The 72,089-nt window shown below is 43.0% G+C and overlaps 1 protein-coding gene and 3 pseudogenes across 1 annotated transcript; 2 read left to right on the top strand and 2 right to left on the bottom strand.

Moving 5' to 3' along the window:
- Positions 1-23,579: 23,579 nt before the first annotated feature.
- On the bottom strand, positions 23,580-24,308 carry LOC147447401 (uncharacterized; annotated as a pseudogene).
- An 871-nt stretch (positions 24,309-25,179) lies between these two features.
- Positions 25,180-25,721, top strand: LOC147447400 (uncharacterized; annotated as a pseudogene).
- Positions 25,722-25,777: 56 nt separating this feature from the next.
- LOC147447399 (uncharacterized) lies at positions 25,778-27,543 on the top strand. The gene has a single exon (XM_086523208.1). It carries the CDS (start codon positions 25,778-25,780, stop codon positions 26,180-26,182), a length of 405 nt encoding a protein of 134 aa, XP_086379334.1. The 3' UTR covers positions 26,183-27,543.
- LOC147447398 (uncharacterized) lies at positions 26,839-27,554 on the bottom strand (annotated as a pseudogene).
- Positions 27,555-72,089: the final 44,535 nt, after the last annotated feature.

Raw genomic sequence — 72,089 nt, 5'->3', positions numbered from 1 at the left:
AAAACAACCAAAAAATAGTCTGCTTCTTGACACTACTATGTACATTTGACTTGCTACACTTACTACTACCTCACCCACCACCCTCAAGTGCCACCTTGCATGCCACCTCATTTTAGATGCAAGGTCAACCACCTCACGAGCCACTTGTTTGTGGTGCTTGCATGTCTTGCCACATCACTTGCCACCTCACAAGCCACTAACCATGCCACTGAAGGAGTACGATCGGAAGTGCGACACGAGAGAGAGTGCAAGAAGAAGAGCACAACGATATGGTGAACTTGCTCTGTTGTAATGTGTCGAGCATAGTGAGTTCTTATTAGGTTTTTACAGAAGAATATGTGTACATACCTGGCAGCCCGCCCACGTACTTGGGTGAAGGAGTACGAGCGGAAGTGCGCCGCGAGAGAGAGTGTGAGAAGAAGAGCACAACGATATGGTGAACTTGCTCTATTGTAATGTGTAGAGCATAGCGAGTTCTTATTAGGTTTTTACAAAAGAATATGTGTACATACCTGGAGGCCCGCCCACTTACCTGGGCGACCACATTGGGCTTTATACCCCAACAACCTCCCACTTAAAGTCCAATGTGGTACTTTAAGTGTGAAAGAAGCTACTATACAAGCTAATATACAAGAAATGTAGAGAAGTGATGTACTACCCTACACCTAACTGCTTGCGAAAATGCGCAAAGATCTCTGCGGGAAGTCCTTTTGTAAGTAGATCAGCAGGATTTTCTGTGGTGTGAACTTTGACAAGCTGAAGTTGCTTATCCTTGAGCATTTCCCTGATGAAATGATACTTCACATCCACATGCTTTGTCTTTGAGTGATAAACTGGATTGCGAGCCAATTGTATAGCACTCTGACTATCACAATATAACACATGCATCTTTTCTTTGATTCCCAAATCTGTTACTAGTCGATTAAGCCAAATTGATTCTTTGCATGCCTCTGATGCTGCAACATATTCAGCCTCTGTAGTAGACTGAGTAACACAATCTTGTAATCTAGAACGCCATGATACTGCTCCACCAGCCAATGTAAAGACATACCCTGACTTAGACCTTCCGTTGTCTAAGTCACCTGCATAATCTGAGTCTGTAAAACCCTTTACACTTAGCTCCTGACTCCCATAGCATATATGCATACTCTTTGTAGCTTTCAGGTATCTCAATATCCCTTTCACTGCCTCCCAATGTTTCTTGCCTGGGTTTGACATGTATCGACTTACTACTCCCACTACAAATGCAATGTCTGGGTGAGTCGCAATCATTGCATACATCAAACTACCCGCTGCAGACGCATATGGAATCTTATCCATTTTAGCTTGTTCTTCCTCAGACATAGGACAATCTTGTTTGCTAAGTTTCACATATGGTGGCAATGGAACACTCAATGCCTTTCCCTTCTCCATATTGAAACGTTGCAAAACCTTGTCAATATACTGTGTTTGAGATAACCAAATCAACTTCTTTGATCTGTCTCTCTCAATGCGCATACCAAGTATATGACTTGCCTCACCCATGTCTTTCATGTCAAACGATTTTTCCATCTTTGACTTCAAAGCTGAAATTTCTTCCAACTTCTTGCCAGCAATCAACATGTCATCCACATACAAAATCAGGATCAGCCAACTACCATCCTTAGCCTTCTTTGTATATAGACAGTGATCGAACTCACTACGTTTGTAGCCTTGAGAAAGCATAAACTTGTGGAATTTATGGTACCATGCCCTCGGTGATTGTTTTAAGCCATAAAGACTCTTTAACAACTGGCATACCCAATGTTCCTTGCCTTTCTCAACAAACCCTTCTGGCTGCTGCATGTAAATTTCCACATCTAAATCACCATGCAAGAACGCTGTCTTGACATCCATTTGGTGCAACACCAAATCTAATATGGCAACCAATGCAAGAAAGCATTTCAATGTAGTCATCTTGACCAACGGAGAGAAGACTTCATTAAAGTCAATGCCTTGTTCTTGCTTAAAGCCCTTGGCAACAAGCCTTGCTTTGTACTTTGGCTGACTATCATGAGCGGTGATCTTATACCTGTAAACCCATTTACAAGGTAGAGCCTTTTTGCCCTGTGGTAATTTAAATAGCTTCCATGTCTTGTTTTTATGGAGAGCTGTCATCTCTGACTGCATGGCCAATTGCCAATTCCCGGAGTCCTTCATTTGCACTGCTTCCTTGTAACATGAAGGCTCATTGGAATCAGTCAACATGACATAGTTCATAGATGGAACAAACCTGTCAGGAGGTCCCGTGACATGTCCAGATCTATGCACAATAGGTGTCTCAGGCTCAGCCACAACCTGTGGTTCCACTCTATCCTGTCCTTGCTCCTCTTGAGCCCTGACATTTTGTCTTGCACGTGCAGGTCCATCTTCTTGGAAGACAACTCTTCTAATCTCCTCAACCCTCTCTGGTTTATAATGATATTTGGATTCATTAAAGTGAACATCATTGCTGCGGACAACCTTTCTGGATTCGGGATCCCAAAGTCTGTACCCCATCTCACCAGAATTACCATAGCCTAGAAAGATTCACTTTCTACTCTTTGGCTCAAGTTTGTTCCTAAATTCCTTTGGAACGTGAGTATATGCCTCACAGCCAAAGACTCTGAGATGCTTGTATGAGGGCATTTTGCCTGACCATACCATCTCTGGCACTGAATCCTTCTGCAAAACCTTGCTAGGAGATCTATTTACAAGATGAACAGCTGTTGATACAGCTTCAGCCCAAAACCCATTTGGCAGTTGTGCATTAGACAACATACTTCTAACCTTCTCTTGTATGGTCCTATTCATCCTCTCAGAAACACCATTTTGAGGAGGATTATAAGGAGCAGTAAGTTCACGTTTTATACCTTTTGACTCACAAAAGTCCTGAAAGGCCTTTGAAACATACTCTCCACCATTGTGAGTGCGTAAGCATTTAAGCTTCTTGCCACTCTGATTCTCCACAAGTGTCACAAACGTTTTGAAAACACTAAACGCTTCATCCTTGTGCTTGAGAAAGTAAACCCATACTTTCCTCGAGTAATCATCTATAAATGTCATAAAGTAAGAAGCTCCCCCTAGAGATAGGTTAGGCATAGGTCCACACAAATCACTATGAACAAGTGCCAACTGTGTATCTCTTCTACTGCTTCTATGCTTATGTGACAGTTGTGTTTGCTTACCATACGGACAATGTTCACAGAATTGAAAATCATTAAATGAAAAGCAAGGAAAATAACCAGAACGAGACAAGATTTCCATTCGCTTCTTGGACATATGTCCTAACCAGCTATGCCACAAAGAAACGTTCGGCTGCTGGGTTAACTTGATTACATTTTTAGAGACATTTGATACATAAATCATGTAAAGTCCTCCAGACTTTACTCCATGTGCTACTATCATAGAACCCTTGGATATCTTTCACATGTTCTGTCAAAGAGTGGTGACGTAGCCAGCATCATCAAGTAAACCTGTGCTGATCAAGTTCTTTGTAATTGCGGGAACATGTCTCACATTCTTCAGCGTGGAAGAAGAGCCATTCTGAAACTTTAATTGAACATCTCCAACACGTAAGATCTCACATGTCTGCCCATTGCCTAGCTGAACATGATCTTTAGTGGTCACATAAGAGGTAAACCACTCCTTGTTTGGAGACACATGAAGTGATGCCCCTGAGGCTATAATCCAGTCACTCAGTGCATTTCCATCAGATGCTTTAAGAAGAGCTGAGTCCATTGTATTCTTCAAGAAGTAGATCTCTCCTGACACTAAACTGTCATCCTCTACAACAGTGTTTGTCACATTTATTTCTTGAATCTTCACTGAGGACTTGTTCTTCTCACCATGGTCTTCAGCTTTCTCTTTGCCTTTTTCTGCTTTCCATTCTCTGCAGTCTCTTTTCATGTGACCCTTCTTGCCACAATGGTAGCATTCTATGTCACTCTTGCCTTTAGCACTGCGGGACTTGCTACGAGACTGATTCCTCTTTCCACCTTTGTACTTTTCTTTGGTCCTTCCCCTGACAACTAAGGCTGTTCCTTTGCCTTTGTCCATTGTCTTTCTATTGGTTTCTTCAGTAAGCAGACTTCCTTCTACACCTGCTATGTTCAAACCATCTGGAGGTGCAGAATTACTCAAAGCTGTGCGAAAAGTGTCCCAACTTTTCGGCAATGTGATCAACAGGAACATAGCTCTAACAGGTTCATCAAACTTGACACCTTGAGCTGACAACTGACTATAGATTGTGTTGAATTCATTCAGATGATTGGACATAGGTGTCCCTTCTTTCATCTTCAAGTCAACAAGCTTCTTAAGCCAGTATACCTCTGAAGCTGCACTCAGCTTCTCATAAAGATCACTCAGCTTTAACCATGCTTGATAAGCGGACATCTCGTCTGCTACATTGAAGTAAACGCTTTCTGCCAAAGTTAGCTTATCGTAGAAAGTGCCAATTCATCCATTTCGCTCCATTCATCTTCGTCCATATCTTCTGGTTTTATCCCCTTGAGCTTTATAGGTTTTATCTGCTTCTTTTGTACCAACACGTGCCAAATCTGCTTCTTCCGCAATGGGAAATTGGCTCCATCCAGCTTCTTGATATTGTAAAGAGCACTGTCCTGTGATCCAGCCATAGCTACGCTTCACAATGATTTACTTTCCTGGGAAAAATTCGGCAGAGTTTCCCCTGTAAACTGACCTCTGAACCAATATCAACCTGTCAAATGAACCAAGAAATCTTCAGATTCTGCATAAATTTCGGCAGAGTCTTCTTTGTAAAATGGCTCTGGTGTACTAAAAAACAGACCAAAAAACAGCTCAAAAACCACTGTCTCTCTAACACTGTAAGCTGTGGGTAAACCTGTCCTGCACTTGTACTATCTCTGACTGTCCTGTCACTGTCCTGTAAGCATAGACTGCGACAATGCCTTAACGGCAGCAAAGCAAAGATGCAATCCCAACTGTCTAACTCACAGTCAATACATCCTAGCTGCCTATCTAAGGGTGCTCGAGGGATCGCTCCAAGACTTGTATCACCGAAAGGATCTCAACATTTGAGAATCCCCCAGCTAGATAAAACCTCACTCGACCCTCAACAAAGGTTGCAGTAAATCTGACAGTACATAGACTTCCCACAAAGTCATACATCCACAAATTTCCCACTGTATGCTGTAACCGCTGCGGCGGTTGTTTGCTGCGTGACTCACAGCCAGCAAACCCTCAACAGACATACATCATTTCTGACAATACATCCCATGTGGAATTACCTGCAATGTCAGGATGACATTTGGAATATCAAGCAGCAAACACAAGCTACCTGATGAACTAGTGGATGTCGCCTACAGTCTGTGTGTAGATGCGCCCGTGTCGTATGTGACACGCCTCCAAGAACTGTGAGCCGTCCTTCGATGTGTAGACAGCCACAAATCAACACTCTGGGAGTGTTGATATCCTTAGCACCTGCAGTCGTAGGCCGAAAACCCCAAATTTGAAGAGTCGGATCTGCACCCGTCGAGACCACGTAGTCGAAAATGGCCTGCGTAGACCTTTGTCGAAGCCGAACGATGGCTGAGATGACCTCAAAATGAAATTCTGACAACACCAAGCCCTTTGGGTCCTCCCATGAGATTTGGGGCCGTGTCTTCGCCTGTCGAATTTCACTCCAATCTGAGCTAGTGACTCTAGCCTCCTGGAGTGCTGCCCCGAGCCTCGATCTGAGCTCCGATACCAGTCGAAGGAGTACGAGCGGAAGTGCAACGCGAGAGAGTGCGCGAGAAGAAGAGCACAACGATATGGTGAAATCGCTCTACTGTAATGTGTAGAGCATAGTGAGTTCTTATTAGGTTTTTACAAAAGAATATGTGTACATACCTGGCGGCCCTCCCACTTACCTGGGCGACCACATTGGGCTTTATACCCCAACAACCTCCCACTTAAACTCCAATGTGGTACTTTAAGTGTGAGAGAAGCTACTATACAAGCTAATATACACGAGATGTAGAGAAGTGATGTACTACCCTACACCTAACTGCTTGCGAAAATGTGCAAAGCTCTCTGAGGGAAGTCCTTTTGTAGGTAGATCAGTAGGATTTTCTATGGTGTGAACTTTGACAAGCTGAATTTGCTTATCCTCGAGCATTTCCCTGATGAAATGATACTTCACATCCACATGCTTTGTCTTTGAGTGATAAACTGGATTGCGAGCCAATTGTATAGCACTCTGACTATCACAATATAACATAGGCATCTTTTCTTTGATTCCCAAATCTGTTACTAGTTGATTAAGACAAATTGATTCTTTGCATGCCTCTGATGCTACAACATTTTCAGCCTCTGTAGTAGACTGAGTAACACAATCTTGTAATCTAGAACGCCATGATACTGCTCCACAAGCCAATGTAAAGACATACCCTGACGTAGAACTTCAGTTGTCTAAGTCACCTGCATAATCTGAGTTTGTAAAACCTTTTACACTTAGATCCTCACTCCCATAGCATATACGCATACTCTTTGTAGCTTTCAAGTATCTCAATATTCCTTTCCCTCGGTGATTGTTTTAAGCCATAAAGACTCTTTAACAACTGGCATACCAAATCTTCCTTGCCTTTCAAACCCTTCTGGCTGCTGCATGTAAATTTCCACATCTAAATCACCATGCAAAAATGCTGTCTTGACATCCATTTGGTGCAACACCAAATCTAATATGGCAACCAATGCAAGAAATCATCTCAATGTAGTCATCTTGACCACCGGACAGAAGACTTCATCAAAGTCAATGCCTTGTTCTTGCTTAAATCCCTTGGTAACAAGCCTTGCTTTGTACTTTGGCTGACTATCATGAGCGGTGGTCTTATACCTGTAAACCCATTTACAAGGTAGAGCCTTTTTGACTTTTGGTAATTTAACTAGCTTCCATGTCTAGTTTTTATGCAGAGCTGCCATCTCTGACTGCATGGCCAATTGCCAATTCTTGGAGTCCTTCATTTGCACTGCTTCCTTGCAACATGAAGGCTCATTGCAATAAGTCAACATGACATAGTTCATAGATGGAACAAACCGATCAGGAGGGCGTGTGATACGTCCAAATTTATGCAAAAAACGTGGCTCAGGCTCAGCCACAACCTGTGGTTCCACTCTATCCTGTCCTTGCTCCTCTTGAGCCCTGACATTTTGTCTTGCACGTGCAAGTCCATCTTCTTGGAAGACAACTCTTCTAATCTCCTCCACCCTCTCTGGTTTAGAATGATATATGGCTTCATTAAAGTAAACATCATTACTCCGGATAACCTTTCTGGATTCGGGATCCCAAAGTTTGTACCCCATCTCACCAGAATTACCATAGCCTAGAAAGATGCACTTTCTACTCTTTGGCTCAAGTTTGTTCCTAATTTCCTTTGGAACATGAGTATATGCCTCACAGCCAAAGACTCTGAGATGCTTGTATGAGGGCATTTTGCTTGACCATACCATCTCTGGCACTGAATCCTTCTGCAAAACCTTGCTAGGAGATCTATTTACAAGATGAACAACTGTTGATACAGCTTCAGCCCAAAACCCATTTGGCAGTTGTGCATTAGACAACATACTTCTAACCTTCTCTTGTATGGTCCTATTCATCCTCTCAGAAACACCATTTTGAGGAGGATTATAAGGAGCAGTAAGTTCACGTTTTATACCTTTTGACTCACAAAAGTCCTGAAAGGCCTTTGAAACATACTCTCCACCATTGTGAGTGCGTAAGCATTTAAGCTTCTTGCCACTCTGATTCTCCACAAGTGTCACAAACGTTTTGAAAACACTAAACGCTTCATCCTTGTGCTTGAGAAAGTAAACCCATACTTTCCTCGAGTAATCATCTATAAATGTCATAAAGTAAGAAGCTCCCCCTAGAGATAGGTTAGGCATAGGTCCACACAAATCACTATGAACAAGTGCCAACTGTGTATCTCTTCTACTGCTTCTATGCTTATGTGACTGCTATGTTTGCTTACCATATAGACAATGTTCACAGAATTCAATATCATTAAATGAAAATCCAAGAAAATAACCAGAACGAGAAAAGATTTCCATTCCATTCTTGGACATATGTCCTAACCGGCTATGCCACAAAGAAACATTCGGCTGCTGGGTTACATTGATTACATTTTTAGAGACATTTGATACATAAATCATGTAAAGTCCTCCTGACTTTACTCCATGTGCTACTATCATAGAACCCTTGGATATCTTCCACATGTTCTGTCCAAAGTGGTGATGTAGCCAGCATCATCAAGTAAACCTGTGCTGATCAAGCTCTTTGTAATTGCAGGAACATGTCTCACGTTCTTCAGGGTGAAAGAAGAGCCATTTTGAAACTTCAATTGAACATCTCCAACACCTAAGATGGAGAGTATTTTTTGAACATGATCTTTAGTGGTCACATAAGAGGTAAACCACTCCTTGTTTGGAGACACATAAAGTGATGCCCCTTAGTCTATAATCCAGCCACTCAGTGCATGTCCATCAGATGCTGTAAGAAGAGCTGAGTCCATTGTATTCTTCAAGAAGTAGATGTCTCCTGACACTAGACCGTCATCCTCTACAGCAGTGTTTGTCACATTTATTTCTTGAATCTTCACTGAGGACTTGTTCTTCTCACCATGGTCTTCAGCTTTCTCTTTGCCTTTTTCTGCTTTCCATTCTCTGCAGTCTCTTTTCATGTGACCCTTCTTGCCACAATGGTAGCATTCTATGTCACTCTTGCCTTTAGCATTGCGGGACTTGCTACGAGACTGATTCCTCTTTCCACCTTTGTACTTTTCTTTGGTCCTTCCCCTGACAACTAAGGCTGTTCCTTTGCCTTTGTCCATTGTCTTTCTATTGGTTTCTTCAGTAAGCAGACTTCCTTCTACACCTGCTATGTTCAAACCATCTGGAGGTGCAGAATTACTCAAAGATGTGCAAAAAGTGTCCCAACTTTCCGGCAATGTGATCAACAGGAACATAGCTCTAACAGGTTCATCAAAATTAACACCTTGAGCTCACAACTGACTGGAGATGGTGTTGAATTCATTCAGATGATTGGACATAGGTGTCCCTTCTTTCATCTTCAAGTCAACAAGATTCTTAAGCCAATATACCTGTGAAGCTGCACTCTGCTTCTCATAAAGATCACTCAGCTTTAACCATGCTTGATAAGCCGACATCTCGTCTGCGACATTGAAGTAAACCCTTTCTGCCAAAGTCAACATATCGTAGAAAGTGCCAATTCATCCATTTCGCTCCATTCATCTTCGTCCATATCTTCTGGTTTTATCCCCTTGAGCTTTATAGGTTTTATCTGCTTCTTTTGTACCAACACGTGCCAAATCTGCTTCTTCCGCAATGGGAAATTGGCTCCATCCAGCTTCTTGATATTGTAAAGAGCAGTGTCCTGTGATCCAGCCATAGCTATGCTTCACAGTAGTTTACTTTCCTGGGAAAAATTCGGCAGACTTTCCCCTGTAAACTGACCTCTAAACCAATATCAACCTGTTAAATGAACCAAGAAAGCTTCAGATTCTGCAGAAATTTCGGCAGAGTCTCCTTTGTAAAATGGCTCTCGTGTAGTAAAAAACAGACCAAAAACAACTCAAAAAACCACTGTCTCTCTAACACTAACCTGTCCTGCACTTGTACTATCTCTGACTGTCCTGTCACTGTCCTGTAAGCATAGACTGCGACAATGCCTTAACGGCAGCAAAGCAAAGATGCAATTCCAATTGTCTAACTCACAGTCAATACATCCTAGCTGCCTATCTAAGGGTGCTCGAGGGATCGCTCCAAGACCCGTATCACCGAAAGGATCTCAACATTAGAGAATCCCCCAGCTCAATAAAACCTCACTCGACCCTCAACAAAGGTTGCAGTAAATCTGACAGTACATAGACTTCCCACAAAGTCATACATCCAAAAATTTCCCACTGTATGCTGTAACCGCTGCGGCGGTTGTTTGCTGCGTGACTCATAGCCATCAAACCCTCAACAGACATACATCATCTTTGACAATACATCCCATGTGGAAGTACCTGCAATGTCAAGATGAAATCTGGAATATCAAGCAGCAAACACAAGCTACCTGATGAACTAGTGGATGTCGCCTACAGTCTGTGTGTAGATGCTCCCGTGTCGTATGTGACACGCCTCCAAGAACTGTGAGCTGTCCTTCGATGTGTAGACAACCACAAATCGGCACTCTGGGAGTGCCGATATCCTCAACACCTGCAGTCGTAGGCCGAAACCCCAAATTTGAAGAGTCGGATCTGCACCCGTCGAGACCACGTAGTCGAAAATGGCCTGCACAGAACTTTGTCGAAGCCGAACGGTTCGCCCACAGGATTTGGGGCCGTGTCTTTGCCTATCGAATCTCACTCCAATCTGAGCAGGTGACTCTAGCTTCTTGCAATGCTGCCTCGAGCCTGGATCTGAGCTCTGATACCAGTTGAAGGAGTACGAGCGGAAGTGCGACACGAGAGAGAGTGCGAGAAGAAGAGCACGACAATATGGTGAACTCGCTCTGTTGTAATGTGTAGAGCATAGTGAGTTCTTATTAGTTTTTTACAAAAGAATATGTGTACATACCTGGCGGCCCCCGTCCACTTACCTGCACAACCACATTCGGCTTTATACCCCAACAGCCACATCACCAACTCTCCAACTCATGTCACCAATTTGATATGCCATTATATGACATGGCACATGAGGGGATCCCATCTGCCATGTCATCTTGACACCTATACACTCCATGTCAGTAATCATCCACACCACCTTGCCACATAGATGACCATGTCATCCATACATGCTACCTCAATAGCCACATCATTTATTTCAATTTAAAAAAAATATTGCAAAATAAATAAAAATAGAGATAATCTAGCATAATTATTGAAGTACCACTCAAAGAAAATTAATTCTACTTTATTATTTAACTATGTATTTTATAATATTAAAAATAAAAAAATATATTTATTTAAATTATAATTGGATAAGAAATAAAACATTATGATTTTTTTCAAAAAAATTATGTCATATAACTCAAGAGATAATTAATATTTTATGTAAATTAATATCCTATAATCGAATTTGTGTGATCTTATCAAGACTTATCCCTTTTTAGATTACATTAGGCCTAACAAACGTATATAAACCCTATATTTTGAGTTCACTTCATTTGAGTGTGAGTGAGTTTTGGAGCCTTTATGCCTCTTTGATTCAATCACTAACTATTCTAACACTCATTTCCCTAACTAAGCATGGGTTCATAGTCTTGAAGGTCTTGAAAGCACGATAGACATCACAAGGACCCTATCCACAAAGTATGAGACACGGAAGCGTTTGCTCTCATAGAAGAAAATCAACAAAAATCCCGGGAACACAAGCAACACTCTAGAGCAAGAATACATACAGATGCATCGTAAGAGCCCATTACCCTCCCTACGATCGAGGATTTTGGGATTCACATGCATGTATCACCGTATGAGGGTGTTACTTCTTCTCTCCCCCTATCACCTAGTTATTTGCCTTTATCCCCTTTCTCAATCCTTGTACCATTGACCTCAACATCTAAAGTCCCACCAAAAGAGGCAAAACCCATTTCCAAGCTCATACCTCCCCCAGTGGGTGCCTTTGGCGAGTCTCATATGGTATTGCTAGCTATGGAGCATTTCAGTCCATCAATGCAACACAATCACCTCATTTCTTCGAGTGGATCTCCCTTGCTTGCTCTTAAAGCACCCTTTGGAGTTGGCATGGAGGCCTCTATGGACCGCACTTTACCTTCAGAGTGTTCCTTTGGCGATGGGATGCTCACTTAATGCATATGGTTTCAAATATCATGCAAGCATCATTGTAGAGACCTACTTTAGTGACATCAATCTTCCTTCACAAACTCAAGTGCTTGAGCATTTGTTGCGACACCCTTGTGTCGTTGAGGCCTGCACAACTATCAAGATCCATAGACCAAGGATCTATTGGGCTACGGTGGCAGTTGTAGATAGTGTCAGGTGCACTATCTTGGAAAGGATGCATTTGCATCTTGTTGTACACTCACCACAGTAGTGGAAACTACATCCATCACATGTATTTCTTGAGCCACTTCTCGTGTATTTGTCGGTCCACCTTGCATGTTGGACATCTTAGGAGATAGCGATTTGATTTGGGACATAGTGAGGAGCTTAAGGTGAGCAATGGGCGTGCTCCATGATGCTCACACATTTTAAATGAGTTTTAGATTCATGCATGAGTGTTAGCCTTAGATATTATTTCAGTTCAGTGTTAATTGAACCTTAGTCTTTAGTTTCAGTTTTTAGTAAGAAATAGGTTTGTACCTCTTGGATTCAAAAGTAAGTTACTCTCATGTCGTGTTGTTACATGATGTAAGAGAGAGAATGGGAATGAAGGGTTCTGGCTATGGAGTATCTCAGCTTTCGTCTATTCTCTGTATTCAGTCTCTATTTTGTTCCTTGAATCTGTACTGCAACCTGAACATGTAGTATTGAATCTGTGTTAATTCTGTGATGAAGTACTGTAATGTCTTGATACATGATTCAATAGTAATTCCCTATCTCCAATGCCTCAATAAGACTTGGCGATCCTGATGATTGTGGAGCAAAATTTGATCAAGCAAAATGGGCAATGGGGGCCTAGCTGGGGCATATGGGGACTGAACTTGAAGATTTCCTAACATCTTTCTCTAACTAGAAGTCAGAGGAAGAAGAACAGGAAGACTACAATCTGATCTTCCTTCGAGATCATTTTCCAAAACTATCCGGTGATTTAGAACTTTATATTGCTTCAAAGGTGTTTCAGTATTACAAGGCACTGTTACTCCCATTTGGATTATCGAATGGTCCAATTAATCTAACTAATTGTTCCAGTAGTAGGCAACTCAAAATTTTCATGAAAGTTACAAGCAGAAAGAGATATGTATGAGTGATTCAGAGGATCCACCACCAACAATCTCCTATGGCACCCGGTTTCAAAGAAGAAGGTGGCCATTGTTGGAATCTCAACTTTAGGGAATACGTAGTCATACAAAGAAAGAGATTCGTGAAGTAGGAGCAATTACAGATTTGCCACCTTTCCTGAAGAATCAGGATCTGGAGAGATCAGCAACACAAGTGGAGATCAACAACAGGAAGCAAGGGAAACTTCTTCACCTAGGCCAACAGAGTAGGGAAGAACCCATCTCCTAAAAGGGTCATCCATCAGTTAGTTGGCATTCATGTAGTACATCAATTTTTGAGGGCAAAGAGGCAACTACAGTTTCCTACACCACCACCTTCACCATTGTTGAGATTCAATCCTTTGGGAGGTTAACAAATTGAACAAGTACCCATTATGGCACAACCACCACTCAACCCTGAAGTCGGGGTAGAAAAATTAAGTGGGAAAGAATCCCGAGATGCTGACATTCATGTGGGACAGTTTGAGACAAGTTGGTCTGCTAGTGGTTATGATGTACTTTACAATGATGCTATAAAAAAGGAGTATTTTGCAGCAACATTGCTCGGAAAATCCATGTCCTTGTTCATGCAATATTGTACTACTATATTCCATGATTATGATAATTTGAAAATGAGATTTCTAGCCAGGTTTAGGGTAGAGAAAACCCCTGAAGATGTTTTGAAGAAAATCAAAAAAATAAAGCAAAAGGATTTGTTGGTAGAAGACTATGCCCAACAATTTAGAAACTTGATGAACAGGTTGCAAGCTAATCAAAGACCCTCTTTGGAGCAATTGGGTGACTACTTTTGTAGAGGTTTGAGGAAGCAGCTGCTGCAGAGTGCAATTGTAGGTCATACCCCTCTTACCCAACCTCCAGATTTTGGAAACATAGTAGATGCAGCCATGAGAGCTGAGAGAAGATACGGCACCAGTGAACAAAAGAAAAGTAAGAAGAAGAAGTCCAAGCAGGACTCAGATTTAGAGGATTCAGATTCAGATTCAGATTCAGATGATGATGAGGAAACAGATTCAGACTTTGATTAGGAGATAGATTCTGAGGATGAGAAAGAGGACACATGGAGTGCCAAGAAGAAGAAGAAGAAGAAATTCAAAACGAAAGGATCAAAGTCAAAGAAACAAAAAAGCAAAGGCAAAGCCAAGAATGGTGAGTCTGAATCTAAGGAGTCAAATAATATCAGTAAATAAATAGATTTTGGACAAATTGAAGGAGATGTAGCCACAATCATTTTCAAGTCCTGCCAAATCACCATTTTGTAAGGTATGTCAAAGACCTGGACATGATTATGATAATTGCTACTATAACCCTAATTTTAGGGGAAGAAGATCAATGTTGGGGTATAAAGCCCAATGTGGTCGCCCAGGTAAGTGGGCGGGCCGCCAGGTATGTACACATATTCTTTTGTAAAAACCTAATAAGAACTCACTATGCTCTACACATTATAGTAGAGCGAGTTCACCATATCGTCGTGCTCTTCTTCTCGCACTCTCTCTCGCGTCCAACTTCCGCTCGTACTCCTTCAACTGGTATCAGAGCTCAGATCGAGGCTCGGGACAGCATTGCAGGAGGCTAGAGTCACCAACTCAGATTGGAGTGAAATTCGACAGGCGAAGACACGGCCTCAAATCCTGTGGGAAAGCGCAAGGGGCTTGGTGTGCTCAGAATTTCATTCTGAGGTCATCTCGACCACCGTTTGGCTTCGACAAAGGTCTGCGTAGGCCATTTTCGACTACGTGGTCTCAGCGGGTGCAGATCCGACTCTGCAAATTTGGGGTTTTCGGCCTACGACTGCAGGTGTTGAGGATATCGACACTCCCAGAGTGTTGATTTGTGGCTGTCTACACATCGAAGGACGGCTCACAGTTCTTGGAGGCGTGTCACATACGACACGGGCACATCTACACACAGACTGTAGGCGACATCCACTAGTTCATCAGGTAGCTTGTGTTTGCTACTTGATATTCCAAATGTTATCCTGACATTGCAGGTAATTCCACATGGGATGTATTGTCAGAAATGATGTATGTCTGTTGAGGGTTTGATGGCTGTGAGTCACGCAGCAAACAACCGCCGCAGCGGTTACAGCATACAGTGGGAAATTTGTGGATGTATGACTTTGTGGGAAGTCTATGTACTGTCAGATTTACTGCAGCCTTTGTTGAGGGTCGAGTGAGGTTTTATTGAGCTGGGGGATTCTCGAATGTTGAGATCCTTTCGGTGATACGGGTCTTGGAGCGATCCCTCGAGCACCCTTAGATAGGTAGCTAGGATGTATTGACTGTGAGTTAGACAGTTGGGATTGCATCTTTGCTTTACTGCCGTTGAGGCATTGTCGTAGTCTATGCTTACAGGACAGTGACAGGATAGTGAGAGACAGTACAGGTGCAGGACAGGTTTACCCGCAGCTTACAGTGTCAGAGAGACAGTGTTTTTGAGCTGTTTCTGGTCTGTATTTGAGTACACCAGAGCCATTTTACAAAGGAGACTCTGCCGAAATTTATGTAGAATCTGAAGCTTTCTTGGTTCATTTGACAGGTGGATATTGGTTCAGAGGTCAGTTTACAGGGGAAACTCTGCCGAATTTTTCCCAGGAAAGTAAACTACTGTGAAGCGTAGCTATGGCTGGATCACAGGACACTGCTCTTTACAATATCAAGAAGCTGGATGGAACCAATTTCCCATTGTGGAAGAAGCAGATTTGGCACGTGTTAATACAAAAGAAGCATATAAAACCTATAAAGCTCAAAGGGATAAAACCAGAAGATATGGACGAAGATGAATGGAGCGAAATGGATGAATTGGCACTTTCTATCATTATGCTAACTTTGGCAGAAGCGTTCACTTCAATGTAGCAGACGAGATGTCAGCTTATCAAGCATGGTTAAAGCTGAGTGATCTTTATGAGAAGCAGAGTGCAGCTTCACAGGTATACTGGCTTAAGAAGCTTGTTGACTTGAAGATGAAAGAAGGGACACCCATGTCCAATCATCTGAATGAATTCAACACAATCTATAGTCAGTTGTCAGCTCAAGGTGTCAAGTTTGATGAACCTGTTAGAACTATGTTCCTGTTGATCACATTGCCGGAAAGTTGGGACACTTTTCGCATAGCTTTGAGTAATTCTGCACCTCTAGATGGTTTGAACATAGCAGGTGTAGAAGGAAGTCTGCTTACTGAAGAAACCAATAGAAAGACAATGGACAAAGGCAAAGGAACAGCCTTAGTTGTCAGGGGAAGGACCAAAGAAAAGTACAAAGGTGGAAAGAGGAATCAGTCTCGTAGCAAGTCCCGCAATGCTAAAGGCAAGAGTGACATAGAATGCTACCATTGTGGCAAGAAGGGTCACATGAAAAGAGACTGCAGAGAATGGAAAGCAGAAAAAGGCAAAGAGAAAGCTGAAGACCATGGTGAGAAGAACAAGTCCTCAGTGAAGATTCAAGAAATAAATGTGACAAACACTGTTGCAGAGGATGACAGTCTTGTGTTAGGAGACATCTACTTCTTGAAGAATACAATGGACTCAGCTCTTCTTACAGTGATAGCCGTTTTTCGGCTCTCTGTAATTGCCATAGTGATCAGTTATCTCACCCTATCAAATCACTCAAACACTGTGGTTACCCTCACCCTTTCACTGTATATAGGTGCGTGTGAGTTAGGGGACTTTTCCCATATCTCCTTACTGAAATAAAAAACCCTCAATTAGCTAGTCATTGGGCTAGTTGAGCCATAAAAAAAATAAAAATAAAAATAAATAAATAAATATATATATATATATAATATAAGTATATTATGGCCCATGCGTATGTAAATATTTCTTTGTATATAGGGCCTAAATAAAAGATTTTTTCATAATTATTTTGGTATTTATTTAAATATTTCTACCTAGGTGTGTGTTATTTATGCTCTGTACATTGCCTCACCATTACCACAATTTTTCGTACCATTTTTCATACTCTTTATTCCATATAGATATATTTTCATTTAAGCTTCTCTTATATTTGGTGTAACTCCACCCCAACAAAAATCCAAAAAACACTAGTTTTATTTATGTGTATATTTTTTCACTATTGTGATTTTTCCCTTCCTACATCTATTTTGTTTTTTTTCTAAAAAATTAGAACACCAAAAATATTTATCTTTTTAATTATGGTAGCCTCATAATGAGAGAGATTTCTTTTGACCCCTTTATATTTTTTCCACTTATATTATTTATATTTGACATGTACATATTTTTTAGACCCCTCAATATTTGATTTTCTTAGTTGTACTATTCACTTATATCATGATCTCAACAATATCTTCAATTATAGACCTACCAAATAAGGTCAAGGGTAGGTGGCATACATACATGCACTATGGAGGGCTCACTCTTGGAGGTATTCAAAAGAATCATCCAAAGAAGGACCCCACAAGGACTTTGTGCAGTGGAAAAAAATAGTCGGTTTTGCTGAATTTTTAAAGCTCACTTACTCTCCGAATTTGAAAAGGTGATACAAACAAAAGTTGTAGCTCGTGGGCTGAAATTTTGTCTCAAATTTTTTCATATTTTTTTGAGCTACGAGCTGTGAGCTATGATTTTATTAGTGGACCCCAATTTTCCCTTGCTATGCAGCCACACTCTCTCTTCCACTTTATCATTTTCCTCTTTCACACACACTTCTCCACTCATCATCCCCACCTCTCTCACCACTCCTCTCTGCACCCTACTCACCTTCTCCTCAACCTTGAAGAATAAGAGAAACCATGGTGAACTCATACCTCCCACACACAATTCCATTCCAAAATTGACCACCTAGTCTCATTTTTCCTCCTCCAAATTACCCATATCTATAAAAAAAACCACAAAATTCAGCCTCTTCTCTTAAAAGACAGCATCATGGTGGTTGATTACTCAGTTTCAATTACCTTGTCTCTCAAGGAAGGTCAAGAGTGGAGAAAAAATGTACCGTCAAAGCTAGTGGACCGTCAACAAGTGTCAAAATTGGCCCTACTCAAGACACTTGGAGCATCAACCTTGTAAGAAATCCACCTTTTCTTACCTCTTAAGAGTTTTTCTTCCTTATTTGTATCCTACATGGATACTCCCATTGTAAATATCCAATTCCATTTGTAAATTAATACTAACTCTACTAACACTAACCCACTATGAAAAGTCCTATCACCTCCATTTCTCTCCTCTCTCTTTTCCCACCAACTTCTTGATAATTCCAAGCAAAAGAAATTAGGTAAATTGATGAAAATCTAACCCAACCATGGTTAGAGGAGTAACCCTAGCCTTCAAAATTGCTATAAAAGGAGGGTGTAGCTAGCACAAAAGGGGGAGAAGAAAGAGCACTATGCTATAGCTTGAGAAGCCAAGCTCAACCTCTTGAGAAGGAGCTCTTGAGTGGAATCTCATTGGCATTAGGCATATGTATGTGTTGTATTAGGGGTGATTAGCAAGGGAACTCTATGCCATTGTAAGAGAGAGTGATCATTAAATTGAGAGTAGGAAATCTATCATTTCTCCTACTAGTGTAAGCCCAACATTTGCTGAATCAAGGAGGGTGAATTTGGACTAAGCATGGATACCTTGTCTCCCTTCCAACGTGAAGTCATGGACAATAATGATGTGTAAGTGTCTTGGTGTTTTATTTAAGTTCTTGATAGCTTCTCTCCGGGTATTGTTATCAATTTAGCCATAAATCCCACATGTTGTAAGAGGACGACAGGGTGGAGAGGACTCCCCTGGCCTTAAGACAGTGATTGGAGTGGCTTTCTTCTTGTGATGTGTTGTGGTGTAATTTACTCGGGCTATGTTGAACAAATACTAATCTCACTTGATTGGTCATGACAGATTTGTAAGAAGGCATTAGTGCAACAAGCACCCCCTTCCCCCTTCTCTCTCTTTCTTACATATATATATTTATGTTTGCTTGATCATTAACGATACACTTCAAAGCAACCCGAGCACCATCTCTCTCTCTCTCTCTCTCTCTCTCTCTCGTGTTTTAGTGTGTGAGAGTGTTCCATTGGTGTTAGGGTTAGTGTAAATTCCTTGCTTGTTTGTGGGTTGCTCTAACGATTCTCCTCTTTTGCGTCCTAGTTCGCTCTTAAACTAGGTGGTGCCCCTTGTGTAGTTGGGATTTGGCTGGGGGCTTGTTGTTTTGGTTTGTGTTGTGTTGTGCCCCAGCCCCATTGAGCAGCACGGGAGCCTTGAAGGGTGTCTAGAGGTTGCTCTTCTTGTTGCCCGCCCCGGACCGCTTCAACAGCATCTGATGGAAATGCACTGAGTGACTGGATTATAGACTCAGGGGCATCACTTCATGTGTCTCCAAACAAGGAGTGGTTTACTTCTTATGTGACCACTAAAGATCATGTTCGGCTAGGCAATAGGCAAACATGTGAGATCTTAGGTGTTGGAGATGTTCAATTGAAGTTTCAGAATGGCTCTTCTTTCACGCTGAAGAATGTGAGACATGTTCCCGCAATTACAAAGAGCTTGATCAGCATAGGTTTACTTGATGATGCTGGCTACGTCACCACTTTTGGACAGAACATGTGGAAGATATCCAAGGGTTCTATGACAGTAGCACATGGAGTAAAGTCTGGAGGACTTTACATGATTTATGTATCAAATGTCTCTAAAAATGTAATCAATGTAACCGAGCAGCCGAACGTTTCTTTGTGGCATAGCCGGTTAGGACATATGTCCAAGAAGGGAATGGAAATCTTGTCTCGTTCTGGTTATTTGCCTGGCTTTTCATTTAATGATTTTGAATTCTGTGAACATTGTCTGTATGGTAAGCAAACACAGCAGCCACATAAGCATAGAAGCAGTAGAAGAGATACACAGTTGGCACATGTTCATAGTGATTTGTGTGGACCTATGCCTAACCTATCTCTAGGGGGAGCTTCTTACTTTATGACATTTATAGATGATTACTCGAGGAAAGTATGGGTTTACTTTCTCAAGCACAAGGATGAAGCGTTTAGTGTTTTCAAAACGTTTGTGACACTTGTGGAGAATCAGAGTGGCAAGAAGCTTAAATGCTTACGCACTGACAATGGTGGAGAGTATCTCCATAGTTTTACCTGAATTAGAATCCTCTTTAGCATCGTTCATATATACGAGGTCGTCACCAGTCCCTATGTTGGTCTCTGAAGTGGGGTCTGACTTCACTGATTTTTGCAATCTCTTCCTTTGTGTTTTCTTCTTCTTCTAAGACTGGGCAATTGATGTCGTGTCTCTTTCTTCAAGAATATAATTTTGTTTTTGGAGCATCGATCGTGTAAGTACGTTTATTGGTATCACAGGTGTACTTTGTGATGGCTCCTCGGTAACCTCAATCAAGTTTAATGGCGTGATCTTTGGTGCATTTGGAATATTCGGACATTGGGCAATCAAATGATCTATGCCACATCAATTACACATGAGTATTGGAATTATAGACATGCTCGCTTGATTGGCTTGCATTAGTGTGGCGTTCTTTTGTAGCCTAATAGGATACTTGGCACACAATGTGGACCTCCACACTCATAGCATTGAAGAGGTGGTCTCTTGGCAGTGTAATTGATATTTTGGCCTCTTGCAGCAAGAGTAGCTACTTGATAGACAGGTTTGACTTGTCCCCAATAGTCCTCCATGTAGTAAAGTGGACTTTCTTCAAGCACATCAATCTGTAGCAAGCTACAGTGTCACTTTCACAGGATACACAATTAGTACAGTTAGTCTAGGTTGGTTCACACTAGACGGACTCTCTTGGCTAGGCAATGACGTGGCAGCAGGGATACGGACCGTGATCTAGTGGACATCGTGGCCAGGTCACACCACTCAGTTTGGGGATAGATTTAGATGACTGGCATTTATGAGCCGTTGGTGCCTCTTTATGGTTGTACATATGAGTAGTAGCTGTTGGGTCATCGGATTATCTTCTAGATCTATGGTCCAACGTCGTCGTTAGGAGTAGCGAGTCTATACTCACAACACTGCTTCACCATCCCTGCACATCTAGGCCTCGACACCCCATTGTACCTGTGAGTCTTGGGCTGGAGCTGAGTGTGCTGCCACGCCAGAGTCTGTATCAGTTCTCTGAGATAGTCGAGTCAAATGTTGTGGTCTGTAGTTGTGTCTCTGTGAACTCAGTTGTTGTCTATTTGTTCCTTTGTTGTCAGTCTGTTTTGAGTGAGATTGTCACGCACATTTCACTGAGGAGCACCCACTATAGAGAGCATGTCACACTATCTTCGCTACAGGTGCTCTCACTTTGTGATCATGGTGGAACTTTAACTGAAGTCTCACTCTCTGTTGAGAATACAAATAATGAAGCTAGTGGTTTTTACCTAGCTTCGCCTACCTTGCCTTGCACTATGGTCTGCTGGTCTGGTCTCCTCTCGCCCTGGTCCAATTGGTCTAGTCCTCTCTCGTCCTAGTCCTCTTGCCCTAGTCCTCTCTCCCCCTGGTCCAACCAGCCATCGTCCTAGTCTAGTCCTCCTCGTCCCTAGTCCGTCCCTAGTCCAGTCTGGTCTAGTCACTTGCTTGGTCTAGTAGAGTCTAGACCAGTCTTCAGCCAGTTCAAAGTTTTCTTGCCCAAAGCTTGGTTGGATTGGTGGTTGCTTCATGACACATACAAGGCGGTCAGCCGAGCGTCAAAGAGCACTACTGAGTCCTCTGAAGTACTACAACAGAAGACAACCCTTCGTACCTAGTAGAAGTCCATCAACCTCATCACCCATACCTCCACATACGACATCACTCATTCCTCCATCCGGTTCCACATCTTCCAGATCATTTTCCCCATTAAAGCTCTCTCCTATTCTGCTACTGCAGGCTATTGAGCAATGGGCTCCTGAGCAAGGGACCATGGAAGCTTTGGCTAGTGTTTTGGCCAAGGTAAACATCAAGTTCCCTACCTTCAAAGGACTCTTCTGAAGATGCTGACGACCATGCAAGGAGGTTCGTATCTCTCTGTAGGGGTCGTGTTCTTAATAGAGAGGATGATTATTTGGTACTCTTTTCATCTACCTTGGACAACTTAGCAGACAAATGGTACAACCAGTTTGCAGAGAACCATTTTGCAACTTGGGTAACCTTAAGACAATAGTTCTGTGCAGCATTCAGGCCAAGTGACTACCAGGAGAAGGTTTTGGATGAGTTGGCCAACATGGTGCTCCAACCAGAGGAGACTTTTGAAGAACTTATGACTAAAACCAAGTCTTTGGTTGCCAAGCTTCCCCAGCAACCCGATGAATATATGGTTAAGAAGCGGGTGAAGAAGACGCTTCCCAAAACGTCTCAGCAAAAACTCCGAGAGAGTCTCCGACCCGATGCCACTCTGGAGGAGTTCATCGCAGCTGCTACTAGGATAGAGGGGGCTAGGAAGCTGTTCAACAACTCCCCTCACATAGAGACCACCTCCGTGTTTATGGAAAGTCTTGATGATCCATTGACTTCTTTACGTAGAGAATTGAAAGCCCTAAAATTACAACACACTCTTCAAGAGGAGAAATCAATCTCTCTTCGCCAAGAGCAAGCACCACATCTTGAGGCTTTGGTTCAAATCAAGAGAGAGCTAGAAGAGCTTCGGTCTCAACAGGAGACTAAGGCTATGGTATGGTGTAGCTTGTGCGACTCTCCAGGACATCCTCCATAGGACTGTCTCCTTTGGGCTTATTGCCACTTCTACGGAAAGGTGGGGCATGACGACAAGGATTGCTACTATATCAAGGGATTGCGGCAAATACAACAAAATCTAGGTCCTTCTCTCCAACAAGGGATAGCACCGGTGGTACAGCCCAACTGTGTCGACCCATGGAGGTGCAAGAAGTCCATGCATGGCGGTTTGCAAGCAAGTGGCATGTACATTGGGCAAGGGTTTGATGGTGTTAGGGGACAGCTACCAAGATGGAGCACTTGCTAGCAAAAGCTGCAAGGGTTTTCTGCTATTATAGGTGACAGGAGTAAGTATTGATATCACAAGCTTGTGAGCGGGACAAGGGGTACTAGATACAGGTGCTATCAGGTTTGTGATATGGGATTTGGGGCAGGCTGTCTGCACGACGCTCTACTGCCAGGATGTGTATGCCAAATGCGACATAGTATAGGTCATTTGTGGTTCTCAAGACTTGTAAGGCAAAAGGTGCTATGATGTGTATGTCGGATCGGACATCAAGACCAGGAGGTGCAGGGCTTTTCATGTGCTTGAGGATATGTGTTTTCTGTTTGTCAATCAAGTCCTCGGGCAAGAGGATTTCCCTTTGATGTTGTTGACGTTCGTGAGGATTGGCGCTTCTATTGGCGGATATCTTGACACCTTGAAAATTTTTAATGCTCTTTTGTGGCTATCAAGCTTTGGTATAGGATGATGCACCCTTGTAGAATGATCTGAAGGGCTGTTCTCACTATGGCCGAGTGTCGATTGCCTTCGGTGGGAATGCCCCTCAGAAGGGAATTTTTTTTTTTTGGAAGGCTTTAAGTTTTAAAAGCCATGCAACACTCAGAGGAGGTAGCGCTGTCCAGGGAGGTCGCCCAAGGATAGAAGGGGAGGCACCCAACTGCATATGGAAAGAAAGAAGGTTGCACCACTTGAGAGCCATGCAGGAGGGGGGGTTGCCAGGTTCAGGGGGTCACCACGGTGCAGAGGACCATGGGCTGCAGCTCATAAAAAAATCCAGGGCTGGAGTTGGATATCAGGAGGGGAGCAGCCCATTATACAAAAAAGCGGCAGCCCGCTATGCAGGAAGGGGGTTGGCTTGACGAGAGGTCGCCACCTGAGAGGTAGGGCGAGTTGCCAGGTGCAGGGATACACCCGTGGGCAGGTCTTGAAGGAGAGGGAAGGCCGAGCTGAGCGGCGGCATTGAGGAGAAGGTGGACCGCCGGCTACAGACTGGAGAAGGCTGCAGGGTTGCGCCATCAAGGAAGTGATGGGCCTGGCCGAGAGCAGAGAAAGGAAGGCCGCCACGGAGTGGCAATAGGAGGAGGTACACCACTTGGGAGGCAAGGAAGGGCCGTCAAGGAGCTGGCCATGGTCGGGTCATGAGGGAGGTTCGCCAAAGAGAGCTGCCAGGAGAGGACGAAGGGAGAGATAGCAGAGCAAGGGAGGCCGCCAGTGGTGGCTGTGATTGGAGTCATGAGGGGCTGCACGAAGCTTGAAGGGGGCCACCATCTGTGAGTAAAGACAAGCAAGGGGCTACCTATGCATGGAGAGGTGAATTGATTGAGGGGCTTTGGACAAGAAGAAGCCAACAAGGGCTTCATTGGTTGTTCAGCCGGTGGAAAATAAGATTCGAGAGTGTGTCCCTCGAAGATTGTGTATCTAGGTTATTTTGAACCAAGGATAGCAATCATTGCCGGGTTGTGTTTGTGTTGTCTAAGTCCACTTATTTCTTCTCGGCTATCTCGTCTCGTGTCCTTATACCCCCGTGGTAGCGTTGGCTCCGGGTTTTCTGTATGGTTGTGTGTAGAGAGGGAGGGAGAGAAGGATTGAGTGAGTTGTTTTGTGTATGGTCGAGGCGTGTGTCGCCTCCCTGTGTGAGTGTGTATATCCGGAAATGCTAGTAGGCGAGCCTATTCATTGGAAGTTTGCAAGAAGTGAGTGTGTGTGTGATTCTGTGTGGCTTGGTGTGTTGGATATCCGCTGGGCTATAGAGAGGCATCCAGTTTGTATACTGTGTGTGTTTCTATTTCCCCTATCCCATCAGTGGTGCCCCCACGGAGGATCTACTGATTGCTCCTCGGTGAAGCTTTAAAGCCTAAAGATGATGCATGATATTGACTTGATGCTTGCTGGACAAGAAGAGGCTGCAGATTGGTTTTCTGATATGGAGCTATACCTGTTGTAGTTGAGAATTTGTGGACATGAAGCCAAATTGAAGGCCCTACCATTGGTTCTACAAGGATGAGCCAAAGCCTGGTTTGAAGGATTGAGGGTTGCAGATCGTCATTCGCCTCGCTGAGCGAGATTCGCAAACAGTTTGTTGAAGCTTTTGAGAAGCGGGTTTCTCCATCGGACTTGGGTGAGCAATTGAGCAAGCTCAAACAGGATGTAAGTGAAGATTTTTCTTTGTTTTTGGGTAAATTTGAATCTATTTGGGAGAGATTAGGTGCTGTTACATGTGTGCGAAATGGAGACCATTTCAAGCGAGAGAAGTTTCTAGCCTTCTTGCATTCGCAAATCAAAGAGAAGGTCGAGTGCGGTGGTGCAGAGGACTATGTGCAAATGGTTTGCTTGGCAAAGGCAAAGAGCAGGAAAGCAAAAAAGAAGCTGGAGATGGGTTTGTTTAAGCCGGCAGACTATGGAGATAGCTCGACAATGGAGTTGCTTCATGCCATGAAGCCAAAGGGGAGTTCAAGCATCAAAGAGGTAGCTACTTTGCCATTGGTGAGCCATTATGGTCATTTGTTTCAGTTTGTACCTCCAATTTTATGCTGCTATACAAGAGTCTGTTAGCCCGACTAGCAAGGATGTGGTCCTAGCGAACGAGGAGATGCATGAAGAATCAAGTGAAGTTATGGATCAGAGCTCACAGGACAAGTTTGAAGATGTTGGCACAGCAATGGTTGAAGTTGTGCAGGTAGAAGCTAGCCAGGGGGTTGGGCAACCTTGCCCTACCAATTGTATTGAAGAGCGGCAGTGCATTCCAGAATTAAGGTGTGGATGATGTTGCCATACTAGAGAACAAGGTAATAGATCATGGATTTATTTCTTGCTTAGCAGATGATATGGTCATAGAAGAAGTCCTTGAGAGCAGGCAAAGGTAATCAAGCAATCCGATTTGCTCTCGCATGAAGTGGTTGAAGATGAAGCGTCAAAGGCTATGGCAGACAAAGATTGGCATGGTGAGTCAGGTATGGAGGGTATACCATTTGAAGAACCTACAATAGAGGGTATGCTTGGAAAACATGTAGGCTTGGATATGCAGCAGGTGGAGGCAAATTGCAGTGCATTGCTACTTTATGCTATGCTATGGATACATATGGTGTTGAAGGCTGCTCTACTGGTATCTTTGTATCAGTTGCCGGGCTTTTTTGAAAAGGATTATGCTATGGAGAGCTCTCTCGCAGGTGAGGAAATAATGATGTATGGTGAAGATGCTTCGCCGGTTGGTATACAGGCTTGTTTTGTATATGAAGCAAGCGTATGGATACAGGGAATTTTCTACAGCTGGAAGCCTACTGGTTGCCCTGCAAAATACTCGAAAATAGCACATAGCAAGACATAAACGACTAAATCTACGTACCTGTCGACTCGCACAAATCCATAATCGAGCACAACACAAATAAAGAGAGACAGAGAGCGGGAGAGAGCAAGAGAGCGCGTGCAGGCGCACCTCCTAGAGCGGAGTGCTACGCCAGCACGGGGAGAGAAGAGGGAAGAGGAGAGAAGAACAACGCAAACACTGGGTGCAATCTCCCCCCGTGCAAAAGTGACCATTTCCCTCTTGCACGTATTTGTTATATAGATTTCTTGAATGGTCAAATTGGTTAATATGTGTTTTCTGTTTGTCAATCGGGCAAGAGGATTTCCCTTTGATGTTGTCGACGTTCGTGATGATTGGCTCTTCTATTGGCGAATATCTTGACACCTTGAAGCTTTTTTTATGCTCTTTTGTGTCTATCAAGCTTTGGTATAGGATGCGCCCTTGTGGAATGATATGAAGGGCTGTTCTCACTATTGCCGAGTGTGGATTGCCTTCGGATTGCCTTCGGTGGGAATGAAGGGGAATCGTTTTTTTGGAAGGGTAAAAGCCATGCAACTATCAGGAGGTAGCGCTGTCGAGGGAGGTCGCCCAGGAAAGAAGGGGAGGCACCCGACTGCATATGGAAAGAAAGCAGGTTGCGCCACTTGAGGGCCATGCAGGAGGGGGGGTTGCCAGGTTCAGGGGGTCACCAGGACCATGGGCTGCATCCCATCAAAAAATCTAGGGCTGGAGTTGGATATCAGGAGGGGAGCAGCCCGCTATACAAAAAAGCGACAGCCCGCTATGCAGGAAGGGGGTTAGCTTGACGAGAGGTCGCCACCTGAGAGGTAGGGCAAGTTGCCAGGTGCAAGGATACACCCGTGGGCAGGTCTTGAAGGAGAGGGAAGGCCGACCTGAGCGGCGGCATTGAGGAGAAGGTGGAACGGCTACAGACAGGAGAAGGCTGCAGGGTTGCGCCATCAAGGAAGTGATGGGCCTGGCCGAGAGCAAAGAAAGGAAGGCCGCCACGGGGTGGCAATAGGAGGAGGTACACCACTTGGGAGGCAAGGAAGGGCCGTCAAGGAGCTGGCCATGGTTGGGTCACGAGGGAGGTTCGCCAAAGAGAGCTACCAGGAGAGGACAAAGGGAGAGATAGCAGAGCAAGGGAGGCCGCCAGTGGTGGCTGTGATTGGATTCACGAGGGGCTACAAGAAGCTTGAAGGGGGCCACCATATGTGAGTAAGACGAGAAAGGGGCTACCTATGCATGGAGAGGTGAATCGATTGAGGGGCTTTGGACAAGAAGAAGCCAACAAGGGCTTCAGTGGTTGTTCAGCAGGTGGAAAAAAAGATTCGAGAGTGTGTCCCTCGAAGATCTTGTATCGAGGTTGTTTTGAAGCAAGGATAGCAATCATTGCCAGGTTATGTTTGTGCTGTCTAAGTCCACTTATTTCTTCTCATCTATCTCGTCTCGTGTCCTAATACCCCCGTGGTAGCGTTGGCTCCGGGTTTTGTGTGGTTGTGTGCAGAGAGGGAGGGAGAGAAGGATTGAGTGAGTTGTTTTGTGTGTGGTCGAGGTGTGTGTCGCCTCCCTGTGTGAGTGTGTATATCCGAAAATGCTAGTACGCGAGCCTGTTCATTGGAAGTTTGCAAAAAGTGAGTGTGTGTGTGATTCTGTGTGGCTTGGGGTGTTGGATATCTGCTGGGCTATAGAGAGGCATCTAGTTTGTATATTGTGTCTGTTCCCATTTTCCACATCCCACCGGCATCCAACATGGTTTCACCCTATGGCCATCAAAACCCGATGCCACCTCTATTGACAACACCTCCTATGCAAGCTATGCAAAACAACTTTGCATCCCCCAGCTTTTATCATGCTAGTACTCCTTCAGTTCCCCAAAGCTTCTACACTTCAGCATCCAACCCCTTGCAGCAAGGACCAAGACCACCTCGCCCATCCCGGATAGGCCAATTTTGTGCTAGAAGGGTCCCCTCCTTGTCGACACTGCCTGAAGCTAAGGATCACTATAGTAAGGACTGCCCAAAACAATGTGCATCCACATCGGCAAGCACAAGCCAAAACCAACAGGAGTTTACATTCCCAAAGGTTAACCTCATCACAGTAAGTACCATTCCACAGGCCCCACCTTCCACTCTTGTAGTTACCTCTCGCGATGGGTTGAAGCAGGTGGAAGAGTCGACTGGTGTGCTTACACGGGCACAAAGAGCTGCTCTTGGCCTCAGCCTACCTGGCGGTCCAATTTTTTCATCTCTAGTCACAAAAGTAAGTCAAACTCCCTTAGTAGCTGACAAACTAGCAGGTAGTTTCAAGAGCCAACCTACATCTCTTCTATCAGATATTGATGGTGCTTTCATGGAAGCAGTAGAGGACTTGCAAAAGCTTAAGATACCAGAGTAAGATCTAATCAACAGAGAGAAGCCTACAACAAAGTCTATCTTGAAAACCACCTTTTTGCATATGTCATTGTATGACATGCTTCGACTTGATGCAAAGTTTAGAAGTGACACCCTTTCCATCACCCAGTCTCTGTACCCCGGTGCAGAGCCTAGTGGCGGGCACCTACATGTGTAGCCCTTGGAGTCCTACATGATTTCATATCCAACTGCTCCCCTCACTGACTACAAAAGTCCGCGTCTCACTGTGTCTATTCTTGGGCATCAATTCTTAGGTGTCATAGTGGATGGTGGATCTGGGATCAATCTGATGCCAGAATTTACTATGTTGGCCTGAGGTCTGCAGCCTACCCGTCCTGCTCCATTCATCGTTACATTGGTAGACCAGAGGACAGTCTACCCGGTGGGCATAGTAGAGAAGGTGCCTTTGATGGTACCAGACTTCACATTTAGCTTGGATTTTGTGGTGGTTAGTCTTCGTCAGGTGGAGGGAGGATTTTCTTTGCTTATTGGTAGACTGTGGTTGCGAAATACTAAGGCATTTCATGATTGGGGAAATGATGCCATGTGGATACATACTCTTGGATCCCCATGCAACCAATTCAGCTCGAAGGGGGTATGGATCCAATGGTTCATCACAACTCATTTTCAGTACAGTCCAACCCCGACCCTGAGTAGCCCATCCCACCTGACGGTCTGACGAGGACCTCCTGCAGTGGTTGGAAGCTACCACCTCGATGCCATGCTATCTGGTATCTATTCAAAACCCACCTGTGCTAGTAACACTCTCTCCCCCAACTCCTCAGACGGACACCAATGTCCCAAGCCCTACAAAAAAAATTGTGCCAGTCGAAGAAGTAAGTGTGTTAGTCCCTGATTCCCATGATACAAATGTTCCTATGATGGAAGCCGTCAGCCTTGGTGAACCTATAACACATCACCAAAGGGGGAAGAAATTTCCTCTGCATGAACTAGCCAATGATTCCCCCCTTTCTCTAACATCTCCCAGGTCGGATGTCCCGCCCCCTCAAAAGCAGTCTGCTATGTTTGTGTCTGAAGATTTACCCTTTGAGGAGCTTCGACCAGGATGGTTACAAGAAGAGTATGTAGAGTTTCTGATCGATCAAACACCAACACATGATGTCTCGAAGATCCAAGAGGCAGCTCATTTCTCAACTTTTGAAGTACCCTCCACAGTTGCACCTCCTGACCCGGTAAAAAAAAGTCAACCTGGGTGACCCTGACAACCCTCAACACGTCCTCTTAGCAGCTTGGTTATGGGAGCATCCCGCATTACTTGATCAGGTGGTTTCTTTTATACACTCTTTTAAAGATGTTTTGCTTGGTCCTACAAGGATTTGGAAGGGATCCCACGAGAATTGGGTCTCCACACTATCCCTCTGGTTGAAGGGACTAAGCCTGTCAGAGGCCGAGCTTACAAGCTCAACCCAAAGTATGCAGACGCTGTCAAGTCAGAGCTTGAAAAAATGCAAGAGGTAGGGATCATTGTACCTATGGAGCACTCTGAGTGGTTATCACCCATGGTATAGCACCTAAGAAGCAGTCCAATAAAATCTGTGTGTGCGTCGATTACCATGCTCTGAACAAGGTAACTATCCCAGATGGTTTCCCCACACCTTTCACTGAGCGTGTGCTCGAAGATGTAGTAGGGCATGAATTGTACATTTTCATGGATGGTTTCAGTGGATACAATCGGTTGGGCATCCATCCAGGTGATCAACTTAAAACGGCCTTTGTGACTCCCTGGGGTATTATTATCTACACGAGGATGTCGTTTGGGTTGAAAAGCGCTCCACCTTCCTTCAATCGAGCATTATATCTTATATTATGTCCTTTACTTATGGATCATCTTTGCATCTTCATGGACAATTTTTTGACCTTCTCAGGTGCCCAATGTTCAACCCCAGTGGAAAATCTAGAGGAGCACCTCGCTTAGCTCTTTGCTGTCTTCCTTAGGTGCACAGAGGCACGACTAAAGCTCAATCCTAACAAATGTCACTTTTTGGTCACAGAGGGCACACTTTTAGGCCATGTGGTGTCTGCCAAAGGTTTAGCACCTAACCTAGAGAAGATCATGGCCATCTTGAAGTTACCACCTCCCATCAACCCGAAAGGTGTTCAGAGCTTTGTAGGCCACACATGCTATCATTGCAGGTTTATACAAATTTATGCACAGGTAGCTCAACCATTGACCCGACTCACTAGTGCAACTATATCCTTCAAATGGTCAAAACCTAAGGCTAAAGTATTTGCATACCTCAGAAAATGCCTCACTGAAGCACCTATCTTAGTAGATCCATATTGGTCTCTCCCTTTTCATGTGCATATTGATGCGAGTCAACTGGCTGTGGGTGCTGTGTTGACTCAGTCTAGTAAGGAGTACAATCTGGATCGCCCTGTTCGCTATGCAAGTTGCCTACTCACCAAAGCAGAGTGCAACTACAGCACCACAGAAAGGGAAGGTTTGGCTATGGTATTCTTTACAAAAGTTTCGTCATTACTTGTTAGGGGTTCACTTCACTATCATCACATATCATCATGCGCTACGCTATCTTCTGAATAAACCCTAAGTTGCAGGTACAGTCTGGAGGTGGCTACTGATATTCTAGGAATGCGACTTCGAAGTAGTTCTTAGTCTAGGCAAGCGGCACATCATGGCCGACCATCTCTCTTGCATACATACAGGTGAGCCCAATACTGGGATTGATGATGACTTTCCTGATAGTCATCTCTTTAAGGTCAACACGATCCCAAAATGGTGTGGAGATGTGTTACATCTGCTCTCCACTGGCCTATATCCCGAGAATACTTCTCCCTTGCAAAAAAGAAGACTCTTGCTGAAGTCTAGACCCTTCTCTTTGATTGGTGGACAGCTCTACAAATCTGAGCCAGATGGTGTGCTGCGTAGGTGCGTCTCTCCTCATGAAGTAGACCACATTCTGAAGGATGCACACAGTGGTCCTACAGGTGGCCAATACTCTGGTCACATCACGGTGCAAAAAATACTACAGACAGGCTTATGGTGGCCCTATATACTTAGAGATGCTATTGCTCATGTCAAGATTTGTGATGTCTGCCAGCGATATGCACCCAAGCCTAGCGAGCAATCAAATCGCCCTCTGCAGGTATCTATGGCGTGGTTGCCCTTTGAGTGATGGGGATTGGACTTTGTTGGTCCAGTTACTCCATCTGCTCAACCTGACAATCGTAAGTATCTCCTGGTAGCAACGGACTATGCAATAAAGTGGGCCGAAGTGGTGGCTACCATCGACTGTACAGTCGCCACTATCGTAAAATTTTTGTATAAAAATATTTTTTGCAGGTTTGGGTGCCCTCTGGAAGTCACCAGTGATCGAGGTAGTCATTTTGTCAATGACCTAATCTGCCACACTCCTCACGAATTACAAGATTTTTCATCGTAAATCTTGCTCTTACTATCTTAGAGCAAATGGGCAAGCTGAGAGCACTAAAAAAGTGCTATTCGTGCTTCTATGGAAAGTTTGTCACCTGCATCCAACGTCTTGAGCTCAGGCAACCACTAACTACACCCCCTTCTAGCTAGCTTTTGGTCTAGAAGCAATTACACCATATGAGTTCAACTCAGGTTTAGCAAGGGTGGGAAGTGTTCGCGTCACAACCAGGATTGCTTCCGCAAACCTCTCTCATCTCTCAATGTTAGAAGAAAGAAAGATGTTAGCTTCACATGCTCTCCAAGCCGAGCAACTTTGTCGCAAAGCGTGGCATGATCGCAATCTCAGAAAGCCAAAAATAATGCAGGGTTCCCTGGTGCTACTCTATCAAGCGAAGTATCTGAACAAAGCTAGGAAGCTGGTCCCAGCTTGGCAAGGGCCATTCATGGTACAAGAGATTTTGCCACAGGGGGCTGTCTAGTTAGTCGCTCTGGTAGGTGTTCCTTTGCCAATGGTAAATGGATCAAGAATTAAGTGCTATCACTCACTTCCCCGACTCTTTAGAAATCTGGGTATTTTATCCATCCCACCAAAAACCTTGATGATTGTCTTGTCCTCTCCGGCTTTTCCTTTTCCCTATTCTCAAGTATTTCTCATGTCAGTCGCATCTCAGTTGTAATCAGTGTTATCTTTAAAGTTCTCCTCATTTGACTGAGTGCATCAAATTTTGCTCTCCTCTCATTGACAGATTGGGCTTTTTGGAGTCTTTCTACGATCCAACGTTATTGCTCTGTTTGTTTCTATTGCATCTCTCTCCTCATGGATTTGTTGAAGGTCTCGTCGATAGATATTTGATTTTAGTATTATTCCTAACACGTTCAAACCTGCTCTACTGTATCTTCCTTCCCCTCTCTCTTGTGGTAAGCTCTCTCACACACACATCTAGCTCCTTGCCTTTTTGGTGTGACCTCTTTTTTGTAGCTTCACTACTGCCTTACTAGCTCATGGCTCATCATCTCTATGCTCTTACACTCACATTCAAGTTTGCTAGGTCTGGGAATGGTTGTTCTAGCATGAAAATTTTTATACTAGCAGCACTTGGCAACACTTTACAACTTCTGCTTTCTCCCTTTCTCATTTCTCTCCTTCACATTATAACTTCAATTCTCACCTATCTCTTTGGTTCTCTATATATCTTCCGTAATTTGGCTGCTAATCACCCTACCCTCCAATTCCACCTAGTTTTTTCCTCGCTCATACTCACTAATTCTCCCTTGTCTGTACCCTCTAAACCCCCTCTTTCCCCTACACTATACTGCCCTCGTCCCTACCCTCTACTGCCCTCGTCCCTACAAACTAATCCCCTCGCCTCCACCCTTTAAAAAATACCCCCTCACCCCTACCCTCTAGACCCCTCCTCACCCCTACCCCCTAAAATAACCCCCCTCGCCCCTACCCTCTAAATTACCCCTCGCCCTACCCAACTTCTCTCCCTCGCCCCTCACCACAACTCTCTTGCCCCTACCCTAAACCAATTTGTCCCTACCTTCTATCATCCCCCTTGCCCCTAACCACCTTCCCTCGCACCTCACCAGTACCCCTCGCCCGTACCCATCAACCCCCCCTCGTCCCTACCCAACATATCCCCTCGCCCCTCACCAATCCCCCTCGCCCCTACCCACCAACCCCCCTTGACCCTACCCAACATACATCCCCCTCGCCCCTCACCAATCCCCCCTCGCCCCTACCCAAGATACCCCCTCGTCCCTACCCAGCATATTCCCCTCATCCCTACCCACCCTAATTTTAACCTCGTCCCTCACCAACCCTCCCTCGACCTTATATGGTCCACTCTCTAATACCTCTTTCCAATAGCCTCATCCCTCCCTGATATCGCCCTCTTGCTATCTGCCACCTGCCTCTTCTTCCCTGCATAATCAAGATTCTTTCCTACAAAATCAAGTGCAACGCTACATCTGGGAATCTCGGAGTAGGTTTCACCCTGCACACTGGCAAGAGAGCGCTACATCTGTGAGGAGCACACTTGCAACTTGCTCTTCTATATTGAGCTGATTCAGGCAACTAGCTTTTTGGACAGGAACTATTCAGCAATCTTCGACTCACGCTTGTAAGGTTTGAAATTTTCAAGCACACTTCATGATGGCTGGTACAAGAAAATAAGACAAGAAGAAAGCCTTGTCTCGACAGAGGCCAACTGAATCATCCCAAAGTTCTACAGAGGAAGAAGATGTGGATACCTCTAGCCATGGGCTCATCGATCTGTCCTCCATTGATCACAGTGATGCGAATTACTAAGCGTCAGACTCGGGCTATGCCTCTGACTCTGACTCAGAGTCTTCTAGACAACAGGAAGAGGAAGATGATGAACATGTAGATGCTGTGAAAAACAAAAAGAAGAGGAAGGCCATCACCAGGTACTGAGCCATCAAATTCCTTGGCCCCCTTCTTCCAAAACTCAAACCAAATTCACTTTGAACTTCCACCTGCAGGCAGCCTCATCCGTCTCTTCGAGAAGTTTTATCAAAAGATCAGCTACATACGCTAGGTCTGTCAGCATTAGCAGAGGCCAATTTGCCTTCTCATATTCCCATGGATATGGTGCATGAGGTTCTCAAGTTTTTTCCCAAAGTAAGAGGGCACCCACTGACTGCTACATGCATTGGTCACGCTTTGGGGATGACAACCACTCCTGCACAGTAAAACCGGCTACAAGAACCTATCCACAAATTTCAAAAGATGCGACCACCGTGTTAGGAAATAAGACGTAGCTAAATAGATAATTGAGTAGATTACTTAATGGAGAGAGACATATTTACATACATGATATTATAGAGTAGAGAGAGAGAGAGAGAGAGTACACATGATATACATGGTTCACCCAATGTGGGCTACGTCCACGGGAAAGCAGCCACTCAATGGCTTTAGTGCTTCAAAACAAGAATTAGTTTACAAAGGGATTATATCCTTTTGGAGCTCCCGCCTTGCTTCACTCTCACCACCTCACACCCACCTTGTTGCATCAACTTCACACTATGAAATGTGTGTAGAAATGGAATCCTTTTATAGGCCAAAAGGGCTGCCCTCTCTCATGAGAGGCAGCCATGTGTAGCTGTCCTTGTGTGAATAAGTCCAAATCGGACCCTCCAACCGACCATTGTGTAGACAAATCCGCTTTTGAATTCGGCCACCGGCCATTGACTTCCGACAATCGGGCCACCGGCCAACCGACCGGTTGATTTCCGACCACTTTTCGGCCGCGCCATCCGGCCATAATATTCTGGCGAGGGAAAAAAAGTATCTCGGGCTTCCGCCCCCGAGGCCCCTAAAGTTGCCCCTGAATTTTGGCCGTGAAAATTTTTGGTTTCCGACGAGTGATTTTCCTTCACCCACGATGGCTTCTCCTCATAATGGGGGCCTTACAAATGTGCGCTTTTACCATAGAAAATTACAAGGGGTAAATCAGGCTCCATACTTAACAATCTCCCACTTGGAGACTGATCTCCAAATCAAACGTGTGACTGCTTTCCATCCCGGCTTTTTATCCTTCAATGCCAATTGAAGATGAGAAAAAGATCAACTTCTCCTTGTTGACCACCTTTGTAAAATGTCTGCAGGATTTTCACTTGTATGCACCTTTCCTAGCTTTAGTTGTCCCTCTTGTGCGTATGAAGTGATATCTCACCTCAATGTGCTTTGTCCTTGAATGAAAGGCTGAGTTCTTCACAAGATGAATAGCGCTTTGGCTATCACTGTACAAGACACAATTGTCTTGTTTGAATCCAAGCTCTTCTAAGAATCTGTGAAGTCACATAATTTCTTTGCTTGCCTCCGTCATTGCTATATACTCTGCTTCCGTGGCAGAAAGTGAGACCACTTTCTGCAACTTTGAAGCGCAGCTTATTTCTGTGCCTCCAAGTGTGAATACATAGCCCGTAGTGCTCCTTCAAGTATCTTTGTCACCTGCCATATCTGCATCAGCATACCCTTGAAGAAGAATATCAGTTCCTCCAAAATACAAAGCATTTGTTGTTGTTCCCTTTAGATACCTAAGTATCCACTTCACAGCTTGCCAATGCTCTTTACCTGGGTTGTCCATGAACCTACTCACAACTCTCACTGCATGTGCAATGTCTGGCCTTGTCCAAACCATGCATACATTAGAGAATCTACCGCCGCAGCATATAGAACTTTAGACATATAGGCTATCTCCTCTTGTGTCTTTGGACACATATCCTTCGTTAGTTTAAAGTGACTAGCCAAAGGTGTAGAAATTAAACTGGTTTTTCATTTTGCATTGCAAACCTTTCTAGTACCTTCTTGATGTAATCCTCTTGAGATAGCTTTATTGTCTTCTTCGTCCTATCCCTTGATATTTTCATACCAAGTATCCTCTATGCAGCACCTAAATATTTCATTGAAAAAGATTGAGACAGCTCTTCTTTTAGGTCTTTGATGTCCTGCATGTTAGCACTTGCAATCAACATGTCATCAACATACAACATTAGGATGATGGATTTTCCATCTCCCAAATTCTTCGTGTAGACGCAGTGATCCGAGTTGCATCTTGTGAATCCATGATCCAACATCCATCGATCAAACTTCAAGTACCATTGTCTAGATGCTTGCTTGCTTTAAAGCATACAAGCTCTTCTTTAACCTGCAAACCATTTTTTCCTTACCTTTTACTTCATATCTTGTTGGTTGAAGCATGTAGATTTCCTCCTCTAAGTCACCGCCATGAGGGAATGCCATATTTACATCCATTTGCTCGAGATTTAAATCATGAACAGTCACAAGGCTTAAGACAAGCCTAATTGAGTTCATTTTTACACCAGGAGAAAATATTCTATTGAAGTCAATACCTTTCTTTTGAGAAAACCTTTTTACCACAAGCCTAGACTTGTACCTTTTCTTCCCACCTTCTTCTTCCTTCAGCTTGTACACCCATTTGTTTTGAAGTGCCCGATTACCTTTAGGCAACTCAACCAGCTCCCATGTTTGGTTGCAATGTAGTGAGTCCATCTCCACTTGCATGCTCTTCGTCCATTCTTCTTTGGATTCATGTTGCATAGCTTCTTCGTATGATTCCGGATCTCCAGAATCTGAGATCAAGAGATGGTTGAAGGAAGGAACAAACCTTTTTGGAGGTCTACTTGCTCTTGTTGATCTTCGGGGAATAGGTTGAGGCTCCTCATTTGGTTGACGTTGTTGCACATTGTCACCGTTTGGAGTCCTTGAGTCTTCACCGTCCTCAAGCTCCATGTACTCATCACCTGTTTCTTTTGTTTATTTTCTTTTCAAGTAATCTTTGTATATATTTTGTTCATTAAAAATTACATCCCTACTCCTTAAGATTTTACCATCTTCAGGATTCCATAGGCGATACCCAAAGTCACCTTCTCCATAGCCAATGAAGAAACACCTTTTTGACTTTGCATCTAGCTTTGATCTTAGGCTTCTATCTATGTGCATAAAAGCCTCACACCCAAACGCTTTGAGAAATGCATAATTCACCGATTTACCTGTCCATGCCTCTTCTGGAACTCCCCCATCCAATGCCGTTGAGGGTGACCGGTTGATTAAGTACAGAGACGTACTTACAACTTCCACCCAAAGCTCAAGCGATAGGCCTGCATGTAGCGGCATGCTTCGTGCTCGCTCCATGATTGTCCCGTTCATCCTTTCTGAAATCCCATTTTGTTGAGGTGTCCTTGGGGTTTTCCTTTGTCTCCGAATGCCATTGCTAGCACAAAAGCTTTCAAAAGCTTGGCTGCAATATTTGCCTCCATTGTTGGACCTGAGGCATTTAACCTTGCCACTTGTTTCATTCTCCGCAAAGGATTTTCACCTTTGAAATATGGAAAATACATCGGATTTATTCTTCATGACATAAACCCATGTTTTTCTAGTTGCATCGTCTATGAATGTTACATAGTACAATGAGCCACCAAGTGATGGTGTACTTGCAGGACCCCAAACATCAGAATGAACCAACTCAAGTTTTTTATTTTTTCTTTCATTTTTTGATTTTTGAAATTTTACCCTTTTTTGTTTACCATAAACACAATCTTCACAGAACTCTAATTCCACTTCTTTCAAACCTAGTAGAAGCTTCTTTGTTTGAAGGATTTGCATTCCTTTGGCACTCATATTCCCAAGCCGGTAGTGCCACACCGCACTGTCAACTTCTGTAGTTGTTGCACAAGCTGAAGGTTGCGTGCTAACAGTACACAAGTAAAGTGTGCCAATCTTTTTTCCCTTGGAAACCACCAAAGATCCCTTTGAGATCTTCCACCGTTTGTTTCCGAATGCAATGTTGTGACCTTCATCGTCCAATTGTCCTGTAGAGATCAAATTTTTGCAAAGAGAAGGAACATGCCTAACATCTTTAAGTTTCCGTTCATTTTCGTTATGCAGTTTTGACAGAAATTGTACCTTTGCCGACAATATCACAAGCTTCATCATCTCCCAAGTATACATACCCAAAATTACCTTTGGTGTAGTCTTGGAAATGTGGCTTCTGTGGTGTCGCATGGAATGAAGCCCCGGAATCTACTATCCAGGAATTAGACACATTGTCTAATGAGAGAATGAGAGCATCTTGCTCTACTTTACCTACCACATTGGCCTCCAATGTTGGCTTGTTGTCTTGAGACTCTGTCTCCTTCTTCTTCTTGGACCAGCAATCCTTCTTGACGTGGCCCTTCTTGCCGCAGTCCCAACATTCAAGAACTAACTTTGTGCGTGACTTGCTCCGCCTTGAGCGATCACGACCCTTTTGGTTTTTGAACCTCTCCTTAGGCTTTCCTCTTGTTTCCACTGACATTGCAGCACTAGATGATTCTCTTGTGCTTCTCCTTCGTATTTCCTTGCTTAGGAGAACACCCACAACATCATCAAACTTAAGAGTATTTGTGCCAGAAATAGAATTACTTACAATCATCACCAGGCGTCCCAACTATACGGTAGAGATGATAGTATAAGAAGAGCTCGCACTTTGTCATCGAAATTGATTTTCACCGATCGAATTTGACACATGTTTGTGTTAAAGTCATTTAGGTGTTCTGCAACTGAACCATTCTCTACCATATTTAGATTGAACAAGCGCTTCATAAGAAATACCTTATTGGATGCCAATGGTTTCTCGTACAAGTCGTCAAGTGACTTCATCAAGTCCTCTGTGGTCTTCATCTCCGAAACATTCAAGGCCACCGTTGACGCCAAGCTTAACCGGATTGTTCCCAATGCCTTTGATCAAGGACAATCCATGCTTCATCTGCCATCGTTGCAGGCTTCTTTGCAAGACCGCCTAGTGGCAAATAGAGGTCCTTCTGGTAGAGATAGTCTTCAATCTGCATCTTCCAATGTTGGTAGTTTTTGCAGTTGAACTTCTCAATCTTGAGCTTCCCTTCCTCCGCCATAACTCCCACTCAATTCAAGGAATCCTTTCCTTGAGATAATTTAGCTATGAGCAAACCTTGCTTTGATACCAGTTGTTAGGAAATAAGACGTAGCTAAATAGATAATTAAGTAGATTATTTAATGGAGAGAGAGAGATTTACATACACGAGATTATAGAGAAGAGAGAGAGAGAGAGAGAGAGAGAGAGAGAGAGAGAGAGAGAGAGAGAGAGTACACACGATATACGTGGTTCACCCAATGTGGGCTACGTCCTCGGGAAAGCAGCCACTCAATGGCTTTAGTACTTCAAAACAAGAAGTAGTTTACAAAGGGATTATACCCTTTTGGAGCTCCCGCCTTGCTTCACTCTCACGACCTCACACCCACCTTGTTGCATCAACTTCACACTATGAAATGTGTGTAGAAAAGGCCTCCTTTTATAGGCCAAAAGGGCTGCCCTCTCTCATGAGAGGCAGCCATGTGTAGCCGTCCTTGTGTGAATAAGTCCAAATTGGACCCTCCAATCCATCCATGTGTGGCCTCCCTTGTGTAGACAAATCCGCTTTTGAATTCGGCCACCGGCCACCGGCCATTGACTACCGGCCAACGGCCAACCGACCGGTCGATTTTTGACCACTTTTCGGCTTCCGTTCGTCCATAATATTTCGGCAAAAAGGAATATTCCGGCGAGTGATTTTCCTTCACGCACGATGGCTTCTCTTCATAATGGGGGCCTTACAAATGTGCGCTTTTACCACAGAAAATTACAAGGGGTAAATTAGGCTCCATACTTAACACACCGAGGCATGCAAAGAGCTACTTAGTACTAGTCATGTTGACCATGCAAGGAATAAAAAGATCTGGGCCATCTTCAAGTACTAGTTTTTGGTCAAAGCTGCTAAAGTAAGCAAGGGTAGATGTGATGTGCCTACTATATTTGCACTGTGAAGGCCTATACTGCCTCATCCAGACCATCCCGTGTGGCTTTCATCAAATTCTATTTATCTCTTTATAGTCGTGGACAAAAAAATTGAGAGCTCAGGTGCAATCTGTGCAATCTAGCTTTCAATGCTTTGCAGCTCCCATGTTGGCCTGGGTCATTAACATACCTGTTCGTCCTATGGATGTGGATGCGGATATGCGGCGTAAAAGATCTAAGGCAAAAGGGAAAGATATTGAACAGACAATGGATCTACCTGGGAAGCCTAAGAAAAAGAGGGCGAAGGTAGTGAAGGACATAGTAGAATCTTTGATATCACTGTTAGTTTCGAAAAGCCAGCAGCTTCGAGTGAAGCAACCTATTCAACGTTCATCGCATACTTCCACTACAGGTTCGATGGTAAGTTCAGGCGCTGTAGATCACACTATGCATGTCACAATTGTGGCTTCTATAGTGTATGTTCCTCTCTCTACTACTGCTATTTTTACTCCTACCACAAAAACTAGCTCCCAAGCTCCCGTGAGAGTTTCTTCTTCTCCTATGCCTAGTCCTGTTGCAACCACTCCCACCGTCTCTACTCCGCCAGAGAGGCATGCTCCCAATCCACCACCACGAGCAGTGCCACTTGTCACCCTAGTGCCATCAGCTGTACCACTTGCCTCTCTTCACCTTGACACTGTTACAGGACCTTTCACAGTGTCGGACTCTACATCACTTTTTTGGCTATCTGAGAATATATTGTAGGAGTCCAGGCAAGCCATTTTCGCCATTGATCTTGGAGCAGAGCGGTTAGCAGCTACACACCAGCGTCATGTAGCTACTTACGCAACTATGAAGGGATCTCTACGAGTTGCTGAGAGAGCCATCGCCGATCGGGATGCTACTATTTTTGCACTCCAACAGGTCTTAAAGTTAAATTCTAAAGTCATTAGTGACCTTCAAAATTAGGTACAAGGATTTAGAGAACCACTCTTACATGAAAATAGGGCAACCCAACCTACGATGATGGGTATGGGGTATGGGTGGATTGGAGCAGGTACACCAATGCAGAATGCAGCAATGGGTCCTTCTTAGCAATTTATGGGACTTTACCCACAGACTCCAGTTCAATACTACAATCAACAACAGTATCCTCAAGGGTTTCAGTCATCACCATTCCCTGAGATGCAAAATGTGACTTGCTGCGACGTACGAAACTGCTGGAGCACACCGCCATGGCTGTGTTACTCGACGTCCTCAGTACACTACAGGACATGTGCTACCATCAGCCCAGCAGAGAGCATGTGGCTGGTCCCTTCCCCTCAAGGGCCCTAGTTATGGACAGGAGATCTCACATACAACAGGGCCCCACCATTGATTTGATGGCTCCACCTTCAGAGGCTGATGCTTCCGGTGGTGTGGCAACTAATCTTTCTCTTGGGTGACTGGGCAGTTTTTCAGCATGACAGTGATGTGTAGTGGTGGTTTCTTTGCGGTTAATTAGCAGTTTCAATTGTTTTTCTCAGTTTCACTTGTTTTTCTCACCGAGACGATGAGCGGTCTTGTGGCGGCAACCTGTAGCAGGCTACAATGTCACTTTCACAGGACACACAGTTAGTACAGTTGGTTTAGGCTGGTTCACACTAGATGGACTCTCTTGGCTGGGCAGTGACGTGGTAGCAGGGATACGAATGGTGGTCTAGTGGACATCGTGGCCAGTTCACACCACTCAGTTTGGGGATATATTTAGATGGCTGACATTTGGTGGCTCTTTATGGTTGTACATATGAGTAGTAGTTGTTGAGTCATCGGATTATCTTCTAGCTCTATGGTTTAGCGTCATTGTTAGGAGTAGCGAGTCTATACTCACAGCATTGGTTCACCATCCCTGCACATCTGAGCCTTGACACCCCATTGTACATGTGAGTTCTGGGCTGGAGCTGAGTGTGTCGCCATGCCAGTGTCTGTATCAGTTCTTTGAGATAGTCGAGCCATATGTTGTGGTCTGTAGTTGTGTCTGTGTGAGCTCAATTGTTGTCTATTTGTTCCTTTGTTGTCAATCTGTTTTGAGTGAGATTGTCATACACATTGCACTGAGGAGCACCATTGTAGAGAGCACGACACAATATATTTGCTACACAATCCCATAGGAAATATTAGGGTCTATATCTTCCTCACAACCTTCCAAACAAGCAATAAATAACTCACAACCCACTTGATTCATAGAAGTAATTCTCGGATGTGGTGGTTGTGGTCCTAACACTGGATGCGGTAAGGGTGTTGTCTGAACAACATTTTGGTCCCTAGGGACCATGTGTTGTGATGTTTGTTCAAGAGGTGGGGCGGGCATCAATGCAAGCACTCGAGGTGTGTCTGTCCATGCTAAGGTTGGTCTATTGGCCATCCCACGCTTAAATACTATGCAATCCTTAGTTTGATGACCATACCTCCCACATGCAATGCAACTCCCATTGAATTTTACTCTAAAAGTAGGGCAATCACTGGTACTATGCAGACCATGGCATATTGAGCACCATTATTGCTCCCTTCTTAGATACATATGATTGTTTTGTGGAGCACAATTATCTCTAAGACTCTCTTGAATGGCCTTGGTGAGATCTGCTAAAGTACTCTCATATATCTTTGGCCCCTTAGCAATAGGCTTTAAGGTCATTGGCTGATGCCCCGATGCTTGCGAGCTAGTAGATTTAGGCTCAACAGGCACTCTTTCTTCTTGAATCATTAAATTATCCTCCAATTGGATCGCATTGGTGGTGATTGCTTCCCAAGTGGTGATACATCTAATGACTAGGCCATTGTAGATATCCTCATGTCGTAATCCCCTAATGAATCTATCAAGCAATTGATTATTATTGAAGCGCGCATTTGGATTACAACGAGAATTCAAATGCTTCAAGCGAATAATAAAGTCTCTCACCGCCTCTCCTTCCTCTTGTTAGGCTTTCTGGAGCTGAGAGGCCACACCCCAAAGCACTCCCTCTTGTATGTATTCTTTCAAGCACAGTCTCCTAAGAGTAGGGTAAATCATTTTTTCTTCCACCCTTAGGGTTCTATACCAATCCCTAGCCTTCCCACTTAAGGCTAGACTTAAAGTATTACTCTTATGCACGTCATTGTGTTCTCCTAGAGAATCACATATTTGTTCAAACACTTCGATATGCTTTCTCACATCCCCGTCTCCACTAAATTTTTGTGTGAGCTGTTGGGGTATAAAGCCCAATGTGGTCGCCCAGGTAAGTGGGCGGGCCGCCAGGTATGTACACATATTCTTTTGTAAAAACCTAATAAGAACTCACTATTCTCTACACATTACAGTAGAGCGAGTTCACCATATCGTCATGCTCTTCTTCTCGCACTCTCTCTCGCGTCGCACTTCCGCTCGTACTCCCTCAACTGGTATCAGAGCTCAGATCGAGGCTTGGGGCAGCACTGCAAGAGTCTAGAGTCACCAGCTCAGATTGGAGTGAAATTTGACAGGCGAAGACACGGCCCCAAATCTTGTGGGCGAGGCTGAAGGGCTCGGTGTTCTCAGAATTTCATTCTGAGGTCATCTCGGTCACCATTCGGCTTCGACAAAGGTCTGCGCAGGCCATTTTCGACTACGGGGTCTCGGCGGGTGCAGATCCGGGTGCAGATCCGACTCTGCAAATTTGGGGTTTTTTGGCCTACGACTGCAGGTGCTGAGTATATCGACACTCCCAGAGTGTTGATTTGTGGCTGTCTACACATCGAACGACGGCTCACAGTTCTTGGAGGCGTGTCACATACGACATGGGCGCATCTACACACAGACTGTAGGCGACATCCACTAGTTCATCAGGTGCTTCCACATGGGATGTATTGTCAGAGATGATGTATGTTTGTTGAGGGTTTGCTGGCTGTGAGTCACGCAGCAAACAACCGCCGCAGCGGTTACAGCTTACAGTGGGAAATTTGTGGATGTATGACTTTGTGGGAAGTCTATGTACTGTCAGATTTACTGCAGCCTTTGTTGAGGGTCGAGTGAGGTTTTATTGAGCTGGGGGATTCTCGAATGTTGAGATCCTTTCGGTGATACAGGTCTTGGAGCGATCCCTCGAGCACCCTTAGATAGGCAGCTAGGATGTATTGACTGTGAGTTAGACAGTTGGGATTGCATCTTTGCTTTGCTGCCGTTAAGGCATTGTCGCAGTCTATGCTTACAGGACAGTGACAGGACAGTGAGAGATAGTACAGGTGCAGGACAGGTTTACCCACAGCTTACAGTGTTAGAGAGACTGTGTTTTTTGAGCTGTTTTTTTTTGGTCTGTTTTTTGAGTACACCATAGCCATTTTACAAAGGAGACTCTGCCGAAATTTATGCAGAATCTGAAGCTTTCTTGGTTGATTTGACAGGTTGATATTGGTTCAGAGGTCAGTTTACACGGGAAACTCTGCCGAATTTCTCCCAGGAAAGTAAATCACTGTGAAGCGTAGCTATGGCTGGATCACAGGACACTGCTCTTTACAATATAAAGAAGCTGGATGGAACCAATTTCCCATTGTGGAAGAAGCAGATTTGGCACGTGTTGGTACAAAAGAAGAAGATAAAACCTATAAAGCTGAAGGAGATAAAACCAGAAGATATGGACGAAGATGAATGGAGCAAAATGGATGAATTGGCACTTTCTACCATTATGCTGACTTTGGTAGAAAGCGTTTACTTCAATGTAGCAGACGAGATGTCGGCTTATCAAGCATGGTTAAAGCTGAGTGATCTTTATAAGAAGCAGAGTGCAGCTTCACAGGTATACTGGCTTAAGAAGCTTGTTGACTTGAAGATGAAAGAAGGGACACCTATGTCCAATCATGTGAATGAATTCAACACAATCTACAGTCAGTTGTCAGCTCAAGGTGTCAAGTTTGATGAACCTGTTAGAGCTATGTTCCTGTTGATCACATTGCCGAAAAGTTGGGACACTTTTCGCACAGCTTTGAGTAATTCTACACCTCCAGATGGTTTGAACATAGCAGGTGTAGAAGAAAGTCTGCTACTGAAGAAACTAATAGAAAGACAATGGACAAAGGCAAAGGAACAGCCTTAGTTGTCAGGGGAAGGAACAAAGAAAAGTACAAAGGTGGAAAGAGGAATCAGTCTCGTAGCAAGTCTCGCAGTGCTAAAGGCAAGAGTGACATAGAATGCTACCATTGTGGCAAGAAGGGTCACATGAAAAGAGACTGCAGAGAATGGAAAGCAGAAAAAGGCAAAGAGAAAGCTGAAGACCATGGTGAGAAGAACAAGTCCTCAGTGAAGATTCAAGAAATAAATGTGACAAACACTGTTGCAGAGGATGACAGTCTAGTGTCAAGAGACATCTACTTCTTGAAGAATACAATTCACTCAGCTCTTCTTATAGCATCTGATGGAAATGCACTGAGTGACTGGATTATAGACTCAGGGGCATCACTTCATGTGTCTCCAAACAAGGAGTGGTTTACCTCTTATGTGACCACTAAAGATCATGTTCGGCTAGGCAATGGGCAGACATGTGAGATCTTAGGTGTTGGAGATGTTCAATTGAAGTTTCAGAATGGCTCTTCTTTCACGCTGAAGAATGTGAGACATGTTCCCGCAATTACAAAGAGCTTGATCAGCACAGGTTTACTTGATAATGCTGGCTACGTCACCACTTTTGGACAGAACATGTGGAAGATATCCAAGGGTTCTATGACAGTAGCACATGGAGTAAAGTCTGGAGGACTTTACATGATTTATGTATCAAATGTCTCTAAAAATGTAATCAATGTAACTGAGCAGCCGAACGTTTCTTTGTGGCATAGCCGGTTAGGACATATGTCCAAGAAGGGAATGGAAATCTTGTCTCTTTCTGGTTATTTGCTTGGCTTTTCATTTAATGATTTTGAATTCTGTGAACATTGTCTGTATGGTAGGCAAACATAGCAGCCACATAAGCATAGAAGCAGTAGAAGAGATACACAGTTGGCACTTGTTCATAGTGATTTGTGTGGACCTATGCCTAACCTATCTCTAGGGGGAGCTTCTTACTTTATGACATTTATAGATGATTACTCGAGGAAAGTATGGGTTTACTTTCTCAAGCACAAGGATGAAGCGTTTAGTGTTTTCAAAACGTTTGTGACACTTGTGGAGAATCAGAGTGGCAAGAAGCTTAAATGCTTACGCGCTGACAATGGTGGAGAGTATGTTTCAAAGGCCTTTCAGAACTTTTGTGAGTCAAAAGGTATAAAACGTGAACTTACTGCTCCTTACAATCCTCCTCAAAATGGTGTTGCTGAGTAGATGAATAGGACCATACAAGAGAAGGTCAGAAGTATGTTGTCTAATGCACATCTGCCAAATGGGTTTTGGGCTGAAGCTGTATCAACAGCTGTTCATCTTGTAAATAGATCTCCTAGCAAGGTTTTGCAGAAGGATTCAGTGCCAGAGATGGTATGGTCAGGCAAAATGCCCTCATACAAGCATCTCAGAGTCTTTGAGTGTGAGGCATATACTCACGTTCCAAAGGAATTTAGGAACAAACTTGAGCCAAAGAGTAGAAAGTGCATCTTTCTAGGCTATGGTAATTCTGGTGAGATGGGGTACAGACTTGGGATCCCGAATCCAGAAAGGTTGTCCGCAGCAATGATGTTCACTTTAATGAATCTAAATATCATTCTAAACCAGAGAGGGTTGAGGAGATTAGAAGAGTTTTCTTCCAAGAAGATGGACCTGCACGTGCAAGACAAAATGTCAGGGCTCAAGAGGAGCAAGGACAGGATAGAGTGGAACCACAGGTTGTGGCTGAGCCTGAGCCACCTATTGTGCGTAGATCTGGACGTGTCACGCGACCTCCTGATAGGTTTGTTCCATCTATGAACTATGTCATGTTGACTGATTGCAATGAGCCTTCATGTTACAAGGAAGCAGTGCAAATGAAGGACTCCGGGAATTGGCAATTGGCCATGCAGTCAGAGATGACAGCTCTGCATAAAAACCAGACATGGAAGCTAGTTAAATTACCACGGGGCAAAAAGGCTCTACCTTGTAAATGGGTTTACAGGTATAAGATCACCGCTCATGATAGTCAGCCAAAGTACAAAGCAAGGCTTGTTGCCAAGGGCTTTAAGCAAGAACAAGGCATTGACTTTGATGAAGTCTTCTCTCCGGTGGTCAAGATGACTACATTGAGATGCTTTCTTGCATTGGTTGCCATATTAGATTTGGTGTTGCACCAAATGGATGTCAAGACAGCGTTCTTGCATGGTGATTTAGATGTGGAAATTTACATGCAGCAGCCAGAAGGGTTTGTTGAGAAAGGCAAGGAAGATTGGGTATGCCAGTTGTTAAAGAGTCTTTATGGCTTAAAACAATCACCGAGGGCATGGTACCATAAATTCCACAAGTTTATGCTTTCTCAAGGCTACAAACGTAGTGAGTTCGATCACTGTCTATATACAAAGAAGGCTAAGGATGGCGGTTGTCTGATCCTTATTTTGTATGTGGATGACATGTTGATTGCTGGCAAGCACTTGGAAGAAATTTCAGCTTTGAAGTCAAAGATGGCAAAATCGTTTGACATGAAAGACATGGGTGAGGCAAGTCATATACTTGGTATGCTCATTGAGAGAGACAGATCAAAGAAGTTGATTTGGTTATCTCAAACAGAGTATATTGACAAGGTTTTGCAACGTTTCAATATGGAGAAGGGAAAGGCACTGAGTGTTCCATTGCCACCATATGTGAAACTTAGCAAACAAGATTGTCCTGTGTCTGAGGAAGAACAGGCTGAAATGCATAAGATTCCATATGCGTCTGCAGTGGGTAGTTTGATGTATGAAATGATTGCTACTCGCCTAGACATTGCATTTGCAGTGGGAGTAGTAAGTCGATACATGTCAAACCCAGGCAAGAAACATTGGGAGGCAGTGAAAGGAATATTGAGATACCTAAAAGCTACAAAGAGTATGCGTATATGCTATGGGAGTCAAGAGCTAAGTGTAAAGGGTTTTACAGACTCAAATTATGTAGGTGACTTAGACAACCGAAGGTCTACGTCAAGGTATGTCTTTACATTGGCTGGTGGAGCAGTATCATGGCGTTCTAGATTACAAGATTGTGTTACTCAGTCTACTGCAGAGGCTGAATATGTTGCAGCATCAGAGGCATGCAAAGAATCAATTTGGCTTAATCGATTAGTAACAGATTTGGGAATCAAAGAAGAGATGCCTGTGTTATATTGTGATAGTCAAAGTGCTATACAATTGGCTCGCAATCCAGTTTATCACTCAAAGACAAAGCATGTGGATGTGAAGTATCATTTCATTAGGGAAATGCTCGAGGATAAGCAACTTCAGCTTGTCAAAGTTCACACCACAGAAAATCCTGCTGATCTACTTACAAAAGGACTTCCCTCAGAGAGCTTTGCGCATTTTTGCAAGCAGTTAGGTGTAGGGTAGTACATCACTTCTCTACATCTCTTGTATATTAGCTTGTATAGTAGCTTCTCTCTTACTTAAAGTACCACATTGAACTTTAAGTGGGAGGTTGTTGGGGTATAAAGCCCAATGTGGTCGCCCAGGTAAGTGGGCAGGCCGCCAGGTATGTACACATATTCTTTTGTAAAAACCTAATAAGAACTCACTATGCTCTACACATTACAGTAGAGCGAGTTCACCATATCGTCGTGCTCTTCTTCTCGCACTCTCTCTCGCGTCGCACTTCCGCTCGTACTCCTTCATGAGCTTGGCTATTTGTACTACCTTACTTCTAGGCTCTCTATCAGGCGTGTTACGCATATTCTTAGCAATAGAGCGACTATGGTTTGAGCAAATGCTGCCAAATATTGAAGTAAGTAGGTATAGTGGCCGCAGGTGCAGGTGCTCTTGGAACTACATGTGGATGGGAGTTGGACTTGGCCTTGGCATACACGCGGCCCTCGGGTCCCATACCTCATATGGTGGTGTTGGCACGTGGTGGTCCAAAGTTCATAGGTGTGGCGCTAGGCATAGATGGTGCCGGATACAACATGTTATTGCTAAATGGTATGGCCCCACTTGAATAAGATCTCGGATAATGTCATTGTGGAGTGTAAGCCCTTGGCATAATTGGGGGTGTGGGGGCTACGTGGGCATGAGGTGCGACATGTACATAGGCATGATGCACACTTGTTGGTATTTTTGGGGGCATTGTGCTACTAGATAGCGGTGCAGTGCTAACAAGGTCTAAGGTGTACTTTTTGTACTCATCACCGAAGTAGGTATCGTAGCCGTAGTGTCTCCGAGAGATGGATGAGTTAGATTTGGAAAAGTAACCTTGTGGGTTCAAACTGTACCGAAACTCTAGGTGACATAATATATGAAGGGTCCATTGGACTCACTGAAGGAGTTTCCATCTATGATAGTGTCGCTTGTTTGGCCTTGGTTGTATCCAAGAATCTCATAAGGCCCATTGAAGAAATGCTAATCCCTCGGTTTTGCCTCTCCGATTGGATGATGCTATGGATGACATTGCAGACCATCTGTTGCCACTCCTCTAGACTTGTGGTGCTAGAAGTAGATTGTACAACTTATAACCAACCTATATGGTATGTGTAACCCGTGTAAAGGTCAATCAAGGTTTCAGTTTGTAGGTCATATTCCCAATTTTTTTTGATAAATAACCCTTCTAGGCCCATCGTACTAGAGGTCTCCCTTGAGGTGGAAGCATTGTTGCTCCCCACAATTTGACCCACATTGCCTACTAACTCAGGAGCACTCAATTTCTTGATTGCTATGCCTATTGTCCCAGGGGTCTTTCCCTTCATGGATTGGCATTTCTCTAGGAAGCTCTCCATTTCCCTCTCCCTAGGCACTTGCATATAGTGCTCAACTTCTTACACCTCCACAAGACTCCTACCATCGGGTAGTACAACTTCAGGGGGTGATTGCTTTGCAGGGTCTTCCATGAAAGCAGGGGCAGGATATTGACATGGACACTCTTGGGGATCATAGGCTCCCCATGAGATACCAAAGGCGAATCTACCTCTCCCTAACCTTCGTTAACTTCACTAGCCGTAGGTTCAAAGCGAGTAGCTCTACTAAAGGTTTCCATAAAGCGACTAAACACACTAGAGCCAGCTTGTGGGGCCCAGACATATATATTTTGGTTTACTTTCTTATGATTTGGTGTAGGATGCCCTTCCATAATATCGTAGTTAGACGAAGAGTCACTAGCCACTATGTTTGGGTCATGGGTTGTACTACCTTGGGTCCTCGCCAAGGGCCCGGAACCTAGGGTAGGTGGGTATTGATAACCCGCGTAAGTCAAAGTGCTCGCTAGTTGCTCGGCCTCTAGCACACGACTAGAGCACAGATGCATGTGCCTTTGGCACCCTACAAGCATCGGCAAATACCCTCGAAGGTTAACTGCTTGATTTTTTGGGTGTTTTGCACCCCGTTTTCACTCGTTTTTTGATGTTTTTTAATGTCTTTTTACGATCGGTTTTTGGATTAGAGCGTGTGATAGCTCAAAACGAGCGTATTGCTTAGGGGGTTGTGGTGTGCTTTACAGAATAGTGTTCGTTTACCCGAAGCTCCGATGGTCCTCAAAAGGGTTGATTTTTACTTAGGCGTGAGGCTAGAATAAGTAAGTCCAAAGGGTGACTAAGGCCTGAGCTTGAGCCTGGGCTTGGGCTTGGGGGATGTTCCCGATCTAGATCCTTTCTTTTTTTATTTGGATAAGGTTTCCACGGTCGCGCCGCGTGTGCGCACACACTCACCTAACCTATCTACTTGCAACTAACATAGCTATTGTTACACACTATTTAACACAGTAGTACAACAACTAATTAACTAGCAAATCTAGTTACTGCACCTTACAGATCTAACAATATAGATCTAATACATTAAATCTAACACCTTATCAACGGAAAATAGTACATTGCAACAAAAAAATTTAACACCTTATTAACAGAAAACAATACACTGCAGCAAAAACAAAGTTCACAAATCCTTCATAACAGCCACACACCTTCTTTCTCTACCTTTCCTACATCTCACATTGCACCACAAAGCAGCATAGATGCTATTTGAGTTTAGTGTAGGGAATTTCCCTGGCAACGGTGCCAAAAATGTGGGCATCTGTTGCACGTGTCAAAGCAAGGGACTTGTCGTACAATGTGCGAGCAAAAACAAAGTTCACAAATCCTTCTCAACAGCCACACACCTTCTTTCTCTACCTTTCCTACATCTCACATTGCACCACAAAGTAGCATATAGTGCTATTCAAGTTTAGTGCAGGGCATTTTTCCAATAGTGGTGCTAAAAATGTGTGCGGGTATAAGCATGTTAACTTGTGATGCTTTTTGGTGTTCCGGACAATGCTAGTAAGAGGTGCTTGTTAGCATCTATTCAAAACCAAAGAGCAAGTGAAGTTTGAAATTTTAATAACCATAAGATATATTATTTGTTCCCTCCCATATGGGGTGTGGACTCTGTTTTTGGTTACGACGACGATGTGGGGTGTGGCCTATGCTCTCTCTCTCTCTCTCTCTGGGGCGCAGACTCCCTCTCTGTCTCATTCTCAGACCAGTTTACAGTTTGCCCTGTTCCTACTCCCTCCTTCCCTCCCTCCCTCTCCCCCCCTCTCTCTCTCTCTCTCTCTCTCTCTCTCTCTCTCTCTCTCTCTCTCTCTCTCTCTCTCTCTCTCTCTCTCTCTCTCTCTCTCTCTCTCTCTCTCTCTCTCTCTCTCTCTCTCTCTCTCTCTCTCGCATTGCTTCTTTCCTCGAAGTTGAGTTGTCAAAGCTTAGAAGACTTGCAGATATGGAAAACCAGTAGACAACATTATTGCCACTAGAAATGGAGGCAGAAGGGAGCCATTACAAGAAATGAATCACAACTACCAGCATCCAGCTCTTTCTATTATTAGGAAATATGAGACAGAAAGAAAGAGTAAACAGCGAGAGCACCGACAGATGACAACTACACGAGGACATCATGCCATCGACGATGAGGAGAAAAGGAAAATCTCCTTCGAGATTGTGAAAGATTTCAAGAGCAGGACTGAAGGTCTCAACAAAGAAGCAAAGTGCGAAATTTGGAATCTTGTTGCTCAACATCCGCTTGTTCGGGCAATCCGTGATCAGTCTTTACAGAAGGAGGCTGTTGTGAAGAGTGCAATTGTCTCCAATGTCCGCAACACACTAGCTATCGTCAGGCAGCCAGCTTCTAACGACAAGCTGTTTTTGAAGAATGCAACATTGCAGATGATGATAAATTCAAAGGAAAACATGCCTATTGCCAAATTCTCTAGGGTCCTAAAAGTCGACCGTCGCAGCTTGTTCAAAGAAAAATCACGGCAGGTGAAGTCTGGTGTCAATGCTCGACTGTTTTCATTGGCTGAATGTCACAAGAAACACCGTCATAGCCCTATCACAGATGAAATTAAGGAATTGGTCTACACATTTTGGACAGAGGAGACTCGTGTTTCACCCAACAAGAAGGATGTTTGTCGAAAGAGAGTGGGAAGGAAAAGCTACATAAAACACCCTGTGCACCTCCTGGATGAGTCTCAGGTGATCAATGACATACTTGCGCCATAACTTATGCATTCTAGCATGCTAGTAATCTACCTGGCATACAAAGAATGCTAGTTATCACAATATGTTATGCTATGTATGCCGTGCTAGTTAGCATAGTCTCACTCCTAGTATGCTGGGTATGTTGTTTAGCATGATAAGTATGCTGTCTAGCACAATATGTAAGCTACTATAACACCCTTTATGGTAGTTAGCATACCTATTATGCTAACTAGCATGCTCTGTATGTTCTTTGACACAATGAGTATGCTAGCTACCTTTCGTAGTATGCTAACTAGCATAATGGGTAAGTTGGTTTATGGTATATGCTAGTTAGCATTCCTGTATGGTGGGTATGGTGTTCAGCATAAATCTTCTGCTAGTTAGCATGCCTAGTGATCTTGAGGACTACGCTGGTTAGCACAATATATATGCTACTTTAACACCTTTTATGTTAGTGTGCTGGCTATGCTATTCAACATAACAAGTGTGCTGGCTAACAAAATATGTATGCTAGTTAACATACCTTCTATTCTTGTTAGCACACTTTGTGTGGTTAACCATGACTCATATGTTAAACTACACACTGATTTTGCTTGTTATCACAGCTAGTATGCTAGTTAGCATACTCAGCTGTGCTAACTAGCAATATAGCATGCTAGTAAGCATACTCAGCTAGCTAACTAGCATGCTGAGTATGCTAGTTAGCACAGCTAAGAATGCTAAGTAGCATAACGGGTAAGCTGGTTTATGCTAGTATGCTAGTTAGCATATTCAGCTATGCTAACTAGCATACTCATCATGCTAGTTAGCATAACAAGTAAGCTGATTTATGCTAGTTAGCATTCGTAGTGTGTTGGATATGCTGTTCAACATAATAAGTGTGCTGGTTAGCACAATATGTATGCTAGTTAGCATACCTTCTATTCTTCTTAGCACACATTCATGTGGTTAACAATGACTCATATGCTAAATTACACACTGATTATGCTTGTAAGCATAGCTAGTATACTAGTTAGAATATTCAGCTATGCTAACTAGCATACTCAGCATGCTACCTAGCATGCTGATGAGTATACTCAGGATGATAACTAGCATGCTGATGAGTATGCCTTGTATGCTAAACTACACACTGATTGTGCTTGTTAGCACAACTAGTATGCTAGTTAGCATACTCAGCATGCTAACTAGCATGCTGATGAGTATGCTAGCTAGTATGCTAATGAGTATGCTAGTTAGCACAGCTAGTATGCTAACTCAGCATGCTAGTTAGCATACTCAGTATGCTGATGAGTATACTCAGCATGCTAACTAGCATGCTGATGAGTATGCCTCGTATGCTACATTACACACTGATTGTGCTTGTTAGCACAACTAGTATTCTAGTTAGCATACTCAGGCATGCTAGGTAGCATACTCAGGCATGCTAGTTAGCATACTCAGCATGCTAGTTAGCATACTCAACATGTTAACTAGCATGCTTAGTATACAATGTTATACCCAGTTACATGCATGTTAGGACCATACAATGTGCTGTTTAACACACCAATTTGTATCTATGGTGGATGTATTAAGTAGCAATGCGTATAGTCCTGTTTGGATTATTTCTCCTAGTAAACGTATTGATCAAATATGGATATTGCAGGTTGAGCTCTTTCAAAGATTCAAACAAAAACATCCAGATTGCAAGATTGGCATGAGAATGTTTGAGATGTTAAAGCCATTCTTTTGTAGGAGGCTGAAGGATAGGTACACATGCTGTTGCGAATACCATGTGTAGATGACCTTTTTGAAAGACACACTGAACCACATGCGCTCTCGTGCTTTTGGGCTGCATGATACATGTTGCAACTATGTATGCAATATCTGTGCTATAGGCAAGAACATTAGCAGCGGCTGCCTGGCTTCACATCACACGTTCAAAGGTGTCACATAGATGTGGGAGTCCATTCTCTGTCCAAAGCTAGCAGATGCAGTTTTCCATAGAAGGGAATGCCTGATGGGAGACTGTAAGATATGTGGAGTAAAGAAGTTAGAATTATGTTGCTTAGAAACAGCAAAGCCAGGTAAGAGTATTAATGTGAAAGTATTTGCGTACGTAGAAGCAAAAGACGGGCATGGAAACAGTAAGGAAAGAAAAGATCTTTTGCATAAAGAAATGCAGTGCTGGGAGTTTCTTTGACTGTTGCAGACCAAGTTGAAGCTCTTCATCACTCATAACTATGTGGCACAATGTCAAGGATAACAATTTAAGGATTGTATACTTCGCTTTCCGGATGATGTCATTGTCTCAGTTGTTGACTTTGCTGAAAATTACGCCTTCAAGGAGCAAAATGAGATTCAGTCAATGCATTGGCACTCTAGTCAAGTAACTATTTTTGTACACATAACGTACTACCGCAAGGCAGGGGAGGCAGTCAAAACAATCCACTTCTTCATATCAAATGATAGGGTCCATGACACACTGTTTGTGCAACATTGCTTCATGCTACCCCGTGACTGGTTACAACAAGAGGGTGTCACTTGTAAACAACATTGGGTGTGGTCAGATGGTGCGGCCTCACAATTCAAGGGAGCCAAGCCTTTCTATTTTGTTGCAAGATATGGTGGACTCACAGGGATTGGGATGAGCTGGTTCTTCTTTGGATCAGGGCATGGCAAGGGCGAGCATGATGGTGCAGGAGCAGTTGTGAAAAGAACCTTGACCTATGAACAACTAAAACCTAATGGAGCTATATTGCAGTATGCAGCAGATGGGGTTGCTTATTGCCAGGCCAACCTATCGCATGGAGCACCTGCATCATATCCTTCAAAAGAAAGGGAATGTGCTCGTGTGTTCTGGGAGGTTAAAGAGGGAGATGTTAATAGGGAAGTTAAGTGGAATTGTGCCACTGTGGCAAAAACTCGCTCTTTGCATGCTATTCGTGGTCACAACCCGCAGGATCCAACTGCCCTTGCAACAAGAAAGTTGGCATGCTTCTGTGATGCATGCATGAACGGAATGTGGAATCGTTGCATCAATAAAGCTCACGTGGAGGCTTGGGATTATCAGATTCTGCAGCCATTACTTGAGCAAACAGATGAAGTTTCGACAGAGAAAGTCATTGGCTATGATGACTTCACATACGAAGGTCATCATGATGTGTTGAGTAGCGCTCTATGTTTTGGAGACACATTTGCTATAAATCCAGATGCTTTAACCAACGCCGAAGATGTGGATTTCTATCTGGTCAAGTGTGTTGCAGAAAAGGAGAAGGTGGAGAAGGGGTACATTGATGAATGGAGCAATGTAATTGACAGAGGCTCATATGTTGTGCAAGGACTGTATTACAAGCAATTGGATGCATACACATTCAAGCTAGACCACAAGCAGCCTATCGTCCACCTACTTTCACATCTGGTGCGATGTATCAAAATACCCATGGAGCACGTCCCAAGGAGAAGGGAGGTGTACACAATCACTCCACAAAGCTATGAAGAAATCTGTAATAGCATGCCCTTCAGCTTTTAAGTTGTATCCACTGGATTTTCTGTATACCACTTTGCTGTAAGGGTATGCAGTTTTATTATAAAGTTAGTCAGCATGCTAACTATCAAACTGTTTACATTAATTGCCAGCATGCTAACTATCAAACTCTTTACATTAATTGCCAGCATGCTAACTATCAAACTGTTTACATTAATTGCCAACATCAAATTATTTACACAGGGTTCAATTTTACAATGACAGTCACTGCCCCAAAAACCCTTAAGGCCTCCTCGGAGGGCGCTTGTAGTGACCGGGCTATCCTCGCTGTTTTTCTTCTTCCTGATGCCTCTTTTCTTTTCTCTCTGCTTCCTCCTCTACTTCTAGGTTGGCACTATGCTGCTCACTTTCTCTTCTTTCCCTCTCCAGCTTTTCTTTCTCTCTTTCTGCTTCTAGGTCAGCTTTTCGCTGTTTGCGACGAATTTCTTCTAGTCTTTAGAGCCTCTATATCCCTCTTTTGAATGTCAAGCAAACGTTTGACGACTACATCAGAAAACTCATCTGAGCCTGTCTCAAACACATTATCAGCAACATATGCTTTCTGATCATCTGTTTGCAACCAAAGAAAAAGCTAGGACTTCAAAGTTTCTATAAGGAACTTTTCCCTCTGCTCAGCACTCTGGTGCTCTAGACTGGGAGTAACAAGACAAGTTTGTGGTGGGTTCTGAAACACTTTGTAGAAGCTATTATCGATTATAAGTGTGTTTTGGGCGTTGTACCCCGGAGTTTGTTTCCAGAACAAGGATAAGTCTTTCATAAACACAGGTTTTCTCTGGATCTATCAGTATTGCTTTGTATAGTGCGCTTGAGCAAAAAACCCCATAATCTTTGGCACCTGCTCTTTAAAAACAGTACGGCAAATACTCATGACTTTACTATTGAGGCTTGTGCTCCATATAAACACATTAAAGAACTGCAGGCACCAGTCCAAAAAAAAAAAAGGCTGTCCTTGCGACAGAACACCTGCTTATCAAGTACATCGTATTTCAACATTTCATCTGCATATGCCGGGGGCTTTTCACCAAAACAAGGCTCTACCACTGCCACCAAAAGACCGTTCAGGTCCAACACCAGAGCCCTTTTTTCATCACATAAATGCTTAGGCACCCATATTAGGTCTGGTAGAGGATACCATTCAGCCTCTTCAAGGCCAACTTTTCTTTTCAGCTGAGCGTTACGCAAAAAACCCTCGAGAGGGCTGTTGTCACCAACTTCTTGCTCATCTTCTATGTTGTCATTCTTCAAAGTTTCCCCTAAGCCACTAGCCACTGTTTGCTAAGAAGCTTCTGCTTTGTCAGTTGCAGCAGGCATCATTGGCACACGAGGAGCCATTGCAAAAAAATCATCTTCTTTTTCATCTTCTGAGTTCCTGCTCACATCACCGCCTTCCTCCGTTGTTTTCATGCTTTCATTTGGCATCTGCTGGGAGCCCTCATCCACCCCTTCACTCCTTGCATCCAGATCAACACCCTTCTCCGTCGAAGGGTTCTCACCTGTATCCAACTCATCACTCTCCTCGATCGAAAGGTCCTCCATTACAGCCTTTCCCTTGCCCTTCGTGTCATGCACATTGCCCACATCACGGAGGGACTGCCCTAGGCCTGCAACAAAAAACGTGGATTAAGACTCATATAAGCATGTCATTTATGCTAGAAAATGTTTGATATGCTGTGACTATGTGTGCGGCTGGCATACATTGGAATCCATTATGCTGACAAGCCCAGTATGCTAATTCGAATTTCTAAGTATGCTAACTAGCATATCCAATATGCTAGTTTGCATCTGGAGATGGTAGCTTAGTTACTAGATTTGCCATTATGACAAACTTACTCTAGCCTGTACACTGAGCACAAGTATGCTAATTAGCATACTGGGCATACTAATGAGCATATTGGGTATGCTAATTAGCATATTGGGTATACTAATGAGCATACTGGGTATGCTAATTAGCATACTAGATATGCTAATAAGCATACTGGGACTGCTGATAGCTAGCATACAAGGACTGTCTTTAGTATGCTATTTAGTATTCCCAGTATGCTAATGAGCATACCCAGTATGCTATGTAGCATATCCAATATGATAATAAGCATATCCAATATGCTAATCAGCATACTCAGTACGTGAATCAGCATACCCAGTATGCTAATGAGCATTCCCACTATGCTATTTAGCATATCCAGTATGCTAATTAGCATATCCAATATGCTAATAAGCATATCCAGTATGCTAATCAACATATCTAGTATGCTAATCAGCATACCCAGTACGCTAATCAACATATCCAGTATGCTAATCAGCATATACAGTTTGCTAGTTAGCATTTGGATATGGTAGTTAACTTACTAGATATGCTAATATGCCAAACTTACTCTAATCTGTTCACTGAGCACAGGGTATGCTAATTAGCATACAAGATCTGCTAATTAGCATATCCAGTTAGCACACTCAATATTCTCACTGTGTATGCTAATTAGCATACCCAATATGCTAATCAACATATACAGTTTTCTAGTTAGCATTTGGATATGGTAGTTAACTTACTAGATATGCTAATATGCAAAACTTACTCTAATCTATTCACTGAGCACAGGGTATGCTAATTAGCATACAAGGTCTGCTAATTAGCATATCCAGTTAGCACACTCAATATTCTCACTAGGTATGCTAATCAGCATACCCAGTATGCTAATCAGCATACCCAGTATGCTAATCAGCATATACAGTTTGCCAGTTAGCATTTGGATATGGTAGTTAACTTACTAGATATGCTAATGTGCCAAACTTACTCTAATCTGTTCACTGAGCACAGGGTATGCTAATTAGCATACAAGGTCTGCTAATTAGCATATCCAGTTAGCACACTCAATATTCTCACTAGGTATGCTAATTAGCATACCCAATATGCTAATCAGCATACTAGGCATGCTAATCAGCATACCCAGTATGCTAATCAGCATACCCAACATGCTAATCAACATACCCAGTATGATAATTAGCATACAAGATATGCTAATCAGCATATCCAATTAACACACTAAATATTCTAATTAACACACTAGGTATGCTAATTAGCACACCCTGTACAATCTTACCAGATGTTGGTGTGATTGGATGTATTTGCCTTGTGGGTTTCCAACACCATTCTTGTGGTATCCTTTGCTGGCAGGTCACAGCTCTACATTTTGTCGATAAGGAGCATGCAGCTGCAAAGCAGAGAAAGTGGTAGCTATGCCCACAGGGCATCTTGACCATGGCGGAGATTCCCTTTACTTCAAGTGGAAAACTGCAGCCACTGCACGGGTTGATCATCGTCCCATCGCATACCCCTTCTATACTTTCGATAAAAGTGCCCATAGCCATATTACACAAGGCAGTGGGAATGGAGGAGCCTTGTATCATCTTTCTCATGTGCATTAGGAGCTGCAGTTGACCTTCACATGCATTCACTTTTGCTTCCATAACCTCCACATTAATCTGCACACCAAAAAAAAGAGGAGCATGGTAAGTACATAGGTTTGTTGTGCACATATTCCAATCATACGGTAGAAGCATAAAAGTCACGCACTTACACGCTGACAAGTTGAGTCAGCAGCAAGAGTGTCCTCACTGTCAGGAAATGACAAACCTTCCAATGTCTCTTTAAATGTCTCTATTTTTACTTTACACTCTATTTCCCTCTTTGCATCCACTGCTGTTGCTCTGTAGTAACCTCTGTAATTCATTTTCAGCGTCATGAAGCTTTTGTCTCATAGAAAGCACAATTGGGGTGACCCTAGCATTGCTTGCTTGGACAACCCTCATAGCTTCAAAGTCTGATTTTGCAGCTAGAAGATGTTCTTTAGCATCTTGCAGTTGTTTGCTGAGAATTTCAGAGGCAGCCTTTATGTGCTGCAAATTCTCAACGCCAAAAAATGACAAGCTTTCAGCCTGCTGGTGAATGCTGTGGCGAGAGATGGGTGTCTCCTTGGTATCCTCCTTCATTTCAGCTTGCGCCTCCTCGATGTTTAGACATACATTGCGCATCCTCCACTTTTAGACATGGGCCTCGTAGTACCCTTTCTCTCGGAGGTCCTACAAATGATGGATAGCGAATTCAGCCCAATTGAATTGCATGGCTGAGATACTTGCAATTGCCGCCGGGCTGAATTCTTTTACAAACCCCTTGGCGAATGCAGAGTTGATCTCCATGTTTTTTGGGGGCTTCTGGTACACCTTGTAATGCAGCTGCATCACCTGGTCGAACATATTAGTACGCAAACAACTGCATTTAATGCGATAGTGACTATGATTCTTTGACTCTCTGAAAACACTGAACCACTCCACATCACTGATCTGATCCCACCTCACTAGTTTGGGATTGGCACTAGCCAGGGAGAGGCCATGAACATCATTAAACTCTTTTGCTATAATACAAAACTTGCTCTGTACTGGGACTGTAAACTTTGGAGCTTTCCATCGGCCTGCACACCCCCAATGTCACAAGATTAGCAGTAGGAAAGTGCAGTACTGAGCACTTCCTTCCAATTTCAAGGTTCAAATCAAACACTGGTTTGTGCTTCTTGAGCTAGACTTCGACTTGAGCGATTGTATTTCAAGTGACTATTCACAAGATGTCCTACTGCTAAAGCTGACATCAAGGGACAACTCTCCAGCCAAGACAGCACCAGCTACTATCCTCGCAAATCATAATGAGGTAGAGAGAGAGAGAGAGAGAGAGAGAGAGAGAGAGAGAGAGAGAGAGAGAGAGAGAGAGAGAGAGAGAGAGAGAGAGAGAGAGAGAGAGAGAGAGAGAGAGAGAGAGAGAGAGAGAGAGAGAGAGAGAGAGAGAGAGAGAGAGAGAGAGAGAGAGAGAGAGAGAGAGAGAGAGAGAGTACCTAAGTCATCCTTCCCCTTTGTATGCAAGGTCTTTGCCATTGGGGATGCTGGGGAATCAGAGAGCTTCACCCTTTTTCGGGGCGGAGAAGAAGCAGCAGAAAGTTCAGGGGTCGACTTTGTTTTTGGTTCTCTCTTACCTCTGGCCCCTGCACCCCTCTTACCTCTGGCCCCTGCATCCCGCTTCTCTGCATGCATGTTGACTGCCCCACTCCCCTCAGAGTAACACTGTGTAAATGGTCAGGAAAGTGGATTCAGGATGGTCTCCCTATTTTGAAATATTCGATGGATTCCCACACGTTTGAAAAGTTACACTCTCATTATGCTTACAAGATATGCTTGTTGCCACATGATAACTAGCACAAAAATCATGACAAGTTAACATGCTTATACTCGTGCATCTGTCACACGTGTCAAAGCAAGGGACTTGCCGTACACACTATGCAAGCCAATAATGGCTACAATGGAACACAACCACATTTATCTAGCAAGCTCAAGAGAGAAAGGGTGTGTCACTCACTAACCTATGCTTGCCTTTGTGGAGGATTCCTCGCCATGAAGAAGAGGGAGCTACTGCCATGCCATACTCAACCGCCTCATCACTGCTGCACGGTCGCAATGCTCGATCACACACACACACACACACACACACACACACACACACACACACAAGGAGATGAAGAAGAAGATGGAGATGGAGCAAGAGCACTCTTCAATTGCACAAATGAGATAATGAGTAATTTTTAGGTCTAGGTGACTTTTACATGAGCCGACCCATTCACACTTGGGTACCCATGCTTAGCCAAATAACCCTTGAATGTTCCAGTTAGTGTGCCTCTTATCGGAAATCACTCTTACCCTTTTCCTATTGGATCGACAAGCCCGGCCCATGACTACTAGAAGTGGATGGTGGTGGTTAACAAAGGGCAAGGATTCAGGTTCTTACCTTACCCTTGTAGAGTTTCATAGCCATCCGTTGAAGTCTCATCAATGAGGTGCTGCATAATTGCCTATTTTTTGCCATTGGACTTGCCAAGGGCTCAATGTCAAAAAATTTGTGATTCTGCCATCCTTGACTGTCGAGACAAATTGTGATGGCCATGAAACTTTGCAAGGGTAAGAAGTAGGGTGCTTCCTTGCAAAGTCTCATGGCCATCTATCGTCGTCTCGTCGGTCAAACGCTGCACAAATGCCAATTTTTTTCCATTGGGCTCGCCAAAGACCCAATGACAAAAAATTGGTGGTGGTGCCGTCCCTCACTGTTGAAACGATTTGCAATGGCCATAAAACTTTGCAAAGGTAGGGAGTAGGGTGTCTCTCTTGTACCTACAAAGTTTCAGTGTCATCCGTGGCCATCTCATTGGTTAGGCAGTGCACAATCACCAATTTTATGCCATTGGGCACCAAGGGTCCAACGACAAAAAAAAATTGGCGAATGTGCCCTCCATGACTGTCAAGACGGCTTGTGATGGCTATGAAACTTTGCACCTGTAGAAACTAAGGTTCTTTCCTTGTACCTAAAAACTCTCATTGCTATCCATTGCCATCTTGTTGGTCATGCATTGCACAATTGCCAATTTTTTGCCATTGGCATCGCCAACGATCCTATGCCCAAAAATTGGCGGTTGTGCCATCGTTGATCATCAAGATGGATTGCGATGGCCATGAAACTTTGCAAGGGTAGAGAGTGGGGTGCTTCCCTTGCCCTTGAAAGGTTTCATGGCCATTGTTGTCACCTTGTTGGTCAGGTGCTGCACAATTGACAATTTTTTTTCATTAGGCTCGCCAAGGGCCCAATGGCAAAACATTGGTGATTGTGCGGTCCTTAATTGTCAAGACAGCTTGTGATGGCCATAAGACTTTGAAGGGGTGAGAAGTAAGGTGCATTTATGTCCTTGCAAAGTTTCATGGACATCCGTTATTGTCTTGTTAGTCAAGCGCTGCACAATTGAATTTTTTGCCATTGGACTCGCCAAGGGCCCAACGACAAAAAATCGGCAATTATGTCGTCTGTGACCGTCGAGATGTCTCGTGATGGCCATGAAAGTTTGCAACAGTAGCTAAAAGGGTGCTTCCATGTAAGGTCCCCAATCCCGATGACACAAAAAACGGGATGGTACCATTGACAGGTCTCTAGGCCTAGTAAAGTTAGAGTCCTGAAACAAGAAAAATTCCAAGGAATTCACCCTTACCATTGACAATGGTCTAGGTTTATAGCCCTAGAAGAGACCTAGTCCTGTCTCGCAGTGGAAACGGAACCATAAAAGGTTCTTCATCCTTCAAATTAAGGTTTCCTTAGCCAACACTTTTTTCCCCCTAACATATGTGAGGGCACAGCCGTTGGTGGATTCCTCTTCCAAGTGAAGAAGTTTCTAAACGTTTTAGTGTGTGGGAATGGATAGTTACCTGACTCATTAGGTCCACTCGTCCATGATTGATAGCGTTAGTCAATCCCCACTTACCACCCCACACTCACACATGATTTCTATGTTGTTTAATTACTACCACATTCTTTTCACAATTAAAACAATGATTCCTTTTTAACTTTCATAGTGTATTTCATTAAGACAACCTTTGAAAATGGTATTGAAGACATTCTTTCAGCAAACAAATCTTTAGACTTAAGAGGTACTGTCATTCTGAAGTATCTCTGACCAGTACTCGCTTGTCTCAAGACCACCTATATAGGGGTGAAAAATGGCACCCATACCATATTTATAAAAAATTGGGGTGGAAAAAGCCATCACCCAAAGTTCGGGCGCCCATACGCCAAAACCAGTTGCCCAACAACCGGGCGGTTCCTCTAGGATAAACTTGAAAGTACTATCCACAAACATAAACAAGCACGGGGTAAAGACTCCACGCGTACTGAGGAAACCGACTCTTCCGTGATGGTATCTCCATCATTACTCATTACTTGGAGTAAAATATTTCCAAGCAATCAGAGGTGTCTTGAGACAAGTGTCTTGAGACAAGCTGTCTTGAGACAAGTTGTCTTAAGGATAGTCAAACATTTCTTTCCTAGGTCAATCAGTCATAACCCAATCATTTATTTCTTATTTACAGTCATTGCTCGTTGGTTTCGTGGAAGTTACCTTCCATTTACAGCCAGTTTATCCTTCCTAACCTTACGTATGTAATGTTAACTCAAAAATGAACCTTAAAATATTTTAAGTGAACACATAGTAATCCACCTGGACTGCTCGTCCATGTGCTGTGGGACAGGTGCCCGTAGAGTCTCCTCTGTTGGCCTATGGCTAGACCCAGCCTCATGGTCATTAGTGGCTTTGTTTCGCTTGTTGCTAACATCCTCTTGCTCAGTAAGAGGATTTCCCCTGGTCCTGTTTGGAGCCATGTCGGTAGCCTTATAAAAAGACTTAATCCATTAGAAGTTTAATTGAATAATCTTCTTTTTCCTTGTTTACCCAAAAATAAGGAATTTTGGAGTAAGTAGGTATCTTTAATAGTCAATTTGATGAGATATTCCTTCGGTAACTTATTTATGCTATAAGTAATTTCCCATAATTATCGTTTAATTTGGGAAACCCTTTTTCTAGGTTTCTCCTTAGTCTATTTTCCATTTTAACCTTAGTAAATTATAAATTTCTATCGGATAATGGATTACTCTTCCTAAATTGTAATTGAATATGTTCTATCTTTAGGAACTTTCACAAATTTGATTTATAACCTTTTCCTCCTATACTTATGGTCTAAATTAGGTAAAATTTTACTGATAGTAACTTGTTATACCATGGATTTATGCCGAGGTAATTTTCTCACCCTTCAATAGTGATTTTGGACCTCGGGTATTTATTTGGTAATTAGATAAATTCATTTAATTTTCCTTGTCTATTTTATACACAAAATCGGTTACTTTATTGAAGATAAATACCTAAACTATTTATCTGAGGTTGGGGTATTTATCATGGATTCACCAAGGTGTGTTCTATCTTTGATATTTATATCAAAAGTTTTTGGATTAATTTACTATATTTACCCTTTTTATTTTCTCCTCAAAAGAATGTAATCTTATTGGGATAATTAGATAAACTATTTATCTGAGGATAACATAATTGTCACGGGTTCCCTAGGTATAATTAACCTTTCATAAATAAATCAATGCATTTTGAATCAATTTGATAATTTTCCCCTTTTAATTTGTTCTAAACTAGAGTAATTATGCTAAAGTAATTAGGTAAATTAATTATCTGAGCTTCACCTAATTATCACGGGTTCTCTACCATATAATTAACCTTTGATAAATAACTCAATTCATTTTGAATCTATTTGCTAATTTCCCCTATTTATTTTTTTCTAAAAATAGATTATTTTGCTAAAATAATTAGATAAAATAATTATCTGAACTTGAACTAATTATAAAATGTTTCCTAACATATAATTTACCACTTAAAAATAAATCAAAGCATTTCAAATCAATTTAATAATTTTCCCTATTTAATTTGTCTTAAAAATAGAGTATTTCTGCTAAAGTAATTAGGTAAATTACGTATCTAAGCTTCTACTAATTATCATGGGTTTCCTAGCATGTAATTAACCACTGATAAATAAATCAAAGTATTTGAAATCAATTTACTAATTTTCTCTATTTAATTTGTTTTCAAAACAGAGTATTTCTACTAGAGTAATTAGGTAAATTATTTATCTGAGATTCTCCTAAATATCATGGCTTTCCCAACATATAATTAACCACTGATAAATAACTCAAGCATTTGGAATTAATTTACTAATTTCCCCTATTAAATTTGTCTTAAAAACATAGTATTTTTGCTAAAGTAATTAGGTAAATTAATTATCTGAGCTTATCCTAATTTTCATGGGTTCCTTAATATATAATTAACCACTGATAAATAACTCAAATCATTTGGAATCGATTTACTAATTTTCCCTATTTAATTTGTCTTTAAAAAGAGTATTTCTGCTAAAGTAATTAGGTAAATTAATTATCGAAGCTTGACATGATTATCATGCATTCCCTAACATATAATTAACCACTGATAAGTAACTCAAAGCATTTTGAATCAATTTGATTATTTTTCCCTTTAAGTTTCTCTAAAAAATAGTGTAGTTTTGCCTAATTAATTATGAAAATTACTCTGAAAATTATAAGATAATTTTCCTAGCTTAATGACTATCTAATGCAGCTGAGATAATTGCCTCAACTTAATCTAAGCTTAATTAATTTATTTCCCATTAATTTATGGTTAATTTGGCTAATTTATGTCCTAATATGATAGGATAATTAATTAGCTTAACATTTCCAAGCTTAATTACAACAATCAGCAGAGTATATTTAATTAAGAGAGGATTTATGAGTATACATAGGCCTAATCTTTGATTTATTAACAAAACACATTAAACTAGCCTTGCTAATTAAGAAGGATTAGGCTAATTATCATTTAGGTTAATCGACTAGAGCTTAATCTCTAGTGATTTCTGCGTAGCGTTCTCTCTAGATGAGAGAAAGAGTTTCAAGGCTGCGAGTCTATATTTTTATGAAGGGAAGGGGGTCTTTTTATAGCTTTTCATGGGCACCGGGCAGTTTCTGGCAGGTTTTGACACCCCAAGCAGCCCCCCAGCTTGCAAATGGCACCAACTGCTACTAAATCTGTCTCTGGCAGGCTCCCCCCAGCTCCACACTGCCCCCATACCTTCTAGAATCGATTTTGGTTGATTTTGCACATTTTTAATGGGTGATGAAAATTTGAAATATCAGTTAATTTTAGAATCTTAGGATAAGAAGTCTTTGTTAGTATTATTACTGAAACCATCCACCTTTTATTAACTAATTGAATTCCTATTGTAACCTTCCAGGGTCTATAATATTTCCAGTTTTTATCAGAATCTGATTCTGAAAATTACTAACCATAGTAAAGCTCTGCTTATGATTCCAAAAATACCAATATTAGCCGTGTTTGAATCCTTCAACAGTGGTTTTCAATTTAATTTTACAAGCTTTGAATAATTTTTAAGGTTTCGAAAACTGAAAACCTTACAATCACCCCAACTTAAGGAACCCTTATGAATACTTTATCTCCTTGTTTGAAAACCCGATCAGACCGTTTTTGATCAGCATATTGTTTCTGGCGGTCCTTGGCTGCCTGAATGTCTTGTCTTATGGCTTTGGTTTGGGCATCCATCTCCTCCAACATTTGCTTTGAAGCTTCTACTCTTGAAGCAGGGTCAGAAAAGTTTAGGGGTGATATATATTCATGCCCATATAGAGCATTAAATGGTGACATCCCAATGCTTTTATGAAAAGAAGAGTTATAGGCGAATTCCACCAGAGAAAGAAATTGGATCCATTTCTGGGGTTCTCTACCGCAATAGGCTCTAAGGATGTTTTCAATAACTTGATTCACTCTTTCTGTCTGGCCGTCTGTCTGAGGGTGATAGGATATACTGGCAAGCCCCTTAGTCATCAAGCATGACTAAGCACTTGAAGTAGGGGGTGTTCCCACAAGCATCTCAGGCAAGCTTCTCAAGGCACCTCAAGCATGGAGCCAGTCAAGCACCTCAAGCACCTCAAGCATGGAGCCAGTCAGGCACCTCAAGCACCTCAAGCATGGAGCAAGTCAAGCACCTCAAGCATGGAGCCAGTCAAGCACCTCAAGCATCTTAATCAAGCACCTCAAGCATGACAAGCATCTCAAGTAGGACAAGCACCTCAAGCACGACAAGCACCTCGAGCTTGGGCCGGGTTCCCACCTCAAGCTCAGCCCTAGCTTACCTAAGGTCAAAGGACTTTTACACACATTATTCGAGGTCTTCAATGAAGCTAACCCTAAGGTCTTATGCTCCATTGGTTAGCCTTGCTCTTGATAGACCATCTCCCATTTGGGCCCCTTTACTATTGTCCCCGTGTTGAGATAGATCTATAAGGACATATCTATATCTTAACACTTGTTCCCATTTATTCTCCCACATTAAGTGATCAATTTAATATGAGAAAATAATTTGGGTTGGTTAGATATTAGATTTTATGACATTATCTCTGTCTTGAAATCATAGTCGTCCTCGACTATGAGGTAGAAGAGATAAAGCCTTAGTCATTAGTCAATCGTACTTAGCGGGTAGAGGATCCCTTTTTTACCCTACGACATCTTTCCAAGATGGATGACTAATCCATTTGGTGCTTGGGAGACATAGCTGCCGCAAGCATGTCTGCTCTTTAGTCCATTTCATTCTCCCAAAGTAGAGTGACAAATTCTACTTGGTGTTTGAGAGACGTCGTCATCACAAACATGATTCTAAGCATGCATACTAGTTAAATTTGTGCACAATTAAAAAGAGGATTAGTCTTATAAGACAAAAACATGAGTCATTTAAAAGAGAGTTGTACATTTGCTTACTCTAATGTAGCATTGTAAGCATTGACAAGGTTCATACTATCCTTAAGTTGTACTCCTTGCATCCATTTAGCATCTTCAAAAGGATAATTTTTGAACTTAATAAGATACCGTCGGATTATCTTACCATGTCATAGTACCTTGTCTTCATGCCGAAGGACAGCTTCGGGTTGTAGCACCTCTTCTTGGTCTTCAACTTCGGGAGGGTCTTCAATAATTGGTTCAGTTGGTGGCTCTCCTTTGTAGGGCTTAAGTAGGCGTACATGAAAGGCATTGTGTATAAGCCAATGGTTGGGCAACTTGAGTTGATAAGCCGTCTCATTGATGGGCTTCAAGATTTAGAAAGGACCATAGTATCTTTTTGCTAGTTTAGCATAATACTTTTGATGGCCCGTAGGATTTCTGCCCGTCGTTTGCCTTAATCGAGCCTTAGGAAACTTGAGTAAGACCCAATCATTTTCTTTGAACATTAAGGCTCTTCTGTGCTTATCAGCAGCAGCTTTTTGCCTTTGTTGAGAGATGGCTATAGCCTCCCTAATCTTTTGAAAAGATTGTTGTAGGTCACGGCTATACTCATCGGCGGCGAAGATCTTCCCATGTACTTTGAGTAGCAAGGGACTTTTAGGTCTTCCCTCTATGATCTCGAAAGGTGCTTTCCCCGTAGAAGTATGTACAATATTATTGTAGGCATACTCTACTAGAGGTAAATACTTTTCCCATTGTGAGCGTTGATCTACTTCGGTAACATAAGTCTTGAGTAGATCGAGTATCGTAAGATTGGCTATCTCACTTTGGCCATCCGTTTGTGGGTGATAGGCTGAAGAGAAATTCAATCTTGTTCTTAGATTTTCAAAGAGACCTTTCCAGAAATTACTGGTCATTCTAGGATCTCTATCTGACATGATGGATGTGGGTAATCCATGGTGCTTGAAAATCTGAGATATGAAGAGAGTTGCCATTTGATGTGCCTTAATAGTCTTTTTGATAGGAATAAAATGTGCTTGCTTGCTAAACCTGTCGACTATTGTCCATATTCGTGTATTCCCATGGATAGACTTGGGTAATCCAAAGATGAAATCCATGGATATACTCTCCCATGGTGAATTTGGAATAGGCAATGGCTGGAGTAATCCAGGTTGCTTCCCTCTATCATACTTGGTCTTTTGGCATACTACACATTTTGAAACATACTCTTGTATGTCCACTTTCATGGTAGGCCAATAGAAATACGTCTCTACTCCTCGGAGAGTAGGTTGAATACCTCTATGCCCTACATATGGAGGAGCATGGGATTCATACATAACCTTCTCACGAAGGGAATGGGTAACACATAGCCTATTGCCGTGGAGAAGATAACCATCCTGCAAGGTGAATGGTTCCTCTTTCTTCCCCAACGCAAGGCCTGACATTATGTCTCTAAAGTCAGGGTCAGTATCATACTCATCTATCATAGAGGATAGATCATTGTGAGTAGCTATAGACACCACATTAACTTTTGGTCGTCGTGAAAGTGCATCGGCAACTTGATTGTGCTTACCAGCTATGTGAGCAATATGGAAATTAAATTGCGAAAGAAAATTTGCCCACCTCATTTGTTTGTCGGAAAGTTTGGGTTGCGTCATGAAATACTTGAGACTTTGGTGGTCGGTTCGTAGGATAAATGGAGTCCCCAATAGGTAGTGCTTCCATGTATCTAGGGCATGTAGAACAGCTAAAAGCTCTTTCTCATAAATGCCCAAGACTCGTTCATCACTATTGAGCCTTCGGCTCTCATATGCTATGGCATGCCCTTCTTGAAGCAAAACTGCTCCAAGGCAATCACCACAAGCATCACATTGGACCTCAAATGGTTTTGAGAGATCCGGAAGCACGAGGACTGGTTGGGAAGTAAGCTTCTCTTTGAGTTTTTCAAAAGCATTTTACTCCTTAGTAGTCCATACAAACTTAACGTTCTTCTTTGTTAAGCCGTGTAGTGGTCCTGCTACTTGAGAGAATTTTGCTATGAAGCGTCTATAGTATGCACACATACCAATAAAGCTTCTTAGCTCATGTAGATTCCTTGGGTTAGGCCATGATTTTATTACCTCTAACTTTGATGGATCCATACGAATACCATCTTGAGAGATAATATGACCTAGATATTGAATCTCTTGAAGGAAGAATTCACTTTTTCTTTTGGTTGAGAAAAATTTTGTTTTCCCTCAAGGCTTGAAAAATCACTTGGAGATGTTGCTTATGTTCCTCCAAAGATTTGGAGTAGATGATGATATCATCAAAGAACACTCCAGTGAATTTACAATATGGTCTAAAAATTTTCTCCATGAGACGATTGAAAGTAGCTGGTGCATTAGTCAAGCCAAAAGGCATGACTAGATATTCATAAAGCCCAAATGTTGTGCGAAACGCGGTCTTTAGGATATCTTCATCCACTATCCTTATTTGATGATAGCCACTCTTAAGGTCAATCCTACTGAAGTAGGTAGAGCCTTGTAGCTTATCAAACAGATCTTCTAACCGAGGCATGGGAAATCTGTTTTTGATAGTGATATGGTTTAGTGCTCGATAGTCCATACACATACGGTATGTACCATCTTTCTTTTGCACTAAAAGGACTGGAGAACAAAAGGGAGAGGAACTCGGCCTCACCATCCCTTTGTCTACCAATTCATGTACTTGCCTCATAATCTCCTCTTGTTGAGCTTGTGAGACTCGATAAGGAGGTTTGTTAGGCAGTGAGCTTCCTGGAAGGAGCTCAATACGATGGTCATCATCCCCTCGTTTTGGAGGTAGGTCCATAGGGATATCATCGATGAACACATCTTGGAATCCTTTTAGAAAAGTAGACAGGTCTAAATCTTCTTGATTCCTATCATTTTCATTTGATGAAACATTATTAGCTTTTAGAGACTCTTTGACATAAATCATGTACGCAGAAACTGAGCTCTTCATTGATTTATCAAAAGAAAGAGGATTTACAAGTGGAATAGTGCGACCACGCTCACTAGCATCTATATACATGTTCTTTCCCCTGTAGGTGAAGTAAATTCTCCTTTCAGGGAACTTCATGTTGGCAGCCATGCGATCAAACCATGGTGCCCCTAGGATAACATCCTGATGTTGGAGAGGAGAGATGAAGAAGTCTTCTTTGTCGACATAGCTTTGGACATGAAGCCTCAACTTCCCAATCAAGGGAGTAATGGAGGCTTGTTGTCCCTTGAAAGCTACATCAACTGTTACTATATCTCCCATCTCAAAAGCTTGAATGCCCAACTTGGTGGCCAACTCTATTGATATGAAGTTGAGAGTAGAGCCAGGGTCAAACAAGATGAAGGCATCATGCTCTTTTACCTTTCCCCAAGCATAGGAGAGTGATGATCCTTTGCAATGAGCATCCTCTTTTGGATCTTCGATGGTGGAAGCCCTAGGAGTCTCACTGCGAGT

This window comes from Adiantum capillus-veneris, chromosome 11 (assembly GCF_014529385.1).
Source record: "Adiantum capillus-veneris isolate H3 chromosome 11, ASM1452938v2, whole genome shotgun sequence".
In the NCBI taxonomy this organism is placed as follows: Eukaryota; Viridiplantae; Streptophyta; class Polypodiopsida; order Polypodiales; family Pteridaceae; genus Adiantum; species Adiantum capillus-veneris.
Note: the sequence above shows the minus strand (reverse complement) of the source record. Positions and strands in the feature narration are given on the sequence as shown.

Coding starts and splice junctions, on each gene's coding strand:
- LOC147447399 (XM_086523208.1), top strand. CDS start 25,778: ATGGCAGACAAAGATTGGCATGGTGAGTCAGGTATGGAGGGTATACCA.